General features: G+C 36.1%; 1 protein-coding gene and 2 pseudogenes across 1 annotated transcript; all 3 read right to left on the bottom strand.

The window, feature by feature from the left end:
* Positions 1 to 16,264: 16,264 nt before the first annotated feature.
* LOC141605423 (putative NAD(P)H dehydrogenase subunit CRR3, chloroplastic) lies at positions 16,265 to 17,029 on the bottom strand. Its single transcript, XM_074424178.1, has 2 exons — positions 16,687 to 17,029; positions 16,265 to 16,598 (listed from the first exon to the last, which is right to left on the bottom strand). Exons 1-2 carry the CDS (start codon positions 16,893 to 16,895, stop codon positions 16,334 to 16,336), a joined length of 474 nt encoding a protein of 157 aa, XP_074280279.1. The 5' UTR covers positions 16,896 to 17,029; the 3' UTR covers positions 16,265 to 16,333.
* A 21,124-nt stretch (positions 17,030 to 38,153) lies between these two features.
* On the bottom strand, positions 38,154 to 39,788 carry LOC141607343 (calcium-transporting ATPase 2, plasma membrane-type-like; annotated as a pseudogene).
* Positions 39,789 to 44,998: 5,210 nt separating this feature from the next.
* Positions 44,999 to 46,684, bottom strand: LOC141607342 (calcium-transporting ATPase 2, plasma membrane-type-like; annotated as a pseudogene).
* Between the last annotated feature and the right edge of the window lie 25,405 nt (positions 46,685 to 72,089).

The following is a 72,089-nucleotide window of genomic DNA, read 5'->3' as shown; positions in this document are numbered from 1 at the left end:
GTACACAGGGAATGTACACTCTTCCTACTCAAAGCATCTGCAACAACATTAGCTTTCCCTTCATGGTTGATAATATCCATGTCATAATCGCCAATCAGCTCCATCCACCTCCTCTGTCTCATGTTCATCTCCTTTTGAGTGAAGATGTACTTGAGACTCTTGTGATCAGAAAATACCTTAAAGGTCGCCCCATAAAGGTAATGTCTCCAAATCTTGAGAGCAAACACCACTGCACCCAACTCTAGATCATGTGTAGGGTAGTTCTCCTCATACGGCTTCAATTTCCTAGAAGCATAGGCAATCACCTTACCGTTCTGCATCAACACACATCCCAACCCATTCATTGAGGCATCTGTATAAACCTCAAAGTTCTCGATCCCTTCAGGCAATGCTAAGATAGGAGCTGTGGTCAAACGCTCCTTTAATGTTTGGAACGCCTTCTCACAACTCTCATCCCAACGAAACCCGTTCTCTTTCCTCATCAAAGTTGTCATAGATCTAGCTATCTTGGAGAAATCTTTCACGAACCGTCTGTAGTATCCAGCTAAACCCAAGAAACTCCTGATCTCAGCAACATTCTTTGGTGCTTCCCACTTTGTCACTGCCTCAATCTTTGCCGGATCCACAGCTACTCCCTCCTTAGAGATCACATGCCCCAGAAAAGCAACTTTCTCTAACCAGAACTCACACTTGGACAGCTTAGCATATAACTCATGTTCCCTCAAAGTCTGCAACACAATCCTCAGATGCTCCTCATGCTCCTCCTTAGTCTTAGAGTAGACTAAGATGTCATCGATAAACACCACCACAAACTTGTCCAAAAACTGTCTGAAGATTCTGTTCATCAAATCCATAAACACAACCGGTGCATTAGATAACCCAAGCGGCATCACCACATACTCATAATGGCCATACCTCGACGTGAAAGCTGTCTTTGGTATGTCCATCTCTCTAATCTTCACCTGATGGTATCCCGACCTCAAATCAATCTTGGAAAAGACTGATGCACCACTCAATTGATCAAACAGGTCATCTATGGCAAAGGATACTTGTTCTTCACCGTCACTCGGTTCAACTCTCTGTAGTCTATGCACAACCTCAAACTCCCATCTTTCTTCTTCACAAAAAGAATTGGTGCTCCCCACGGCGATATACTAGGTCTAATGTATCCCTTCTCTATCAGATCATCTAACTGTTTCCTGAGCTCCTCCATCTCTTTAGGACCCATCCGGTACGGTGCCTTAGAGATTGGCCCCGTCCCCGGTTTCAACTCAACAGTGAAATCTATCTCCCTCTTCGGTGGCAACCCCGGAATCTCCTCTGGAAAAACATCTGCAAACTCTCCCACCACTGGTATCTGATCAACTGTCGGACTCTCTATCCGGTCATCTCTCACATGGCATAAGATCAAAGGACACCCCTTCCTCAGATAAGACTTCAAGGTGACAGCTGCAATCAACTTAACTTTGGGTTTGACTAGAAACCCACGATAAGACACACTAACACCCTTAGGCCCTCTCAAAGACACTTTCTTTTGATGACAGTCTATCTTAGCTTTATACTTTCCCAACCAATCCATCCCGACTATCATCTCAAAACCGTCAAAAGGAAACTCTAGCAAGTCTACAGGTAGATCAACTTGCCCAACTATCATAGACACATCTCTAAACAACCTCCCACATGATACAGACTCACCCGAAGGTATAAAAACTTTCTCACTTATAGACTCATATACCCTCAAACCCAACCGTTTAACATGACTCGAAGATACAAACGACTGAGATGCCCCCGAATTAAACAAAACAAAGGTATGAATACCGTTAACAAGAAAAGTATCAGTGATAACATGTGCATCTTCCTCAGCTGCTTTCTTGTCCATCATGAACAGCTTTCCACTGGTCTTCTGTCCACCTCTCTGGACAGTACTGGCTGAGGTGGTCGGCTTAGCACCCGACCCCTGATTGTTGTTGTTGTTCGTAGCTGGTTTCTGATAAGAATTACCGCCATTTCGGTTACCTCCACCCTGATAGCTCTGACTTCCCGGTTAGACCATGACCCACCTGGTCATTTGCTCGCATAACTCGTGCGGGTCCCTGAGAATAGCGCCCCCGAGCCGATCCCTGAAAAGCTCCAGGCATACTCGTGCACTCATGTCTCTTGTGGCCTACACCGCCACAGCCATAGCAGGTCATCCCCCAACTACCACTACCACTCACACGGCCACGCCCAAAGGAAGCCCCAGCACTGAACCCTGACCCAGAAGAAAACCCTTTAGCTTGGTTGTGGTTGCCTTTCTTGTGACTAGATTGGCCTCCACCCTCACTCTCAGCCTTTCTTTTCTCAACACCCACTATCTCCTGAGCCATCTCCACTAACCTCTCAGCTCTCCCAGCCCTCTCATAAGCTTCCTTAACATCGGTAAGGACTCCTACAGGTAGCTTATCCATGATATTAGGGGTCAACCCCCTCTCAAACCTCAGCGCCAGATTCTCCTCACTCAAACCCATATCCTCAGCATACCTAGACTTCTCATTAAACTGCTTGTAGTACTCATCAACTGACATATCAGATGTCATCTTAAACCCATCAAACTCCTCTCTCAGCTTACTCCTCACATGTTCTGGTAAAAACTCCTTCCTCATAGCCCTCCGAAACTCTTCCTAAGGTATAACAGGTAAGCCCTGGTTCGCATACATCTCCCTAGCACTCACCTTCACCTTATCCCACCACTCACCAGCTGCCTCCCTCAGGTAGAACGCAGCTTGCTCTACTCTCATCTCATCAGGATAGTGAACCAGGTCTAGTATGTTCTCCATCTCACGATGCCAGTTGTCAAGAAGGTTTGGTTCCCCGGTCCCCTTGTACTCTTTTGGGTTGAACCTCGCTATCTAAAGGTTGATCTTAGAGTGATCAACCTCCTTATCCTTATTCACTTTCTTTAAGGCCTCAGTAAGAGCATCTTGATGCTCCAACATCTTAACGATATCATCCATATTCATGGTCTCAGCTCTCGCATAGTAAGCGTTTTTCTTGGGCGGCATCTTGAAACTATATAAGAAAGGGTAGACATAAACATACGCACTAAAACCTCAAAACACGAAAGCGGACTGCCCAGAACACACTCGATCGAGTGCCTAAACCAACTCGATCGAGTAAGAGGCTACTCGATCGAGTGCCCACCATACTCGATCGAGTGCCTCGACATCAGACCCCAAACAGACCTTTTGATCTCTAACATACTCGACCGAGTAGCCAGGCTACTCGATCGAGTGACCCCCTACTCGATCGAGTGCCCGAGGTACTCGATCGAGTGCCCAAAAACACGATTCTGGTTGCAAAACCGTCACATACCCACTCGATCGAGTCAGACCCACTCGATCGAGTCATGCTAACTCGAATATGCTACCCGCATGTTATATCATATCCCAACATATAAAACAACTTTATAAACACAAATTATATCATAGTTAAGCATACTATGCTACTCAACTCCTCATACGATTAACAAAACAACTATATCATGTTATCAAACGCCACATAGTAAACATCCAACATGCTTCTTATTCCAACAACAGTTCTATATGTCTCATCAATCTTTTATTCATATTCTCAACCTTCTACTACAAACATCCAACAATTACAACATACTTCATCACATCCACACACAAGCGAACAAACAACACATACGACTTGACATATATTCCCCCCATGTGACCGGTTCAAAATTGTAGGGCGAGTTCGCGACTTTAGGATGTCTCCCAAGCCTTTGCATTAGCTCCTACAACCTTTACCCCGGGTTCATTTTAATTGACTCCCTATATTCATTAGGTTCATTGGTTACAGGTTTCAGGATCGTCGCTCTGATACCATTTTGTAACACCCCCATACTCCAAGTGCCTTACCAGGACCACTCAGGTATAAGGATGTTACCATCTCGGTTACCCGAGGCAATGATAATCAAACAAACAATAATGAAACAACATTTAAATAGAAATACTTTAGCCAAAGGTTACAATCTCAAAACCAAAACCAAAATACGAATACATGTTCCAAACCAACTGTCTAATCAGCTAACTGAAATGTTTATTAAACTACTAGCTACAGCGGAAGACTTCTATCATCGGATCGTGGCACATCCAGCCTATCCCAAGAACTCGACTCATACTGCTCAATAATCGCTCACCATCCCCGAATGGATCACTACGATTTTAAAACATTAAACGGGTCAAGACTAATCACACAATTTATATAACCAACAAGACAAGATAAACAACACGACTCAAACAAGTCACACACAATCACCCACTCCAATCAATCTCCATCACCGATCGTCCTTTGGACCCCGCCAGCGATGGGGACCGCGGCCGTACCCACCAAATCTCCGCTCATCATACCGAGCGATAACCCTATCCCATTAATGTGCACATCCCCTTCCGTGGCGGGTTCCACGAAGGGCGAAACTAGGGCGTGAAGCCACTCCCGCAAGTGACTCCACTCAGCCGAGAACGTATCTCGAGAACCAGAGACAAGCAATCACAGTCAACAACCGTCACAACACAATTACGATATTATTCAACAATCACAACACATCAACAACCAATTATGGGACTAATACTGAGTAGGTAAACCCTACCTGGAAAGCACAACACAATCAGACGATCTCACAGCTGATATCAAAACGCTTCCTCTACGAATCCTCCTCCTAACATATAAACATACAATCACTACTAAGCATAAAACACAACAAAACCCCCAATTCCCAACATTAGGGTTTAACCAACTTTAATGAAATACTATAAAAACGGTATATAGGTCTTACCCTCGACGCAAGGATCACAACGGTATAAAGAAAGGTAAAATCCGACCTTCCAAGCTCCGGGATTTTCCAACAATGCGATTAAAGCGAATGACGTAGTTTGATTTCTCTTTTCACAGTAATTAAGTTTTAAAAGTGTTTAAAGAACAATGACGGAAGTTATTATATACTTAATCGCATTATTAACAAAACCCGAGAAATCGTCCCCCCGTAAACCGGCTACTCGATCGAGTAGCTAAGGTACTCGATCGAGTGCCCCCTTACTCGATCGAGTATCCACGTTACTCTATCGAGTACCCAACAGGTCAGAAACTATTTTACACTGCAACTCGCCCTTACTCGACAGAGTAAGGCCTACTCGATAGAGTACCCAGAGACTCATAAATACGTAGTATTACAACATGAGCAAAATTACCCCACACATGATTTGGAACTTGCAGCCTTGAAAATTTGGAGGCATTACCTTTATGGAGTCTCATGTCTCATGTATACTGATCATAAGAGTTTGAAATACATTTTTACCCAAAAAGAGATTAATATGAGGCAACGAAGATGGCTCGAATTTCTCAAAGACTATGACTTAGATATCCAATATCACCCTGGCAAGGCTAATGTGGTAGCTGATGCGCTTAGCCGAAAACCTCCCACAACTCTAGATATACTTAATGTTGACGAGCCCACTATTCAAAGCGACATAAAAAGGTTGGATATAGAAATGGTTAAGGGCAACCTAACCGGGCATATAGCAGCACTAGAAATAAGACCAACCTTGTGCGAAGAAGTAAAAGAACTTCAAGGAATGGATCCCCAACTTGATAAGATTCGTAAGGATATCCAAAAAGGAAAAGCACATGGTTTCATCATCCAAGAGGATGGATCACTATGGTTTCAAGAACGGTTATGTGTGCCTAACTCGGGGACTCTCAAGAGAAGAATATTATATGAGGCTCATCACTCCCGATATTCAATACATCCAGGAGGTAATTAAATGTACAAAGATCTTCGACATACATTATGGTGGAGTAATATGAAACGGGAGGTAGCAGAATTTGTGGCCAAATGTTTGACTTGTCAAAAAGTAAAAATAGAACATCAAAGGCCGGGAGGACTCTTACAACCCTTGGATATTCCCACTTGGAAATGGGAATCAATTGCTATGGATTTCGTGACTGGACTACCCGTGACATCGCAAGGGATGAATGAAATATGGGTAATAGTGGACAGATTAACTAAGTGTGCTCACTTTCTGACCACTAAGACTTCATGGAATTCCGAGCAATTAGCAAAGAAATATATAAAAGAAATAGTTAGACTACACGGGATTCCAAGGACAATCAAATCAGATAGGGATACAAATTTCTTATCTAGGTTTTGGAAAAGTTTACAAACAGCCCTAGGATCTCAACTTAAATATAGTACTGCTTTTCACCCGCAAACTGATGGTCAAACCGACAGAACTATTCAAACATTAGAGGATCTATTAAGGGCATGTATTCTGGATTTCTACGGATCATGGGAGCAACACTTACCTTTAATAGAATTCTCTTATAACAATAGTCATCATGCGAGTATTGGTATGGCTCCGTATGAGGCTTTGTATGGACGAAAGTGTAGAACACCTTTGTGTTGGAGTAATATTGATGAATCCAGAGTCATTGGACCTGATCTAATTCAAGAAACCACCGATAAAGTAAGATTCATACAAGAGAAAATGAGAACGGCACAAAGTCGACAGAAGAGTTACTCAGACTTAAAAAGACGACCTATAGAATTTCAAGAAGCTGATTCTGTATTTTTGAAAGTGTCACCCTACAAAAGGAGTGATCCGATTTGGAAAGAAGAGAAAACTAAGTCCGAGGTATGTAAGACCATTTAAAATAATTGAACGAGTAGGAGAGGTGGCATATCGACTACTCCTACCGATGGAACTGTCAAGGATTCATGATGTCTTTCATGTTTCACTTTTGAGAAAATATATCTCTGATCCTAGCCATGTTGTCAAAACGCCACTCTTGAAAGTTAGAGAAGATCTTACTTACGAGGAGCTACCCATTCAAATCTTGAATCACAAAGAAAAAGTTCTTCGTAACAAAACTATTACGTTGGTAAAAGTCCTTTGATCCCATCATGATGTGATAGAAGCGACTTGGGAAACAATGATGGAAATGAAAGACAAATACCCCCATCTATTCTAATAAGTAAGGTATGTCCAGTTTCGGGACGAAACTTATTATAAGGAGGGTAGAATGTAATATTCCGAATAAAATAAATTTATATACTAAGAGGTATAAATAAAATGTTACCATTTTTTATTTTCTTTTAAAAAAAGACCATATATGCTATGTAGCTTTATTTAGTCATTCCTATTTTTTTTTTTGGAAGAAATCAGCTTCTCATTAAAAAGAAAGAGATTCTTACAAGCACAGCCACTAACAAACTTACAATAGTTCTAGTAATTCAAAGATGCTACAACCTCCTCTAGTAAACTATCATTAACCTTAGAAAATAAGCGAACAGAGACATAATACTTAATGTTTGTGACTAACTGCTCAACAGTCCTAGAGGAACCATTAAACAGCCGTCTATTCCTCTCTTGCCAGAGCAAATACACCACTGCAGCGGCACAACATCGTGCCCATTTCTTTTTTTTTTTTTTTTGGCGAAAATGTAAGCCATTATATTAAACAAACCATCAACATTTTACAACATTCCTCAAGATTAGGCTAAACTCCTAATCAAACTAGAATGTTTATCTTGCACATGCTTACTAACAATACTACGAATACGAAGACAAATCTCTTTCCTAATGCATTTAACTAAACCCCCAGGATGAACAAGGCAACCATCATGTAAACAGCGATTTCTTGCCTCCCAAATATGATAAATCAATCCGCAGATGGCCGCACCAACAATCTTCTTGAATAACAACGACCTGAATCTGCGAGTACTCCACCACCTAGCAGTATTCTGACACGGGATATCCACCCCTAACCAAGCTGAGACCAAATGCACACACCTGACACTATACTCACAATCAAAAAACAAATGAGTGTGAGACTCATTTACCAGATCACACAGAAGACAAACAGAGGTACGGGGAGAGCTCTTCTTATTAGCTTTGTCACGAGTCGGCACTGCATTGCAGACTAAGCCAGGCTATAAACTGATGCTTACGCAAAGCAATCCTCGTCCAAACCAGATGATGCCAAGTAACCTCAGTCACCTCAGGTAGAAGCCAGTTATACCCTTCCTGCACGTGCCCATTTCTTCCTCCAACCATATTAGTCATTCCTATTTTAACTTGATCTACCTTACCATATTAATAATTTCTTAATTCATAATAAGTATACGAACTAAAACAAATAACTTTTTTTATATAAATAATAGTATGGGAAGCATATGCATGTATAAAAATGTTAACTAGTATTAAGTAGTAGCTAGCCTTGATTGACCTTCTAGAATAGTGGACTATACATTAGGGTAGATTACTACATGCATAAATCCACGTAGTACATGTTTTACACCAAATTTTTACACATCTAAGGTCTATATAGGGATCTAGTAATGCTTAGTAAGCAAAGCTATGATTTTAACCGACAATGAATAGCTATAAAAAGGGGAGTTTGGCTAATGATTTATGCACACAACAAAAAAAACTATCATTATATAAAGAATAAGGGAGGGGCACGTGAGGAAAAAGGAGGATATAATAAAGGAGATCTTGAGTGCGTTTAACAATTCCGATAATAAGGTATGGTTTCGGGACCCTTCGTCGTAGTAATTATTTGAATAATATAAGTTAACATGTCATAATAGTAGTAGCTATATTTTCGTTTTAATATTGTTATATGACTCACATGTTATATAAATTGTCCCATGTGTTTTTGCTTATGTTGGTACTGTTATAATGTACATTTGGCCATTTGTTCATTTGTATACGATTATTGAAGAGAGATGACATTATTATTTATCCTGTGTACACGGAGGAGGGCATAGCCCAAGAAAACAATGGTTCCAGATATACCTGGTAAAAGACCAGGGAATTTCAAAAGTGGTTACATTATCCCGTGTACATGGAGGAGGGCTTAGCCTAAGGGAGTCTTGGCTCCGTAATGTGTCTCTTTTCAGTAATAGTATACCATGGTTATTAAGGAAAAATGTTTATCCCAGGTAAGATATATGGGAATGTCATTAGGGACCGGTGGAGGTTACTGGAGCCATATTCATAGGTGGTTGGTCGACCCCATCTTTGTTCATATCTTTTTCAGGTGTCAGAAATGGGGAAGGGCGTGAGTAAGGAAAATTTAAAGGATGTCTGATATGAAGAACTGTATACGAATAATAATGTTTCGAGTAAAGAAAAATCATGGTTAGGTGAGTAACAAGTTTTCTTTTGTAATTTAGCCTAGTATTTCCTACAGGAGAGATACGGCAGTAACGCTCCATGTTGTCAAAACGCCACTCTTGAAAGTTAGAGAAGATCTTACTTACGAGGAGCTACCCATTCAAATCTTGGATCACAAAGAAAAAGTTCTTCGTAACAAAACTATTCCGTTGGTAAAAGTCCTTTGATCCCATCATGATGTGACAGAAGCGACTTGGGAAACAATGATGGAAATGAAAGACAAATACCCCCATCTATTCCAATAAGTAAGGTATGTCCAGTTTCGGGACGAAACTTATTATAAGGAGGGTAGAATGTAATATTCCGAATAAAATAAATTTATATACTAAGAGGTATAAATAAAATGTTACCATTTTTTATTTTTTTAAAAAAAAAGACCATATATGCTATGTGGCTTTATTTAGTCATTCCTATTTTAACTTGATCTACCTTACCATATTAATAATTTCTTAATTCATAATAAGTATACCAACTAAAATAAATAACTTTTTTATATAAATAATAGTATGGGAAGCATATGCATGTATAAAAATGTTAACTAGTATTAAGTAGTAGCTAGCCTTGATTGACCTTCTAGAATAGTGGACTATACATTAGGGTAGATTACTACATGCATAAATCCACGTAGTACATGTTTTACACCAAATTTTTACACATCTAAGGTCTATATAGGGATCTAGTAATGATTAGTAAGCAAAGCTATGATTTTAACCGACAATGAATAGCTATAAAAAAGGGAGTTTGGCTAATGATTTATGCACACAACAAAAAAAAACTATCATTATATAAAGAATAAGAAAAGGGAGGGGCACGTGAGGAAAAAGGAGGATATAATAAAGGAGATCTTGAGTGCGTTTGACAATCCCGATAATAAGGTATGGTTTCGGGACCCTTCGTCGTAGTAATTATTTGAATAATATAAGTTAACATGTCATAATAGTAGTAGCTATATTTTCGTTTTAATATTGTTATATGACTCACATGTTATATAAATTGTCCCATGTGTTTTTGCTTATGTTGGTACTGTTATAATGTACATTTGGCCATTTGTTCATTTGTATAAGATTATTGAAGAGAGATGACATTATTATTTATCCTGTGTACACGGAGGAGGACATAGCCCAAGGAAACAATGGTTCCATATATACCTGGTAAAAGACTAGGGAATTTCAAAAGTGGTTACATTATCCCGTGTACATGGAGGAGGGCTTAGCCTAAGGGAGTCTTGACTCCGTAATGTGTCTCTTTTCAGTAATAGTATACCATGGTTATTAAGGAAAACTGTTTATTCCAGGTAAGATATATGGGAATGTCATTAGGGACCGATGGAGGTTACTGGAGCCATATTCAGCCGGTGGTTGGCTGACCCCATACTGTTCATATCTTTTTCAGGTGTCAGAAATGGGGAAGGGCGTGAGTAAGGAAAATTTAAAGGATGTCCGATATGAAGAATTGTATACGAATAATAATGTTTCGAGTAAAGAAAAATCATGGTTAGGCGAGTAACAAGTTTTCTTTTGTAATTTAGCCTAGTATTTCCTACAGGAGAGATACGGCAGTAACGCTATTGTAATTTTCACCGTTATTTTATAAGTTTCCGCTGAAGTTTTAATAATAAAATAAAGTTATGCTATTTTGTTACTCCCTGTGTTTTCGGGGCGTTACAGTATCAGGAGTTAAGTAGAACGGTTAGTTACCAACTACATGGCGCAAGGGTTTCTTTTAACACAAATTCTCACCGGACACTATCCGTCACAAGTGACTGACAGGTCATTTCCCTATCACACAAATGCAAGTGGGAGGGCAAGTGGGGCGAAAATGGAGCGCCCCACTTGCATTTGTGTGAGAGCGAGGTGACCCGTCACTCGATCACTTGTGACGAATAGTGTCCGTCACAAGTGAGACTAGCTGGTAGGGTTGTAAACGAGCCAATCTAAGCTCGAGCTTGGATGGCTTCGGACTCGGCTCGGAATTTTAAACTCGAAATTTTGAGCTCGGTTTCACCTCAAAGCTCGTCGAGTCTAAAAAATTGAAGCTTGAACTCGGCTCGGATAAAGTTCGAGCTCGATTCGAGCTCGTATTGTCATTATATTATTTTCACTTTCTCACCTTTTGGACCAACTAAATATAAATATTTTAAAAAACAAATAAGATTATAAAATACTAAAAGAATACTACGGAGTATATAATAATATACTTATAGTGCCTAAATAACATATAATTTGAAATAAAATTAATTATAAAGTACTGAGTATAAACTTTGAGTGACCATATATCTTGGTCACGAATTCCAAACTCGACAATTTTTTTTTCAAGTCGTAGTTCTCGGAAAGATAATCCACTTGGAAAAAAAAAGCGTCACTTTTTGATCTTGTAAACACGAGTTATGGGCTTATGGCCTCTTTAAATTTTCCGAATCAAAAAATTTGGTATTTCGAGCAAAATGTCAAACTTCAAAAACATCGCGTGCATTTTCCGTAAATTTTATTCCTACTTGTTAGTAATACCCAACATATCTAGATCCAGGGGCGGACCGGGGTGTGCGCACAGCACCCCACGTGCGCACCCTCAGTTTTTAAATTTTTTTTTTTTAAAAAAAACGCCTTAAAACATATTTATAGCTTTTGCGCTTCATAAGAATCACACTGCGCTAAGCGTGGCACAGTGGGTAAGACTAGTAGTTGTGAATTGAAGGGCGCGGGTTCAAATCCCCACGGCCCCCTTTTCCCTTTCTCCTTTTTTTTAAGCCTTCATTAATCTTTTCCCTTTCTCCTTTTTTTTAAGCCTTCTTTTCCCTTTCTCCTTTTTTTTAGCCTTCATTAATCAGGACTCGAAAACTTTAACGCAAATTTAATTTAATGCATTATTATTGATGCATCATTTTGAGAATCTCAATTTTTAATTCTGTAAATTATAATTTGTATTTCAAGTGGAATTTTATCTATTATAATTTTTTTGTTTACGTTTTTTGATTAAAAAAAATTGTTCTCGTTGATTACAAAATTTACACTCTTCTACATCAATTAAAATTTGATTCATTTTGTTTCTATATCACTTTGAATTTTCGTTGTATACATTCAAATCAAATTTCCGTTGTAATATATTCCATTTTGACCGATCGGCTCGTTTAGTCGCTTCAATTCTATTGTCTCTATTGAAAAGTGCACCCCCGCCGAATAAATCCTAGGTCCGCCACTGTCTAGATCCAATACAAGTGTAATCCACTAAAAAGGAAAAATATTAAACAAACTTAATTCAGCGCAATGTCAAATTTTAACGTAGTAAAAGTTGCTTGGGTAGTTGGGGTGTAAACTTTAACAAACTAAAAACAGTGGCGGACCTAGGATTTATTCGGCCCGTCCCGTAACCGACCCAACTGACCCGACATAACCCAACTCGCTTCGACCCGTCCCGTAACCGACCCAACTGACCTAATTGCCACCTCTAAATTGCTCACGCCTCTAGTCCTCTACAACTGCAAATGTCGTCATATAGTGGTTTGCCAAACTAGTCGGTGGATGCAATTGTGGATCCAGTGCCTCCCAAAACCAGTTAAACAAATAGGAAAACCTGGAATGCAGGGTATAAAACATGTGCAAATGACTAGCATATGAGATTCGACATTGCATTAATGAAAGAAAAACTATGTAAAAATAAAAGCAATTTTCTTGATACATTTTAAAGTGTGAAAATAAAAACAACTAGAGCAGAAGTGGTTGAACAAAATCGGAGATTTTGCTGTAGGTGTGACAATCAGTGAAGGCATTTGCAGGACACTAACAAATGATATCGCCCACTCAAGAGGATATACATGAAATCACAACCAAGCAATAAAATTAAAACCTTGAAAAAAACGCTCTTTACTTGCACATACTATGACAATAAGCATAGGTGATAAATTAACGGTTCATCGGCTTTACTAGAGACTTGGTGAAAATAACTCTAGAAGATGGAATTAAATGTAAAACGACTACTCTAAGAAGTGCAACACAGTTAGTTTACACGCAATTTAGTTTTTCAGAATAACATACAATGTCTTCACTCTTCAGACAGGCCAATGAACAATGTAGTGCATCTATGCCATCAGCAGCTCTTCAGAGGGAAACGGTGAAACTAGGCTTGGAACATATGGAGTATCTTGCAATACCAATTATCTCATTGAACTCCAAAATCGGTGTGCATTGCATAGGTTCTACTTCTACGCGTGTCAACTACCCCCAACATCCTACCCCCGAAATCAGCCACCTCATGATTGGATGCCCCTGTCCAAAAAAACTTGTCCCTCGTAAACCCGATCATTTGACGATTTCCCCATTACCCCATGAGATTCAAATATGTGCATTAGCCCGTCACCTGTCTTTCCACTACTAGGGTAGCACTCGCTCAAACATCCTCCCATAACTCCTAAGCACTCCCAACGTTCCAACTTAACTACGTCAAACCTCTCAACACCGAAATCGAAGCTAAGGATAATAGGACCAGCAGAACGAACAAAAGCAGGCCAATATAACCTTTTCATTTGTAAGCACTGCGAGTCCGGTAACACAGAAATCATCAGCATAATCAAAATCAGATCTTGTCCACTTATTTTCCCTCAAAGAAAAGATATAAATAATACGATTAGTTTCACCAGTTCCCAAACTTGGCTTCAAAAATCGAACAGATTTATAGTCATCACTCATCAACAGAGGATGCATACGAAAACCCACAAATTATGGAACGCAGCCTAACTTCTTCAGCAATACACTTAATATAGACAGTTGTTTCATATTTGTGCATTTTACGAGTAGCCGGGTTCCATAAAATGAAGTATTCACCAGAATCTGACGTCTAGTTTAATCAAATTATCTTCAAAATTACCAGAAATTTGATATCATTGTAAGAGAAACGGTAACAATTGTCACCGGCTTTGATAAACAAGGTGTTAACATAAGCAGAAGGGTGAGAAAAGGGGGATTTCATAAAGTGGGAAATAGCAAATTTGGAAGAATACCATTATTTCGAAACTGCCTTAAATCGAAGAACAACGGATTTAATGGGTAATCAATCTTGTAAGAATCTCCTGGATAATGAGATGATCAAAGAGGTAGCTTTTGTGGTCAACAACTTGTTTCTTCTCAGAATTTCTCATATTCTATGATCTTCAATTGTAAAATGTGCAAAAGAGGTGTTGATTGAGCGAGCACTAGGGTTTCAAGTTATACTATTGATTCGATAGCCCCAAATTGGTTTGATTTGAAATAACCCGCAAGGAACAACCCGACTGAAACAACTATAGAACCATCAATGTCGCCACCTCAACCACCGACCAGACTCGCCGGTCCTCCACTTATGGCAACGGTTGAGTCGCACGTCCAAGTTTCCAAATTCCAATAGAATTGTTTAAATCAGATCGTAATCATGCAATAACAGCTATATGGAAAAATGTAGAGCACCCGGAGTATTATGTTGCTCAATGTTATCACAAGGCAGGGTACTTAAAAGCCTATCAGTTTAGCATGGAACCACTCAATGGTCCATATGAATGGTCTATCTCCGAAAATCAACCAACTAACCCCCTGTCTCTGAAGAAACTCAGAGCTTGTGGGCCGAAGACAAAGAGGAGGATGCAAATTGGTGAAAATTGGTCTGACAGGCTCACTAAATCTGGTAGTATCATGAGATGCAGCAAATGTAATCAATCTGGCCACAACAAAAGAAAGTGCAAGAGCATTAATGCTACGTATAAGAGAACCAGCATGCACTAGAACAAAGTGAAGTCGTGAAGAAGTACCACAAGTGATATTTATATTCGTCTTGCTTCAAACAATCTGAAATAAGACGAATTAAATATCACTATTATCAATGGATGATGATAGGGCACTACCGGTTGATAATGAATTTCAGCACCACCCTAATATAAATAAAATAAAATATTAAAAATAAGAATTCGTTTTTAATTTTCCGCCAAACTCTTAAGGGTAAGACCGTAATACTCACATGTTATTAAGTAAAATTCCAACTAAAACAAAAATGTATCTAAGAGTTATCTAATCTTTGCCCATTTTCTTAGACGTTACTCAGTTTAACTTTGTGTACAGTTCTTCGTGAATTTAAGAAGCAAAAATCAAAAATGGAAATTCAACACAATTGGACTGTAAATAAAATTTTCATTAACTTTACGTTTAGTATATTTGTAGTTCATCTATATGGGATTGGGTAAGTACATATTTATCAATCAATTATCATTTGTCATCAAATAAATAAATGTAGAGTAAAATTATAAAGAAAGAATATTTTGTTAGAGAAAATTAAGCAAATGCCAACAAGATTGTCAAAATTGACGGCTAGTTTGTTTTTTTGAAATGATATATTTATATTCCTAAACTAGCCCTTATTATTAGTAAATGTTGTAAAATTCAAATTTTATTGGAGGAAAGTGAATTTAACGGAGTAATTTATAATTATATCTTTGGTGGCGTCGAATGGCGCCATCTCATTTTTCTTTTTTAATAAAATGTAATTATTTAATGATAAAATGTTATATACGTAAACAAAAATGACAAAATGTTATAACTAAATTTGTCTCTTTTTACCTGAAAGTGGTGGTAATATTTTATCAGAAAATAGTAACATTTTATCATAAAATAGCTACATTTAGTCCGTCTTATTTCAAAATTTGCGTTATTCTTTGATCTGTTTTATTTGACGTATGAACTTCGCATAAGAAATAGAAAAAGGGTGAGTTAGAGGACTAAATTTCTCATCTCAGTAAATTTGCTTGAGAGATTTTATATTTTATTATTAATTTTTTTAGATTAGTTAGATACTCCATTGATATATCTACTATAATTAATTAACAAGTGTTCCAAAGGCTAGGATTAAACAAGCATGTTGGGGTGTCGTGTCCGAAAGGGTGTGGTGCAATAACTAGTTACTAAAAACGCGGAATAACAAGAAATTTTGCAACTTGTACTCTTTTCGTCTCATTCATTTGTTTATTTTTTTATTCTTTTTGAGAAATATTTTAATCAAAAATAAATAAATAATTGAATCGGTGGCACTAATTATGAACTCCGTAACAATCATATTATAAATGTATGTTCGCGGTATGAAAATTGGTATCATAGTAACTACATTATGAGATCATTAAGAGCGTTAAAACTAGAAGGTAACTTAATTGCACCAGTAGCAATCAACAGCATAAGAAACCAAGTAGGTGCAATCCAGAAGAACATTATTTCCAAAATTTTCTTCCCTGACGAACGAGTAATTCTCTCAGTTTGAGCATTAAGCAATTCTCCCGTTTCCCGGAGCTTCTTTTCGATTGGGCCCTCCGTCTTTCCGATTGAATTTGATAATACTACGTCGAATACCTTATTCTTGTCTGTCGTTTCACTGCTCTTGTATTAAAGACGTAATACACAAATTGTTATTTAAGAAACTAACAATGAATAATAAGCATTTGTCAAGTAGTTAAACTTACCTAGCGGGATCATGGTCACGGTAAATGCCAGCGCCAATAGCTCGTTCAACTTCTGCTAGAGACGGCTTATTTGGGTTAGGTGAGGTTCGCTTCAAAGCACCAATCTTCTTCCTCGATGTGGCGGGTACGGTAGAATTATTGTTAGGGAGACTGGCAGACGTTATGGCCGGCTTTGGTAATGTTAATGAAATGTAACCTGACAATATCATATTGTAAACCAATTTAATTTCAAGTACGGAAGAGGATTCTTAATTTCATAGGATACGTTGGTATGCGCGAATGTGTGGCTCCTTTGAGGATAGCATTTGGTGTAGTCTCTTGTTTTATTTGTGGGGGTTTCTTGTCTTGATTGCTTTGCATACTCTTTTCTCTAAAAATCTACCATTAATCTCACTATAAACGTCTGTCTAATGTGAAAGACGGGTCAAATATGCTTAAAGTGATGATATTTTTGGCCCCATCATACAACTTATTGCTTGTCTTATTCTCAAAGTGAGTGAATATTTGACCCGTTTATAACTATAGACGGATATCTCCCGTTTATAATGAGAATTTGTGAAAAATCTAAACTGCTCTTATTGTTAGACAATAAGTATTGTGTGAATATTTTTGTGATTTTTGTATCATCTGTTTACACATTTGTATCGGTTATAATGTGTATATTTAAACAAATATACTTAATTTAGTATTTGGTTATGCTTACGTTACTCGATATAATTCATTTGAAGGCCATAAGTAAGAAGAACACGGAGAACATTTCAAAGAAAAAGACGGCCTTTTACGGCTCCCAAGGTGGTTATAGATTGATTAATCAGAACCTTATAAGTACTTAAAATATTAAGGTTTTATTATAATGTTATATACTCCCTCCTAGTCTGATTGTTGGTTCCCTTTTCCATTTTCATGCTAGTCGGGTGTTGGTTCCCCTTTCCTTTTTTGGTAAGTTTTGTGTGGTCCAAATTCAATTCCATGTGGTGTAGGGTGTTTTGTATGGTCCAAATTCATTTCTTTAATTTTGGTACCCTAAAGAAAGGGAACCAACAATCAAACTAGGAGGGAGTATATGTTTATAGTAATCATACATTTTTTTAGAGGATATGTGACACCCTCATTTATCGCGGAAAAATTAAACATGTAATTTCTAAATAAAAACTGCATGGATATGTTTGTAATAGGTTCATTATAGTAAAAACCTGTAATTTTTAAAACCTGAACCTGTTATAAAGATATCCAAAAGGGAAGGTGTCAAACATGCAAGGTCCAAAATAAATCTCATAAATGAAACATCGCTAAAGTCGCGAAACAAAGTTATACAACCCAAATATGAGAAAGGGAGACATATGTCCCAAAAAAAATATATGACATAAAAAGTATTTAAGGTTCACAATATAATAAAGTCAATCTAGGTCCCAAGGTTACTTTGCTCGCTAGCTCATCCATGTACCCCATATATGCATCACCTACCTGTCAATCGCATTTTATACAAATACGAAAGCCACGGTCAGTGGGGAGTAACTCCGAGTTCTCCCAGCCACGAAATGTCATAATTAATATAACATGTAAACATAAGAATATGAATATGAATCACACATAGCCTTAGCAAATAGATGCTAGACAATCGTGCTTATCATGTGAACAACAATATAACAACACATAGTCCTAGCATGCGAATACCAGACCGACTCATACTACACTATCATGTGAATCACATAACATCCAGGAATCCAAACTCTATCAACCATAGCCGGCTTGCATCTCACCTTCTATGATTCATAGAATCATCAAACAAGAAAGGGCAATATATCTAGAGACAGGCATAAGTTCCTAGTACAGTCAATAGTCACTTTGTAACTCGAGTCTATACCACGAGGTAGGGAAGCTAGTATTTTGGCTAGAGGTTACATTTAAAACATGGCCAAGATACGACTCAACCCTAATCCTAGACTGCGCAGACCTAGAGAAATGCGGATAAAACCACCGCACCCAAGACTCATGCTAAAACCACATGAGTACCCTAAGGAGTCCACCAAAGGGTTGGCTAGTACTTAAGCTGACCATCGCCTCACAAAATAGGCAGAAAGGTCATGCCCCAGCTTGGATATAAACCCACCAAGCCAGGAACACAAAGGCTATTAAGCCGCAAACATATACTCGTCAAAGATTATAATGGCCTATCTATGATGAAGGCCGAAATACTCACCTAGGACCTAGTCCCAGCTTGAATACTTTAGCCCACACCACACAAGACAAGTAGGACACCCAATTAACCATAAAAGGGGCAAAGAGTCCAAACTTGTACACACACAAATGATCATACACACCCTAGCATATGAAAGGCTACGCAAGAGCATATTCAGCTGACAATCCAACAATATCTCCAATATCAATAATAACCCAAATTCCAGCTAACCAACAATACCATAATCCATGAGAACAAGCTAAAATGGCAAAGAGGCAACAAGACTCAAGCATAAGGCATCCAAAGCATCCAACAACCAACATGTGAAATGATAATTACAAATATCAAGGCATAACATAAAACCTCCAATAACAACCAATCTCACCTCAAAGACAAACCCTCGACCCGAGTCCCGCGACGGGTCATCGGTCAAATCGAGGCTGACCGGTTTAAACCTAGTTTGACCAAACTCGTTCGGTCAATCTGGCCCAGCTCAGAGTCTTTGCCTACTTTGGCCCAAATCACAAAATTTATCACAATATCATTCTCATGCTATTTCCAATTTCTATCATGTGAAAAACGAAAGTAACACATTATCAATCACCTAAACACTTAACAAACAACAAGCACAACATTTATGTGACATTAAATCGTCGAGTAACTCGGAATAGTTACCTTACGCTAGCAAAGAGACAAGTAATAACTTGAGAAAGCTTTTAAAACCCAAAATTACTCTTCATCTTCAACCACATATGAGTCACCTAAAATAATTATGTGAAAGGACGATATTAACGAATTATCTTTATATAAAATATGAGACAAAAATTAATTTAATTATATTTTAAATAAACCGAGTTAGCACCAAAACAATTTATAAACACAACTAGCCCAAAGTTACCAAATATAGCTAGCCCTTTTATCAAAATTAAATGAGTCCAATAAACTAAATATGTGAAGGAGCAATATTAATGATTTACGTTATATGAAATACGAGGCGGGATTTAAGTCATTCAAAAGAATCACATTTGTGCCAAAATAAACCCGACCCACGACTAAAAGTGGCCATTTGGATAGCCCCTACACGAACTCGGACAACCACCACCACCACGGTGCGGGATGACTAGTTTTGGGTTCTCAAAACCCGATCCAAGCATTCATTTTAGCCATCTAAAGCGAGCCTATTCGAGTACCATCTAGCGGACCCAAAACAGCCCTACATGTCAAAAGATACCCCGACTTAAATATACCACTTACTAGCTAGCATCCCAAATGATCCCTACAGTCAAGTATACACCGTCTCAATCATCTCCACATATCAAGTATACACCGTCTCAACTATACAATGACTAATTAACATCCATAAGGATCCCTATATATAATTATACACCGTCTCAATTATAAAACAGACTAACCAGCATTCGAAATAAACATATTTTACAAGTAATATCGAGTAACCCGTCATTGTTACCTTTTTCCGATCGAATTAGTCCTTCATGACTAACAAATCTTATACAAGACCGTCTATCTTAGCATCTACAACCGTCTTATAATAAATAAAGCTGAAAGTATAAATTGCGTTTGTAAAAATACATGACGAAAATGAATTTTACTTACAACGGATTGACAGGAACGATGAAAGCAGCACTATGGAACGAAAATCATTGATAACGGATGATAAACGGAGCGACAGAATCAATTTAAAATTAAAAAAAAAATGAAACAGAACGAAAAAGAAGAAAAAGGAAGGGAGAAGAAGGAATGATACGTGAGAAATGAGGGAGCAGCTAGCTAGTCTGCTTATTTATTATACGTACGTTTCTTCGTCGTTAAGAAACTTCGATAGTTATTAAAACCGTTTCGAGTTAAATTTAACCGGTTTAAGAAAGAGTCTCATAAATGAAACGGAATCAATAATAAATAAGTTTAAAGAATGAAAAATAAAATAAACTCAGATAGTTAATGGAAATAATAAGAAATCGGCTTGAAACGGAATTATTAGCGATTTTACTAAATTAGCGGATTTTAACGAAATTTGTTCATTTAGCAAAATAAATTCAAAATGGTTAACTCGATGACTTTTTTCCCGGGTCCGACTTGAGTCCACTAAGGATTGAATTTCAAAAAAAAAGACTCGTAAAAGATACTGAAATAGTTAAATGACATAATTAAATCCAAAATATCAATTAAAATAATTTTATCCTACTTAATAAAATACGGGGTGTTACAGGATATCATTGTGATGAATGGATAGAAGGAACAACGTGGAAAACTCGATCGTCAAGACGCTTGGTTGTCCGGTCACACTCCTAGGACTGGTCGTAAATTATCTGAATATGACCGGGGTGTCAAAGAGAGAATTGTAAGTTTAAATTAATTTATATTAGTAAATATGTCACTCCTAGCAGTGGTGGTCGGTCGTAATCTCAATATTAGTTGCATTTATTTTTGTTGTATATGATGTAGAGGCTTTGTGAGAAAGAGGTAAAGGACGGAAAATGGAAGCCTAAAGGACGTGATGACATTCTTGCTAGGGCAATCGGCAAAACAGAACATCCAGGTCGTGTGAGAGGGGTAGACACATATTGGAATCACTAAATATTTTAGGAAGACTCGAACGAGTAAGGATAGTGATAATTTCGAGAAAGTAATAATATATACTGTATTTTATTCAACATAATTTCACTATGTTAAATTAAATTACTTAAATCATAGTAATTTCTACTACGCAGCTAGAGAAAATGGCGAGGTTGATAATAATGAGAATGGTGGAAACGGGGGCGGGGGGGGGGGGGAAGCCATCGAAGAAGAGCTGGTTATGCTTCAGGAGGTCATAAAGAAAGCAGAGGAAGAGGTAAACGAGGACATGTGAACTGATAATGAGGTAATAATATATAACTCTTATGTACAGTGTATTATATATTCTGAAAATCAGTACGTGTTATATATGTAAGTGTTATATGTTGAGAAGGAAACCAAGAAGGACATGGAAAAGAAGAAGGAGGCGAGAGCCAAGAAGGAAATGGATAAGAAGTGGGAAGGAGCCGAGGAAACATGGCAAAGGATCAAGGTCAGGTAGTTGAGGAGGAAGGCTGCAACAAAGGAGATGGAGTTAGTAGAGGAGGAATCCGGGAATGCCACGAAAAAGGAGAAGGAGGTGGTTGAGGAGGAAGCAGGGAAGGACATGGAAAAGGAGAAGGAGATAGTTGATGACCTCACATTCTTCACATCACTGGTAAAGACAATTCCGACTTTTGGCGAATTGGTTGACCTCACATTCTTCACTTTCCTCAAACCTCGTGAATTGACCTTCAAACATAATTAAATTTAACCATCTAAACCACTCACACACATGGAATACAAGATGATAAATACATAAGTTTAAGTGAAAATTGTCGATTACCACCTAGTATATACCGTACTAGTTTAGTACCCGTGCAAAATTGACAAAATTCCTTGTTAATCGACAAAATTGGAGAAAAATGGAGTGGGAAAGATCCATTTTACCAAGTCAGTAAGTCACCAACTATCCCAAATCAAACATAATACATTTAGCGTAACCAATTATTAGTTATTAGTAGCTATAATTGCTATGAGACTAAAGCTAAATAAATGATAAATGAGATCTACTTCGTAGTACACAATGCATTGGCTGGGTTTCGTTGGTATCCAAAAATGAGAATACACGCCATGAGCAATTGAAGTATCCAATCAAAGACGACAATTTAATATCTCAAGACACAAACTACCCCTAGAGGCTTCAACCATGAGACAAACAACAATACATTGTCGATTACTCAGTACATTCTCAATTACTCACTACATAGTTTCTGTGTAAGCCTTCGAATTCTCAATAAACCAAGTATTTAGTATATTACTCAGATTTAGCTTCAACCATTATTTTCCCAATAGTTACCTTTCCGTCACAAAATTCAATACCTGTGTTTTGTATATAACTCATAAATCTAATTTAAAACTCAAAATTCAAAATTTCAATATATCAACATGTCACAAATTGTATAAAGAAGTATATTACGTAATCTCTTAAGGAACTTTGCAGGTCATCGTGTAGAACATAAAAGGGGGCTATTATTGTCGACAATATAAAAGACTTTTGTGACTAAATCATAATAATCCTTCTCAAAAGTGTAAGATTTTGAGCTAAAGATTTACTTCTAGTCATTTGAAATTGTTGTAAAAACAATTGCTTTGTAAATTTCGTGACCATTTACTGACCAATATGCTCAAAAAATTCATACTCCCTCTACCGCATATTTTTCTTTGTGATCAATATTTTGATCAGAGGTAATCAGAAGATTGAGACGAAAGGAGTATTATGTTTTGTAACATCTATTGCAACCTTAGTATAAAACTTGTGCAGGATGCAAATTAATATACATAATCTTTAATGTGTATACAAATATGGAGTACGACAACTATTTGCCTAGCTCTAACTTGTATTGTATACACATTGATAACAAAGACTAATTACCTCTCGTAAACAACTCTCCTAGTAATATCTATGTTACAAAAAACACATTAGTATAATTCTACATAAAATATACTTACAACACTATTTTTCAATTGATAACTTTTTGTAAGTGGATTCCGTACCACACGAATATCTGAAGTTCATTCGACGTTGAAGAAATGTACGCCATATGCATATATTACCATTGTCACCATTATACTATGTAATTACGTAATTAGATGATGAATGCATATAGTTAGGTTCCGATTTATGCGAGAAAAAATCGGGGGAACCTACCTAAAACAAACCAAATGTAAAGAAAAGGGCAGTAAAATCATATGAAGCAAATGCAGAAAAGAGCAGTAGTAACATCTTGTGGAAGATCTATTATAAAAACAATTGTCGATTACCACCTAGTATATACCGTATTTTACAAGATGATAAATACATAAGTTTAAGTGAAAATTGTCGATTACCACCTAGTATATACCGTATTTTAAAAATTACCACCATGTACTTTATTTATTACAAATTACCACCTACCTTACACCGTATATATCCCATCTACCACCGTATTCCATTTCCGATCATCGTTTTACTTGAGTGTCGACTCGTTAAGTTAATAAACTATAGACTGACCAAATTACCCTTCCTTTAATTCACTCTAAATATGTACCACCTAAATTAAAAGAAAAACATCACCCTAATAAATTCATCATCATCTTCGTTCATCAACAAATTGCCAAAAGCTAAACTAAAATCACCAACACCCCAATAATTCATCAAATCACACACCCAAATTATTATCATCATAATCAACAACACCCCTAAACTAAAAGATAACAACAACATTCATCGCCACCTTACCACATGTCCCACCTCATCTACTCACCACCGCCACCTAACCACCACCTCACTACCACCCTCTACAGTCTCAACCAAAGTGTCCCGCCTCGCCGCCACCGACACATACGCAGTGGCGGAACCCGGCTTGCAGAAAATGAGCCAGGATATTTGAGATCGCAAACAAACTGGTCCGTAGTGGAACCATCGAACCCACCTGCTGAATTACTCCCATCGTGAGCGCCATCGTGACCAACACCGCCCTGAACGCGCTTAAATTAAAGCCTATATTTCTGTAAATGATTGGCCATATTCCCCCTAGTTAATCCATCAAGATTCATTGGTGTGGGAGAAGAATTCATTCATGTGTTGTGGATGGTGTTTGAGAGGATTTTGTTTTTTTTGGAGGGGATTTGTGGACTATAGTGGTTTTGAAGATGAGGTGGGGGTTTTGTTGTGGTGGAGGAACAGTCGACTAATGTGTATTGTATAGTGGCGATGGCGAGGAGATGTTGGGAGGGATGGTGTGCAGTGCACTGGACTACTGGGGTGGTGGAGTTGTAATATAGGATGAATAATAACAATTCTGAGTAAATTAAATACTAGTTCATCTTTCAGATTTGTTTAATATGGATGAATAATTGTTTGACATTGATTCTTCAAATACAAATTGATTTTGATTGTATTTTTGGGTAAAGAGAGTGATTTTGTTTGTAGTGAGTGTTTAGAGTGAATGATAAAAGTAAGGGTGTTTTGGTCATTTCATGATTTATTCACTTAATGAGTCGGGAGTTAAATTAAATGATGGTTGAGAATGATATATGGTGGGAATTCGGATGTATACAATGTAATGTAGGTGATTATTTGTTATAAACAAAATACTAAGTGGTAATTTGCAAAATACGGTACATATTAGGTGGTAAGTTGCAATTTTCACTAAGTTTAATCCTAAAAAAACCAATCATTAATTGGCAATCGCTACAAAAAAAAAAAAAAACTCACCCCTATGCTATAAACTTATCCAATGAAAACAAAAATCATTGGATAGTGGCCCTCTTACAAAATGTAAGTGGGAGAGCAAGTAGGAGTATTCATTTCCCCTACTTGTACTATCCATTTGCATTTTGTGAGAAAGGTACTATCCGTTTTCAGCTTGTGACGGATAGTAGCCGTCTTCAATGAGAATTTGTGTTAAAAATTATCTAAGAACAAAATATTACAACCGATATGTAAAACAACACCCCCTCACTGCTCGTCCAACACTGCACTGCCATACTATTGCTACTCTCTCATATTCCATCGTCAAGTTCATCATAATCATTACAATCACCAACATATTTGCATCTTCATCACGGGGATAACCATCGTCCCACGTTCCCTTAATCATTCATTAACCTCTACTCAACTCTGTTAGATACTTGAGTATGCACGAATAAGGATTGACAATAATTAACCACACCGAATCGACTTTGCTTTCCTAATAGAATAATTCGACCCTTATTTGTGCCCGGGTAAACCGAATTTTCTATTGAGATAAGATGGTGTCCCTCTGATTTTGGGCACAAACCAAAAATCAAAGATGTAATTCAGAAGTATTGTGTCTAGATTGTTAGATTGTTTTAAGATGCAGAAGATAAAATTCTTTTTGTCCGTATCTTTTCTTCAAATGATGACATGTCTATTTATATAGATATGGAGGGGAAACAAGGGAATGTATATCTGAAGAGTTGTAACTCTTCAGAAATTCCACTTAAAAACCCGCGTTAATTAGACCCCATCATAGTTATTCGGACGAAAACTATACCGTAATTCCGTAAATAATTATGCAAGTGTACACTTCGTACTTCCCGAACTCGCATTATATTATTTAGAAATTATCCATCTACGAACCAACCTTAATTACACCAAATGAATTGGTAATTACTCTTATATCACCAACATTCCTCCCCCATTTAAGCGTAATTCAAGATTTTATTAAGCTAACAAACATACCAATTTATGCATAAATGAAAATGTCACGAAGATTGAATTTCCACATAGTGAAATTACACATTCCAAATATTCGAGTATCGGGGTGTGACTAAGCACTGAACCCTTTCTACCCATTTTGAATACATGAAGATAACTCACACATAAATTAGTTTACTTCTAAAGTTACGAAACCGACACTTATTTACAAGCCTAGTGTCCCATATCTATTCATGAACATATCAGGAGTCAAACTCATACTCCCTTGAAGCGGCTGTACTTCATGTTCATATAGGTTGATTCTTTTCATCGTGTCCTTGCAAACACACTTTTTCAAAAGATCAACCTTACAACATGAAAATCTAAGCACACACCTCGGGATATAAATTATTGTGTGCTTCAATCTCTTAACAATAGGCCTTCCACATTGAATTCAGCCTCTAACATTGTATTAGAGGGGAATTGGGTATCCTATCGCCAAGGATCTTATACGAGTTTTAGACCCATCCCGTCAACCGACTTTATAACCAAGTCTCTAATTGACCCTTTATGAAATCAACTAAAAATGAGATCTCACAAAAGACAACCAAGATTATTCCCATTTATGATAGTCCATAAACCGTGTTATAGCAAACACCTCGGTGCGCACCGTTATTCACTATCAAAAATTATATGAATAAAATTGGTCAAATACTTTAAGGAACATCGTAGATTATTATTTTCTTCAGCTATGCTAACACTACGCATACCAACTCAAATGTCAAATTCATAATGCAAATTCGATCTTGAAAATCCATATACTCATGTTACTTTCCCAAGTAAAATACACTACCACTAGTAGAAAATCAACTTCTATATTTGGTACTTCAATTTGCAAAATACTATCCCTCTAAAACCGAAGGAAAAATGACATAGGACAAACCATAATTCATGGTTTACTTTATAAATTGTCACACTTGCTTAATCCCTTGCCAAAGATGAGTACTAGCTATACTAGTATACTTACTCAACTTGTCAAATCGCAATAATTAAGCGCTTGTGAAAACCCAAGTCATGACTTCAGTTCACTTTTACTGTTAGATAAAACCGTCATACTCAATCCTTGGGAATATTAACTGGAGAATAATAATCATACTCTCACCCTTGATCCTAATACTAAGGATCATATTACCTCTATCATGTCCTTCATAGAAGAACACGATGACAAAACCACCTTTTACAAGGTAATTAAATCATCTTTTGTTTATCAAAGATTAACTTGTCATTCATCCAATAACAAAAGATTGCTCCATTACCGAACATGTCAAAAGTTGTACATACAATACTAGTGATTGTATTATTACATGGTTAAACCTCCATGATTCCATAATTTCACCATGTTTACCATCAACCAAATCTGATCAATAATTGTTGATAACAAAAATTCAATCATGATAACTGAGGACATGACAAATAAAAGGCAATAATCATCATTATTACCAATCGTTGGTTGGCGCAGTGGTAGCATGGGGCTGCGCTTGGTAGGGAGGTCTGCGGATTGATCCCCTACAACTGCGATTGGCAGGGGTTTAAATACCGTAATCCTTGGACACGCCCCGAAATCCGGATTAGTCGGCCCAATGTGGTTCGGATTACCGGATGGTTTAGACCAAAAAAAACTATTCTAAATGTTCTCTGTCTTCATGTAACAAACATCATTGATTAAACTTGTAAAAACATAATTAAATCAAACAAGCATTTGTTAGTCATTAACCAACTAACAAGATGTAAAGCAATTCAAGTAAACATCCATTGCACATACTGTTTCACGGAATGCATTAATAATTCAATTAATGCTTCAACATCATATAAATGATCATCAATACATACATAAAAATTATTATCGCGCATCAAATAATCAGTTCTAATTGATCAATAATGCATACTGCACAGTTATAGTTAACAAGCCCCACATTATTTAAGATCAATTAAACACTTTTTATAAAAATTTCATGCAATAGTGTATATGATTATTTAATTCACTCTGATGCTCTTGAATCTTGGTAACTGAAGATGGGCGCATTAAAACGAAAAAACAAACACAAACTTTGATTACGGGCGCATCAAAATTCATCGCAAAGTTATAACCACTTATCAAATATTACATGTATAAAATAAGTAGAATATACTTATCTGAGTAACGATATCTCTATTATTGAACTTGTGAATACACACATAAACCCGTTCAGTCGCACCAAAAGTCCAGATTTTGAACAAAATATACATCAAAATAACAATAGTGTATGTATCAGTATATAAGCGTAGTGTAAACACATTACAAACATTCATGTCATAAACTAGCTACTATCTTATCATGAATATACCACTACAATACCGATCATTAAAAACATAATAATGACATAAACATTATCCTTTCATGGGCGAGTTTCCAACTCCTCCTTAAGCAAACCTAGGATGTCTCATGTCTCAAGTTACCACAAAACCGGAACTTGACACTACCTAAAACAATACACTACGCTAATGAGCTATAAGAGTACCCTATGGTACTGCTCAATCCCGCTCTTTAATTTGTGTATCATATCAAGAAGAGTCTATTAACAATATATACACTCATTCCGTAAAGCCAATAAATAAGTTGTTATGTTATAGTACCGTAATACACATGCACTCACTGCATAAAGCCAACATAAATCATGACCCAAAACCTATTCACCTGATCTTGACAATCATGTTTAAACATAACAAGTACACTAACTAATTCCCCACTAAACTTGGATTAGTTACTATTTATTATTTTTAAAAAAATTAGATCACAACCATTGATCAGAATGTCATATATACTCTTCAAAGTGCATGCTTGATCAAAATTAGAGCCAACGTAGCGTATGTACCTAATTAATTAAACATGTCTCCACTAAGAAAACAAACCATCTAGATAACTTAGATAATGCATGCTTTCGTACAACATATTATCATTCATATTAGACATAATATCAATACTTAAACTCATAAGTGACCATCACTGCATACATGTGAATTACTCATGAAGGAACCTTGAATTTGTCGTAAAAAATGAATTACTAAAATCATTAATTGCACACTCACAACGATCGTGATTAGAGTATCAAGGCAAACACAATATATCAAATTTGTATTCACAAAACAGAGTAGCATGTTGGCATATTAAATGCTAAGCAAATTCATGATAAGTATCATAGATTCCACTGATCAGCAAAATCAAGTCAGAGTGCATTCAAACAATTGATTCTCATATGTAATTCAATCGTCCATCAATTTTAGTAACATAACACAAAGGCGGCCAAAGTGGATGTAAATTAAATAACGAATATGCTTACTAAATGGTCGAAACATGTTTACCGCATGCGACACAAAACGACAATTAATTATTGAAAACAAATTTACTTATCTACACTGACTTGCCAAATTTTGATTTGTAAATTTAGTCAGTGATCATTCCCATATTATCAATCCCATGAGAACATAACATGACAACAGTGTAGTCAAATACCACTATCCATTCTACTCTTTACCAAATCTCAACCAAATCCCCCTATTTTCCATATGTCGGTATCATCTTGATAGCCACCGCAATCACATGGTGATTATGATAAAAACAAATAAAAGCATAAGCATCAATAATACATTACTTATCTGTTACTCCACACATTATTTGTTTGGCCAACATCAGTAGAACCACCATTGCAGTCCTTATAATCAAAGTCCACGAATCCTACTTCCAACAAAGCATCTTATGAATTCGCTCAACCAACAACACAAAGTAATAAGTTTTACTTATCTGGATAAAGTTGCATAAACTGTATCGTTTGCCATCAACAACATTTAACATATCATTTGTTATCACAAATCTGGTGCGCTTCCGACATCAATTGCTTGCCAGTATTTGCCCATGGCAGAAACCAGATATGCACATATATAAAAGAAAATGCATATGATCCCATAATTCCACAAAACAATAAGAATTTCAGTGTAATTTTACAAACTCGTGTACCGATTCGTAATCGTCGTCCAAACATTATAAAATTTACATCTTCTTCTGCCAAAATAAACACCCACAAACCTGTCCAATCTGTTCACTTTCATTATCATTTCCTTTCCATTCGTCACCTTGACAGATTTCGAAATTATTCTACTAGATTGTTAGATACTTGAGTATGCACGAATAAGGATTGACAATAATTAACCACACCGAATCGACTTCGCTTTCCTAATAGAATAATTCAACCCTTATTTGTGCCCGGGTTAAACCGAATTTTCTATTGAGATAAGACGGTGTCCCTCTGATTTTGGGTACAAACCAAAAATCAAAGAAGTAATTCAGAAGTATTGTGTGTAGATTGTTAGATTGTTCTAAGATGCAGAAGATAAAATTCTTTTTGTCTGTATCTTTTCTTCAAATGATGCCATGTCTATTTATATAGATATGGAGGGGAAACAAGGGAATGTATCTCTGAAGAGTTACACTCTTCAGAAATTCCACTTAAAAACCCGCGTTAATTAGACCCCATTATAGTTATTCGGACGAAAACTATACCGTAATTCCGTAAATAATTATGCAAGTGTACACTTCGTAGTTCCCGAACTCGCATTATATTATTTAGAAATTACCCATCTACGAACCAACCTTAATTACGCCAAATGAACTGATAATTACTCTTAAATCACCAACAAACTCATCACGATAATCGTGCTACCAATATATCAAAATCTTCACCATACTGTTGAGCACACGTTATTTTTTTTGCCTTCTTTCGTTTACCCTTTTAATTTCATTTCTTTTATTTTATTTCCCCTTTCCATTATTTCTAAATTAATATATTTTCATACAAATATGCCCAATCACCATGAAATCAAACCGTTAATTAATATACACATAATAACTGATCAAATAAAAAAGGGGGAACTAATCAAAGTGAGTGTAAATGCACCTAACTATGTAATTTCAATATATTTAGTATTATGTTGTAGATAGTATTATAATAATTTAGGTAAGTAGTTTAATTCTAAGATATACCTATGCACCATTAATTTTGATTGTATTGTTCAAGTCCAATGTTGTGTAGGTGCACGGAGAATTTTTCCTAACCTGTAAAATTTATCAAATACTTTTATTCTGAGGGTCGTAAACTCTACAGCGATAATAATGTGACTCGTGTTAGTCAATGATCATTTTACTTAAATATGTCAATTTTATAGGAAAAATACTTAATTGGCAAAATGAAGTTGAATTGAATAGGAATATTATTAATGAAATTCCTAGTTAGGCTAATTATTAATAAAATAATCTTATAAACAAAGCTGTCATATGCACTAATTCACGGTCATTATATGCACACCTAAAGCTGTGTAACAATCGTAATTAATTCTCTAATGCTATTGTATACAAATAATCAAATTAGCTAAAGGATATACCATATTGTAACCTATTACAGTGTATTATATGTTACCTTGACAGTGTACTTTATAATCATATCTTGCTTCTAGCGCGAAATTTCTCAACATTATGTGAAACATTCCAATGACATAAGACGGGTCTAGTTAAAAGATAGCGAAGAATCCAACGTATTACTAGAAACAAATAAGGTTGTCGAAATATGTGTGTGACTTTATTAAAAGGGTTGCTTGTTCAACTAATTTAAAATCGCATAATTAGGGTAAGGGGTTATATACTTGTATGATAATGGTATGGATCAAGCGAAGTACGCATGGTATATAGATATCATTTACTTTATAACTAGTATAGATCCCGCGTAAATGCGTGGTTTTTTAGATAGAGATATTCGAGAATTTAACGATTTTACCACTGTAATAACTCCATTTGAAATTTAATTATGAAATTTACTTTTAGATAGAGATATTAGAGAATTTAAAATTTTTACCACTATAATAACTACATTTGAAATTTAATTAATAAATATATTATTAAGAGTTAGAAAAGAGGAGATTCAACACTTATACTCCGAATAAGATTAACTTTATTTTAAAAAATATTGTTATTGTATCATTATGTTCACTAAAGACGTAATATAAACGTGAAGGTTATATTGAAAATACAATCAGATAAAGAATAAAAAAATATTTTACTTCATAGATCGTGTGTTGGTTTTTGTTTTCAAATGAAGGGCTTCTTCAAAAAACCAGAGTTAGTCGAGTAGCTCGAGCAAGACTGTTTATGAACAGCTGAAAAATGGAAGGATATGTGTTGTAATAAATATATTTATGTACATGTTAAATTAAAAAAATTTAAAAAATTATCCAAAGTTTAAATGTTCATATAGTGTGGAGCAGAGATAGATATAAAGTTAAACGGTAAGAAAACGTATATTATTCGCAAGTTTTTCCTTTTAGAAGTAAAAAACAAAAATCTATGAATACTCTCAACTTGTAATACGTTTGTTTCAAAAGACAGAATAATATAAATAAGTAGAATGTATTTGCTAAAAAAATGTCCGTGGCCATCATGTTTAGTTTCAAACAATAATTATAATGAAATATTTCTATCATATCGTATATAATTAGTGCAATTTCATATTTGTAACAAAATTAAAAAATCGTTTCAATATGTTCATACAAATTGAAAAAATATTACCCTTTTCAAACGGAATAAAATTGTTTATTGCATAGAATAGTCGCCTCAATTGTAGATATGATATAATATATCAGCATAGAAATTTCCAAAACGTTTGGTGCTTTCCCAAAAAGCATCTGATATGGTGACAAATTCTGTAATACTTTAGATGACAATCTATTACGTAATAATATGTGTAGCCGTAAGAATGCAATCACCCCGGTATTTTGTAGATAAATTAGACTGAAATTTAAATCCCCCGAAGTCTCCAATTAGAGATGTTTATGTTTTCTTTCTATAGTCCCTATTTGTTAAGGTGTGTGAAAGCAAAATGTTTGATGAATAATGTCATTGTCAACCAAAAATTGGGATGTTAAATTGCTAGAACCTTACTCAAAAGCATTATTAGATCTGACAACAATTATTAGTGGGTTGGGCCGTCAGCCACCACAACAATGAAGGGCGACTTGAGGTCTAAAAGCCAAAGGGTGGTGGTCTAGGTGTTCACCAACCGCAAGGAGGCGGCAGTGACCCTCGAAAACAGCCGCAACACGAAATTCCCGCAACCGCAGCACCACCGCACAAACAGCCAACAACAATCACCCCTGACTGGCGACGTGAGGTCTAAAAGTCGATGTGGATGGTGGTTGGCCGTCAACGGTGGCTGTAAGACCGTAGAAACCGCTGCCCTAACAGAAACACACGCAGTCCCCTGAGATTTGCAGAAACCCTACCCAACACTGAACCCACGGCCGACAATAAATAGGCCGGAGATGAGCAGTAACGGGAGCAGCGGCTGAAGGGACGACAGTGATGGCATTATTTTCCGATCACTTTTTTGTATACAAGGGTAGAAGAGCGGGCTTCATTTGATATTACTTTCCCGATAATTTTTACACCATTTAAGTGGGGTTATATATATCCTTTATGTTGTCTATAGATCTCAAACGGGTTGGGCGAGTCGGAACATACAGGTCGGGTACAGTGGGTTCAAAAACGGGTCGAGTAATACGGGTTATGGGTCGGGTTATTTGGGGCAAAGTGCGGGTCAAAAATTAGTATCTAATGCATTTTATAGATCGGAAAAATATTTTTTAAAACTAAAATATATTTAATTAATATTTTAATCATATTCAATTTTTATTTTTTTAATTATTTTTTCAAATATATTATATAATAAATATTGATATTTTTATAAAAATTATTTTAGTTTATCTTTGACTTAACGGGTTGATGTGTTCGTGTCGGTTTCACTTAAATTAACGGGTCATTTGGGGTTCTATATCGAACGGGTTACTGCTCGAGAATTTCGGGTTTTAACCTTGGAAAAAATGGTTGAGGTCAGATCGGGTCCAAATTTGACATGCTTATATCTTAGTCATGTCTTAAACTCATAACTTATCATTTAGTAAAAATAACAATATGGATACGAATTTTACAAATAACCAACTCTAATTTGTTGTAATCTACATTTATATAATATCGACTTTCGTATTACTTTAAGTTTATTAACAATATATGTAGTATTAGCTTAAAGGTAATCATCTAACTACGGAGTATAAAACAGTTCGTGAATTTCACGGGTTTAAAACTAGTAATGTCTTTATTTCCGTATAATAGATGACACATACATTATAACACTACACCTGAAGCAATTGAATAGCGTGGCCTTGTGAATGTATGCCAACATTATAAGCCATGACATACCAGTATAATCATTAAAGCCGAGAATAAATTTTTGTTTCGTTTGTAATGGATTTGTAGCAAATATTAGAGTATGTTTGTGGCAATGGTTGATTAAGTCATAAATTAGAATCTGATTGAATTATTTTCATCAATAAACCAAATACGAGTACTAATTATCTTGTAAAGCAAGTTGTCCTTAAAAATTTGTAAACCAGAGCCACCTACTCGCAAGAGAAATAAATTAGATGGCAAAAACATACCTAATCAGCTCCTGATTATGAATAAATTAAGATAATTAATTCTTTTACGCCCAATCGGTTAAGACTCGTGCCGATAACGTGTTGTGAAATAAAGAGATCAGAGAATTGTAGAGGCAAAACTATGTATTATTACATTATGAGGGTTTATATATACACATACAATAGGTAGAGTTTCCATAATATAATATCTCTAAAATATCCTAACATATGAACATCCATATAATATTACATAATAATAATTCATAACAATTAACTAAATCTTCCTTAAACACCAATCATTATCCTATAATCAAACCATAATGACATAATGGTATGCTCAAGCGAATGGACCACGTTTCTTATGCCCATAATGCATGGTGCTCATTTTTCTTTCGAGAAACTTTTGGGCTTATCAACCTTCGTCTTGTAGGCTTGTCAAGCTTGGTCCAATGACTTGTCATTTACGTCTCATACTTTGTATTAGAAATATAGCACAACCCGTTTTCAAGAGGACCGATTTTATTTCTTAACAAAATGGACTAAGTACAGACATATTTGTTCGGGTTAAAATCCATCGACCCATTTCTCAGACGATATACTTTCACAGGAGTCACCATTTTGACTTTCACTTATTTTTAATACACGAGACATATTTTTATGTCTACACGCTAGGATTTCAGGGTCAAATAATCTGTACTGATCCAACATCCTACTTTTACTCATATAACCACCACGGTCATAATTTGAAACAGAGCATGTTATATCATAGGAAAGTAGCTCAAGTCCATGGGGTAAGGGGATAACGTTTAAACCACCAGGTTATGATTCGGACAATTTGGTTTTAATTGCACTAGAGAGAGTAGGCAACTGATAAAATTATGAAAAGGGGGTTGGAATGTGTTCATTAGGTTGTCATGCACGTAATTCAACCTCCAACTTCTCCCAGCTTTGTACCTCCTTGTACTGCAGATTTGATCATCTTTTGATTTCCAACACATTGTAACAAAATCATCATAATTGATATTAAGGGTACCCTAATATAAAGCATCCCTTTCTATGTCCACAAAAGAGATAAAAGGGCTTAACTGTCACCTGAAGATAAGCATATAACAAGTATGAATTACCATCATAGAACTCACCGTAGTCGCTAGTGGTCCAAAGGTGGACGGACAACTATAGAACATCAGATTTTGAAGCATGGCTAAACGCTCTCGTCTAACATTTATGATGACCAAATGATGTTAATAAGAGGCATCCAACGCATCCACTTTTGCAAATAGTTGCTGCTTGTGAGTGAAGTACTCATCCTAGTCTTCATGGACAGGCAAAGTAGGCTCATAATCAGCCCTTTCTTTTATAAAATCTGGAAATAGCAATTCATCAAATACATTACTTGGGGCATTTTCAATGTCGATAACCGCATCTTGACACATGGTTTGGCTAGCTTTAGCTTGTTTGTTTCGTTCAGTCATTGTATCGAACAGTCGGTGTGCGTGTCCCAGTTCTTCATTTTCTGGTGTAGTTTTTGCTGCTTTAGCCATTCCTAAAATGAAGGCTGGAACAGGTAATTCATCGAACATTTTATGACCGACACACACATCTCATCAACATCAGCATATATTCCACCATTTTATGACCTTCGGGTCTTTTCAACAGTAGACGATACTGTCCGATTGCTTGATAAGCCTGAATTGGGCTCAGACAATTCATCGAACATTTGGCGGGTGATACTAAAATTCCTCAGTTTTTACCGACGATTTTTCTGAATCAACCTCATAATCTTCATTTACTTCAATAGTCATTGCAGTCATTTACCTCACTTTCTACACTGAAAATGCAATTCACAGTAGATGCTAGATCAAATATAACAAAAGAGGTAGTATCCATAAAGTGTTTAAGTTTATTGGTTTTTCTATAAGCTAAGCTTTTCATACAAGATCAAAAATGATAATACAAATATTCCAAGCAAACACCATATTCTGTTACAATTCAACTACACTCTTCTCCGTCATTTACACATGAATTCCAAACACCTTAATTATCCCTCTAATGTTATGCAATTATCAGTCGTTTTGTATGAATGTCCCGTATGAAATTTCTACATTAGGGATGTAAATGTAAAACCGAATCTAACCAAGTACAGTCGTATTGTCCCTCGCAAACTAAGAGGGCTTGTAAAAAAAAAACGTCATATATTGTAGATATATTGCCACAATATATTTGTATTTATCACAATTTACTAAAATTTTGCCACGATAATATTTGCATAAAATGTGTTTTTTTGACGGTAATGAAAATGTGACCAGGTTTGCTTCCCTCTTATATTATAGGATATATTATTAGTTTTTGTTTTGGTTCTCCTACCCAAACCAAGCAAAATTGAGATTGTCAGGCTTGGAGTTCCCATTGGTTTTGGAAGAGATGGGTAAGAACCACTACTATATACAAATTTGTCTAGTCTTTGTATTCGGTTATAAGTTATATAAGAAATAGTATAGATTTGACTTATTATGGATTTATTTGTACATTGTTTGTAATTCTTTTTTTAATCAATGAAAAGGTCATTATTCCTATCTAAATAGGGTTCTGAGTTATGCATTTCAATTTGATGTAATTTTTTTTCATTTGTGTTATTAGTTGTTTTCTACAAATGTCTTATACGCAATTTCAAGGAGAGGGTTTAAATGAGCTAGGCCAGCTAAACAACATTCTCAGACTAAGGCACTGATGAAATGGCACGATCATGTAAAAAAACAAAATACGTACGTTGGCACAATCGCACAATTAATGTAATATCCTACATTGTACCAATAACTTCACTAAAATAAGGTTGATGCCTGCATACCTAAGCAATAACCATTGTACCAATCATGATAAATTACTAAAAAATTAACCAAAGCTTGGAATGGAACTTCCTTAATTACATGATCATAATATAGAAGTTTTACATAATCTATTGCATACCTACCTTTCTAAACAACAATAGTGGTGCTTTTCACAAATCTGCCCCAGATTTTGTGTGAACTCCAATCATCATTGGGTTTAGCCTTAGTTGTTTCGGGGACTAGCGTGACGATAAAACAAATAATTATACAATCAAAGACTAAGAAACCACCTAATTTGCAAAATGCTAGTATTGAAAGGAAACTCATTATAGCATTTTGCAACAAACCTAATGCTATAGAAATGGTGTCTCCTTGCTTTTTTAGATCCTTCGAAAATGCCGTCTCTAACCACCCGGACGGTGCCGTCAAACACACGTCCGCGGCAACATAGATACAACCCGGAATGAGTATGCTTTTCGGGTTCTTGAAAAACATGAAATGGCTTGAGGTTTCTTGGAAAATACCCGTGATAAGACCCTACAAATCATAAAATCCACATAAATTAGAAAATAAGAAATCTGTTCACTACTTACTTTAAAAAGACTCGTAATTTTCTTATCACGAAAGTGGTAAATAATCGCCTCTACTTTTATTAACTGTGACAATAAATTCCTTCAATTTTTTTTGCTATCGAGTATATCAATTCCGCCTGGCTCTTTTCGCAAAACTGTGGCTCTTCTATGGCTATACCGCCATCAGTACGAATACCACATTCCCTAGCAATTGCCTTCGCTGTGTCTATGTTGTCTCAAGTAACCATTCTAACTGTTATCCCTGCAGAACGACTGATAGAACTTAGAAGCAACTGACTCCCTGACAACTGGTTGAACGGGATCTTTGATGCCTATTATTCCTATGCAAGTGAAGCCTTCAGTGGGAATCGTCATTTGGAGAAAATTTGCTATGTAGATCCATGTAAGCAAGATACAAGGTTTGAAGAGCTTCACCAGCAAACTGATCAATTGTAACCTTAAGATGCTCCAATACTTCCCCATTAAGGGGAACAACCTCTCCAATTGCATTAATCACCTTACTACAAGCAGCTAAAACTATCTCAGAAGTCCTCTTGGTATGGGCCAGTACGCGCCCTTCAGGTAGTTCTAACCCTACACCCATCCTCTTCTTTGTAGAGTTGAAGTGGAAGTACTCTAAGTGGGTCCACACTCTCCATTTTTGTGCTATCATCCCGTTAACAAGTACTGCAAAAGTCACCACAGCAAAGAAAAGACCAATTTTCCCAAAAATGATGGCAACCCCGTTACGCTTTACCTGTAAAGGAGTCTCATCATCTCCTCTTTCACGAAGGGTTGCCATCAACTTTCCCCATTGAGTCCTCATTCCAACAGTGGTGATTAACATCTTGCATGATCCATCTTGGACCTTGGTACCAGACAGAAGAAAGGGATTTTCAGCATTAACCATGACAGGCTCACTCCCTCCAGTTAAACTCGAATTCATCTATTAACACAGAGAACCCAGAGGTAAAAAGTCCATCAGCTGGGACTTGGTCGCCAATAGACAAATGAACAATATCACCAGGAAGCAGCTCATATATAGATATTTTCTGCCTAAAACCATTCCTAGTAACCTGTATAGCAATCTTCTTTTTCTCTTTATCGAGATCTCTGAATTGTAAAGACTGACGGTAATCACTAGTTGCCGAAACAAACACAACAAGCAAGATGGATGCTACAATCTCTAGCTCATCACGGGCGCCCTAAGGCCAACCTTCTATGGCTATGCCAACAATAAGAGACACAAACGCACAAACACTCAGAATCATCAATGTCATATACTGACGGGCTTCCCAAACATAAACCCAAAATCTCCAAAGTTCAGGCTCGGCAAACTTGTTAATGCCCAATATCTCTTGCCTTCGGCCAAGGGCAGTTGGGTCAGTTGTAAACCCATTCTTAGCTGTCGTGCAGAGCTTATTTGCAATACCATTGGCTCCACCATGTGCAGTTACCTTCTTTAGATCATGACCCTCGACAATGGAACTCAATTCGCCAGGACATATATCATATCCTGCTACTTTCACTTCCACGGGTACCACATACTCGCTTGACGTAAAACCTTGAATAAACTAAAATGCGGCTTTCGACAGTAGAACAGCAATTCTCAATTTCTCCTGATTAGTCATAGCAGCCGCCTCGTAACGTTTAGAAAGGTTGGCAGTGAACCAAAAACGGCATTTGAGGTTTTTGACGACGCCACAAAGCTTGCGCCATTATTCCAATACTTAGTTAGACGATCCTTTTGGTTTTACTTTCTCCATTATATTTTTTAGAACTATAGCAATAAGAATAAAGCATGTTGAAAAATTATAAATGAGAAAAACTTTAAAATGAATATTTTACCTCTGAGACAATCTTGGCCAAGGCAGCGACAAACAGGAGCTCCCTTCTACCCCGAAATCTCACAAATACAATTGATCCTAATCGGGAAATTATTTGAATGAGGGATATAGTTAGAGGAGGGGTAAATAATGCTTTGGAGGAAAGTTCAGCAGAACTGAAGAGTAGAGGTCCATAGAATTGAAGTACCCCAACCACTGAAAAAATCGGTATCATACCTGAAATGGTTTTGATAGTTAGAAATGGGATGTTTGCCCGTTTTATCAAATAGGAAAATGAAGCTGCTTTTTTTTTTATTTTTTGATGTTGGGACTTCAATTAGAAAAAGTGAAACTGTGAAAATCAAAATCAACAAGGCTCCCAATCCCCCATATGCAACCCTCCAAGCCCATGTTTGATGTTTAATAGTTGCAACGACAACTATACTAGGCATAAAACCCCCTAACCATGAACCTAGGTGATAGAATATGGAAAATTGGTCTAGTGAGTTTCGGGAGAGAAGAAGTGAAAACACATGTCAAACATATTATAAAGCATAAGTAAACAAAATAGAGTTACCTACAATATTAATGAGAAACAAAATCGCAAAAGTGACAATTACAACCTTTGTCTAATTATGTATGGATTTTAGGTTCTTTTAACTAGTATTCAAATAGTTAAAATACGAGATAATGATGATGATAAATCCTACTGTCACCATTAGGAAGAACATTGAGGAGGAATTAAGCTAGTCTTGAAAATATTCTGGAACTCAATCCCAAGCCTTGGCCAATAACTTTGCTAATAAGGCTGTTAGGACAGTAAACAATTCTCCTAGCAGATTGGCCACGAGAGCTTGATTAAAGCAAACAATATTTCTAGGTCCCTATTAGAGCTTATAAGATGCAGAATCCTTATCATTCCAAGACCTCTTATCCTTAACAATCCAGCATTCTTCGTAGCAAATTAGTGTCAAGAATAATTGGCCCATGATCAGAAAATTGAATAGTCATGCAGATGAATTAAATCATTATCAGGAACATTAATAAGCACAGGCTCAGAGATAGCCATCCTTTTTCTCCCCGTTCAGCGAGGAGGAATTAATCCCCATAATGTCAATAACAGCAGAAGGAAGAGGAAGAAGATAGCCCAAGCATGATTCAGAATGTGCTTTCGTTAAATCAACAGTTCAAGACCCTTATCAGTGGGGGGGGGGGGGGGGGCTCATAGGAATGCTTTTTGGGATTCATCTTAGGATCACCAGCAGGGCCCAAAGTCCCGGACACACAATCATCATCCATTATAGAAAAATTTGCTGCCCCATGACCATTACCAGCAAAAATATCACAATTAACCCTTAGAATAGGGGAGCTAGGGTTCACAGCATAAAGGATTTATTCATCAATGTCCACACAATTAGAAGAGTTATCATTCTAGATATCAACAAATTCCGAGGAATCAGAAGACTCCCTGGTACTGAGAATACCAGAAGGGGACAGATTAGTATTAGGGGTGGAGTAATCAGGCGTGAACTGGCCATTGTAGATATTAGTCTCATTGAACATAGGATCATCATGATGAAAAAGAGGACAATTAGGAGGGATTTAAAAGGATATGATTGCTTTGAAGCATAGAATCCTGAATAGTAGCATCAATGTCCACAGGAGGGGGGTCAGTGCGATTAGTATACACCACATAAGGATCATTAGACTGTCTCTCTCCATGCCATGGCAAGAGTTATGGGAAGCAAAATTATGCTCCGTCTCAGTTGCAGAGGGGTGAGTAGGTAGCTGCCCATCCGCCAAGTTATCCACATCCGCAGAAGCTCCATGCATGGGGATGCTTCCAGCATAAGGAACATGAGAACCACATGCATGGAGATTATTCTCATTTGGTCCACATGCATGCAATTCTCACGCACAGGGATATTACCAGAATTAGGAGCAGCAGCATGCTCCTATCTCCCCTATCTTCTTGACTTTGAGGGCCATTCTGAAATAACACTGGACCAGAAAATGGTTGATTCTCCCTGTAAAACCTAGTCCCCGGAAAAAACCTACCCTAGGAGTGGTACCAAGATCAAAGTCCACCATTTCCTCAACAAAGAAATCCGCCGGCACACTTCTGTTTATATTCCTTCCCAGTTAAACGCTTGAAGTTATATATTTTGTGGTCGAAGGCAAAGCACGTAGATCCAAATTAAACATTGAGAAATTTCTATTGGTTTGATAAACCACAAATCCCCTCTCAATAACTTTATCCAAAGTTCCATTAATACTGGACTGAATATTACGAGCAGATTCTCTACACTGAGAAGCCCTATGACCAATTCACCCACATCTCATACAGTATTTAAAGACCTCTTCATCACGGAATTGGACCCAAAGAAGGTAAACATCCTTGTATGCAAAGAAGACGCAAGAGATGAGAGGATCATTTAAATGCACCCAAGCCCTAATGCGAAGATAATCATTCCTAGGGACCATTGAGAAATGTTCAACAGTGAAATGACTCGAGATAACTTGCCCAACCACATTAGCAACACCCATATTAAGGTATTCAGAGGGCAAAACACACCCTTGAACCCACAGCTAATTCTGGATATAATTATTAATCTCCCTAGCATCAAACAGCCTATAATTCACAAGTACCCCAAAAGGCACTTATTCCAGAAAAGGGTTGAATCACTAACCATTTTAGGACTTAAAAGACAATGGGGCCGGAACGAGGAAAACGCCACTTAGGGTCAAAAGGTTCTAAAGTAGAATAAATTCAGAAGGATCTTGTCTTAAAAAGTTATTTATACTACCAGATTTGAGGGAATGTTTGATTATTAATGTTGATGATGCATTTTTAGGGTTAAAACACCATGAAATATAAGATGTATCCCATAAATTAAATTATCTATCTTATAATATTATGATATTAACATGTTGATTATAAGAACCTAGAAAAAAATCACGATTTGAGTCATACCCGGCTTGCAGCTCCAATCCCCAAATTCAAAATCACGAACGCACATATGGCTACGACAGAGCTCGGTAGCCATACTAGTAGCCCTGTCCCGAAAAACATTATCACGAGACTACCAAGTAGTGTCAGCCGCGTCCCCACTCGTGAGCACAAGCAGTGTGTCAGAAACACTGCTACGAGCTGGACGGTATGTTGAGATGGCAGCACCAGTTGGAGGCGAACGTCGAATAGCACGCAGTAGTTGTCGAGATCTGCGTGTATACGACGCCGCCAAAGAGCTGGTGCGACCCTTCTCAAGAAACCGTCCGTGCCAAGCAGTTGCCCTGAACAACAAATATAAGGATTAGATTAGGGATAAAATATATATATATATATATATATATATATATATATATATATATATACTTATTGATGTAGTATATACGGTATTATTCTTACCTGGAATGGCGTTGAGGTAGCCAACGCTAAACCCCACAAGAAAGAAAATTAGCAGGCAAAGACATGACTTGTCCTTTCTCCTGTTAAAAATCCATAAAGTGTTTAAGTTTATTGTTTTTTGTATAAGCTAAGCTTTTCATACAAGATCAAAAATGATAATACAAATATTCCAAGCAAACACCATATTCTGTTACAATTCAACTACACTCTTCTCCGTCATTTACACATGAATTCCAAACACCTTAATTATCCCTCTAATGTTATGCAATTATCAGTCGTTTTGTATGAATGTCCCGTATGAAATTTCTACATTAGGGATGTAAATGTAAAACCGAATCTAACCAAGTACAGTCGTATTATCCCTCGCAAACTAAGAGGGCTTGTAAGAAAAAAAAACGTCATATATTGTAGATATATTGCCACAATATATTTGTATTTACCACAATTTACTAAAATTTTGCCACGATAATATTTGCATAAAATGTGTTTTTTCGACGGTAATGAAAATGTGACCAGGTTTGCTTCCCTCTTATATTATAGGATATATTATTAGTTTTTGTTTTGGTTCTCCTACCCAAACCAAGCAAAATTGAGATTGTCAGGCTTGGAGTTTCCATTGGTTTTGGAAGAGATGGGTAAGAACCACTACTATATACAAATTTGTCTAGTCTTTGTATTCGGTTATAAGTTATATAAGAAATAGTATAGATTTGACTTATTATGGATTTATTTGTACAATGTTTGTAATTCTTTTTTTAATCAATGAAAATGTCATTATTCCTATCTAAATAGGGTTCTGAGTTATGCATTTCAATTTGATGTAATTTTTTTTTTCATTTGTGTTATTAGTTGTTTTCTACAAATGTCTTATACGCAATTTCAAGGCGAGGGTTTAAATGAGCTAGGCCAGCTAAACAACATTCTCAGACTAAGGCACTGATGAAATGGCACGATCATGTAAAAAAACAAAATACGTACGTTGGCACAATCGCACAATTAATGTAATATCCTACATTGTACTAATAACTTCACTAAAATAAAGTTGATGCCTGCATACCTAAGCAATAACCATTGTACCAATCATGATAAATTACTAAAAAATTAACCAAAGCTTGGAATAGAACTTCCTTAATTACATGATCATAATATAGAAGTTTTACATAATCTATTGCATACCTACCTTTCTAAACAACAATAGTGGTGCTTTTCACAAATCTGCCCCAGATTTTGTGTGAACTCCAATCATCATTGGGTTTAGCCTTAGTTGTTTCGGGGACTAGCGTGACGATAAAACAAATAATTATACAATCAAAGACTAAGAAATCACCTAATTTGCAAAATGCTAGTATTGAAAGGAAACTCATTATAGCATTTTGCAACAAACCTAATGCTATAGAAACGGTGTCTCCTTGCTCTTTTAGATCCTTCGGAAATGCCATCTCTAACCACCCGGACGGTGCCGTCAAACACGCGTCCGCGGCAACATAGATACAACCCGGAATGAGTATGCTCTTCGGGTTCTTGAAAAACATGAAATGGCTTGAGGTTTCTTGGAAAATACCCGTGATAAGACCCTACAAATCATAAAATCCACATAAATTAGAAAATAAGAAATCTGTTCACTACTTACTTTAAAAAGACTCGTAATTTTTTTTATCACGAAAGTGGTAAATAATCGCCTCTACTTTTATTAACTGTGACAATAAATTCCTTCAATTTTTTTTGGTATCGAGTATATCAATTCCGCCCGGCTCTTTTCGCAAAACTTTGGCTCTTCTATGGCTATACCGCCATCAGTACGAATACCACATTCCCTAGCAATTGCCTTCGCTGTGTCTATGTTGTCTCAAGTAACCATTCTAATTGTTATCCCTGCAGAACGACAGATAGAACTTAGAAGCAACTGACTCCCTGACAACTGGTTGAACGGGATCTTTGATGCCTATTATTCCTATGCAAGTGAAGCCTTCAGTGGGAATCGTCATTTGGAGAAAATTTGCTATGTAGATCCATGTAGGCAAGATACAAGGTTTGAAGAGCTTCACCAGCAAACTGATCAATTGTAACCTTAAGATGCTCCAATACTTCCCCATTAAGGGGAACAACCTCTCCATTTGCATTAATCACCTTACTACAAGCAGCTAAAACTATCACAGAAGTCCTCTTGGTATGGGCCAGTACGCGCCCTTCAGGTAGTTCTAACCCTACACCCATCCTCTTCTTTGTAGAGTTGAAGTGGAAGTACTCTAAGTGGGTCCCCACTCTCCATTTTTGTGCTATAATCCCGTTAACAAGTACTGCAAAAGTCACCACAGCAAAGAAAAGACCAATTTTCCCAAAAATGATGGCAACCCCGTTACGCTTTACCTGTAAAGGAGTCTCATCATCTCCTCTTTCACGAAGGGTTGCCATCAACTTTCCCCATTGAGTCCTCATTCCAACAGTGGTGATTAACATCTTGCATGATCCATCTTGGACCTTGGTACCAGACAGAAGAAAGGGATTTTCAGCATTAACCATGACAGGCTCACTCCCTCCAATTAAACTCGAATTCATCTATTAACACAGAGAACCCAGAGGTAAAAAGTCCATCAGCTGGGACTTGGTCGCCAATAGACAAATGAACAATATCACCAGGAAGCAGCTCATATATAGACATTTTCTGCCTAAAACCATTCCTAGTAACCTGTATAGCAATCTTCTTTTTCTCTTTATCGAGATCGCTGAATTGTAAAGACTGACGGTAATCACTAGTTGCCGAAACAAACACAACAAGCAAGATGGATGCTACAATCTCTAGCTCATCACGGGCGCCCTAAGGCCAACCTTCTATGGTTATGCCAACAATAAAAGACACAAACGCACAAACACTCAGAATCATCAATGTCATATACTGACGGGCTTCCCAAACATAAACCCAAAAACTCCGAAGTTCAGGCTCGGCAAACTTGTTAATGCCCAATATCTCTTGCCTTCGGCCAAGGGCAGTTGGGTCAGTTGTAAACCCATTCTTAGCTGTCGTGCAGAGCTTATTTGCAATACCATTGGCTCCACCATGTGCAGTTACCTTCTTTAGATCATGACCCTCGACAATGGAACTCAATTCGCCAGGACATATATCATATCCTACTGCTTTCACTTCCACGGGTACCACATACTCGCTTGACGTAAAACCTTGAATAAACTGAAATGCGGCTTTCGACAGTAGAACAACAATTCTCAATTTCTCCTGATTAGTCATAGCAGCCGCCTCGTAACGTTTAGAAAGGTTGGCAGTGAACCAAAAACAGCATTTGAGGTTTTTGACGACGCCACAAAGCTTGCGCCATTCTTCCAATACTTAGTCAGACGATCCTTTTGGTTTTACTTTCTCCATTATATTTTTTAGAACTATAGCAATAAGAATAAAGCATGTTGAAAAATTATAAATGAGAAAAACTTTAAAATGAATATTTTACCTCTGAGACAATCTTGGCCAAGGCAGCGACAAACAGGAGCTCCCTTCTACCCCGAAATCTCACAAATACAATTGATCCTAATCGGGAAATTATTTGAATGAGGGATATAGTTAGAGGAGGTGTAAATAATGCTTTGGAGGAAAGTTCAGCAGAACTGAAGAGTAGAGGGCCATAGAATTGAAGTACCCCAACCACTGAAAAAATCGGTATCATACCTGAAATGGTTTTGATAATTAGAAATGGGATGTTTTCCCGTTTTATCAAATAGGAAAATGAAGCTGCTTTTTTTTTGATTTTTTGATGTTGGGACTTCAATTAGAAAAAGTGAAACTGTGAAAATCAAAATCAACAAGGCTCCCAATCCCCCATATGCAACCCTCCAAGCCCATGTTTGATGTTTAATAGTTGCAACGACAACTATACTAGGCATAAAACCCCCTAACCATGAACCTAGGTGATAGAATATGGAAAATTGGTCTAGTGAGTTTCGGGAGAGAAGAAGTGAAAACACATGTCAAACATATTATAAAGCATAAGTAAACAAAATAGAGTTACCTACAATATTAATGAGAAACAAAATCGCAAAAGTGACAATTACAACCTTTGTCTAATTATGTATGGATTTTAGGTTCTTTTAGCTAGTATTCAAATAGTTAAAATACGAGATAATGATGATGATAAATCCTACTATCACCATTAGGAAGAACATTGAGGAGGAATTAAGCTAGTCTTGAAAATATTCTGGAACTCAATCCCAAGCCTTGGCCAATAACTTTGCTAATAAGGCTGTTGGGACAGTAAACAATTCTCCTAGCAGATTGGCCACGAGAGCTTGATTAAAGCAAACAATATTTCTAGGTCCCTATTAGAGCTTATAAGATGCAGAATCCTTATCATTCCAAGACCTCTTATCCTTAACAATCCAGCATTCTTCGTAGCAAATTAGTGTCAAGAATAATTGGCCCATGATCAGAAAATTGAATAGTCATGCAGATGAATTAAATCATTATCAGGAACATTAATAAGCACAGGCTCAGAGATAGCCATCCTTTTTCTCCCCCTTCAGCGAGGAGGAATTAATCCCCATAATGTCAATAACAGCAGAAGGAAGAGGAAGAAGATAGCCCAAGCATGATTCAGAATGTGCTTTCGTTAAATCAACAGTTCAACACCCTTATCAGTGGAGGGGCTCATAGGAATGCTTTTTGGGATTCATCTTAGGATCACCAGCAGGGCCCAAAGTCCCGGACACACAATCATCATCCATTATAGAAAAATTTGCTGCCCCATGACCATTACCAGCAAAAATATCACAATTAACCCTTAGAATAGGGGAGCTAGGGTTCACAGCATAAAGGATTTATTCATCAATGTCCACACAATTAGAATAGTTATCATTCTAGATATCAACAAATTCCGAGGAATCAGAAGACTCCCTGGTACTGAGAATATCAGAAGGGGACAGATTAGTATTAGGGGTGGAGTAATCAGGCGTGAACTGGCCATTATAGATATTAGTCTCATTGAACATAGGATCATCATGATGAAAAAGAGGACAGTTAGGAGGGATTTAAAAGGATATGATTGCTTTGAAGCATAGAATCCTGAATAGTAGCATCAATGTCCACAGAAGGGGGGGTCAGTGCGATTAGTATACACCACATAAGGATCATTAGACTGTCCCTCTCCATGCCATGGCAAGAGTTATGGGAAGCAAAATTATGCTCCGTCTCAGTTGCAGAGGGGTGAGTAGGTAGCTGCCCATCCGCCAAGTTATCCACATCCGCAGAAGCTCCATGCATGGGGATGCTTCCAGCATAAGGAACATGAGAACCACATGCAAGGAGATTATTCTCATTTGGTCCACATGCATGCAATTCTCATGCACAGGGATATTACCAGAATTAGGAGCAGTAGCATGCTCCTATCTCCCCTATCTTCTTGACTTTGAGGGTCATTCTGAAATAACACTGGACCAGAAAACGGTTGATTCTCCCTGTAAAACCTAGTCCCCGGAAAAAACCTACCCTAGGAGTGGTACCAAGATCAAAGTCCACCATTCCCTCAACAAAGAAATCCGCCGGTACACTTCTGTTTATATTCCTTCCCAGTTAAACGCTTGAAGTTATATATTTTGTGGTCGAAGGCAAAGCACGTAGATCCAAATTAAACATTGAGAAATTTCTATTGGTTTGATAAACCACAAATACCCTCTCAATAACTTTATCCAAAGTTCCATTAATACTGGACTGAATATTACGAGCAGATTCTCTACACTGAGAAGCCCTATGACCAATTCACCCACATCTCATACAGTATTTAAAGACCTCTTCATCACGGAATCGGACCCAAAGAAGGTAACCATCCTTGTATGCAAAGAAGACGCAAGGGATGAGAGGATCATTTAAATGCACCCAAGCCCTAATGCGAAGATAATCATTCCTAGGGACCATTGAGAAATGTTCAACAGTGAAATGACTCGAGATAACTTGCCCAACCACATTAGCAACACCCATATTAAGGTATTCAGAGGGCAAAACACACCCTTGAACCCACAGCTAATTCTGGATATAATTATTAATCTCCCTAGCATCAAACAGCCTATAATTCACAAGTACCCCAAAAGGCACTTATTCCAGAAAAGGGTTGAATCACTAACCATTTTAGGACTTAAAAGACAATGGGACCGGAACGAGAAAAACGCCACTTAGGGTCAAAAGGTTCTAAAGTAGAATAAATTCAGAAGGATCTTGTCTTAAAAAGTTATTTATACTACCAGATTTGAGGGAATGTTTGATTATTAATGTTGATGATGCATTTTTAGGGTTAAAACACCATGAAATATAAGATGTATCCCATAAATTAAATTATCTATCTTATAATATTAAGATATTAACATGTTGATTATAAGAAACTAGAAAAAAAATCCGATTTGAGTCATACCCGGCTTGCAGCTCCAATCCCCAAATTCAAAATCACGAACGCACATATGGCTACGACAGAGCTCGGTAGCCATACTAGTAGCCCTGTCCCGAACAACATTATCACGAGACTACCAAGTAGTGTCAGCTGCGTCCCCACTCGTGAGCACAAGCAGTGTGTCAGAAACACTGCTATGAGCTGGACGGTATGTTGAGATGCCAGCACCAGTTGGAGGCGAACGTCGAATAGCACGCAGTAGTTGTCGAGATCTGCGTGTATACGACGACGCCAAAGAGCTGGTGCGACCCTTCTCAAGAAACCGTCCGTGCCAAGCAGTTGCCCTGAACAAGAAATATAAGGATTAGATTAGGGATAAAAAAAAATATATATATATATATATATATATATATATATATATATATATATATATATATATACTTATTGATGTAGTATATGCGGTATCATGCTTACCAGGAAGGGCGTTGAGGTAGCCAACGCTAAACCCCACAAGAAAGAAAATTAGCAGGCAAAGACATGGCTTGTTCTTTCTCCTGTTAAAAATCCATAAAGTGTTTAAGTTTATTGGTTTTTGTATAAGCTAAGCTTTTCATACAAGATCAAAAATGATAATACAAATATTCCAAGCAAACACCATATTCTATTACAATTCAACTACACTCTTCTCCGTCATTTACACATGAATTCCAAACACCTTAATTATCCCTCTAATGTTATGCAATTATCAGTCGTTTTGTATGAATGTCCCGTATGAAATTTCTACATTAGGGATGTAAATGTAAAACCGAATCTAACCAAGTACAGTCGTATTATCCCTCGCAAACTAAGAGGGCTTGTAAGAAAAAAAAACGTCATATATTGTAGATATATTGCCACAATATATTTGTATTTATCACAATTTACTAAAATTTTGCGACGATAATATTTGCATAAAATGTGTTTTTTCGACGGTAATGAAAATGTGACCAGGTTTGCTTCCCTCTTATATTATAGGATATATTATTAGTTTTTGTTTTGGTTCTCCTACCCAAACCAAGCAAAATTGAGATTGTCAGGCTTGGAGTTCCCATTGGTTTTGGAAGAGATGGGTAAGAACCACTACTATATACAAATTTGTCTAGTCTTTATATTCGGTTATAAGTTGTATAAGAAATAGTATATATTTGACTTATTATGGATTTATTTGTACAATGTTTGTAATTCTTTTTTTTAATCAATGAAAAGGTCATTATTCCTATCTAAATAGGGTTCTGAGTTATGCATTTCAATTTGATGCAATTTTTTTCATTTGTGTTATTAGTTGTTTTCTACAAATGTCTTATACGTAATTTCTAGGCGAGGGTTTAAATGAGCTAGGCCAGCTAAACAAGGACTCGGAATCGGCTATGCCAGACCTTTCATCTTCACCCCTTTGTTCACTCACTCTTTTGTTCGTGCTTTTCTTTTGTAGAAATTATAAGTATGAATTACTGTGTATCTTTGTAGTTTTAATTTTAATCTCTTACACTATGTTTGACATGATAACTGTGAGTATGGTGGTTGCTTATTCTTTAAAACTGTGTAAAGGTGGGTTTCGCTTGTTATCGGCTAGAAAAGTTCGCATTCATGATAAGTCTGATGTTTGTGCCTATTAAGAATGTAAATTTTCATCGTCACTTTTAGGACAACAACTGACCTTATGCTGGTGGCCCTTTCTCTCAATTTTTACATTATGCCTCCCGACTCATTTCCTAGTTTATTTAGTCAGTTGGCCTTCTGGCAGGCATTACTCGGGGTCGTCACGAAAATTATCAACTCCTAAACCATCATTTATATATAACCCTTGTCTGAGACTTATCCATTGGCTATGCAACCACTCCTTTTCGCAAACACCGATGTTGGGACTTGATTATAGCATTCCAAGGCGGCCGTCTTTGGGGATGCCGAAATTGCAGATCAGGTCCTCATGGCCCATTAATGGTTGCTAGAGAATAGTCTCTTAAACTAAGTTGGGGATGAGTTCACCACTCACAATAACCTTAGTCGGCACAATCACAGTCATCAAATGTCTTTACCATGGAAAGATGTTAATCCATTGATATAGTCAAACTGTGTTGGGTTAATTAGATCGTTTTAGTTCAATAAACTTACTAAAATATCCGGTTTTGATCATGAATTATTGTATACGCCAGTTATTCCGTTTTTGTTGTAAAATTGGTTAATTGCAATTATCTTTGGCTTTTATGTCTTGAGGTTTGTGTAAGTGTATTATGTTGGTGACTTGAGTAGAAGAATTCATTTTGTCAAAGCCAAGTTAAAGAGATCGAGATGATGATATGTCAAAGTCAAGGGGTTAATCCCGAGCCATGGTAAACCAAGGCGAACAAGGTAAGCCAAAGGAATAAGTGCAAAGTCAAAGAAGTAAGAGGAAGAATTGAAACCGTGGCATGCACAAACAAAAGCCAAAATGAAGAATTGAAAACTCCATTTCACAAGGGTCAACTTCAAACAAGTATATCTCACGTTACAGAGCTTGTATCGACTCAAGGATAAATGGAGGTGAAAGCTTGTGATCTTAGCGTTCCAACGGCAGGTCCTATGCCTTATTTGGCCAAGAAACGAAGAAGATATGGCTTTCTTAAGATTATGCCGCAGACTGAAACCGCGGCCAGCGCTCTATACCGTAACCTCCTTACCATAAAAAATTAGCGTGCTTTTGAATAATCTTGTAGTGAGAAAAACGTAATCTTTCCTTATTTATGCTAATCTTTCCTTAATTATGTGAGTTATAATCAAATTATGAAAGGCTAAGCTTACATTCTTGGTGTAATTTGAACATGTATTTCAATTCTTAAAGCTTTGTAAGATTATCTACTCTTCCTAATTCTTAATTGTTGCTTTTCTCTTTAATATTTTTTTATCATGTTTGATTAATGTATGGTAGGAATAGCTAACCTTTCATGCTCTTCATTGAACTATTGCAATTAGTAGAATTTGCACGTTAGGTTTTGAATAGTTGTATTAAAACTTTTAAAAGACTAACTAATTTTGTGACCCGTGAAATTTACATGTTTTATTTTTGTTTTGCCACTTTTTAAACTCTAGCGGTGCAACTTTATAATAATAATAATAAGAAGAAGAAGAAGAGAAATCCTGTATCAAGTCATCACTAAAAGAAATACCAGACAACTACGGAGTATTTTTTAGCAAACAATATATAGTAAATCACTGTGTATGTATTTTGTTCAAAGTAATCAATAATTTTCAAAAAAGCAGTAGGTCGGTAAATAAAAACTCTAAAGGTGACTTAACTAAAAAGGTTAAAACAACAAATGAAAGAATTGAGCAAGAAAATGTAATACTACGGTTTTATGAGTCTATGGGTACTCTATCGAGTAGGCCTTACTCTGTCGAGTAAGGGTGTGTTGCGGTTTTAAAATAGTTTCTGACCTGTTGGGTACTCGATCGAGTAACCTTGATACTCGATCGAGTAAGGGGGCACTCGATCGAGTACCTCAGCTACTCGATCGAGTAGCTCGGTTGACGGGTTATGTTTTGACGGGTTTTGTTAATAACGCGGATTAATATATATAATATGTCGTCATCTTTAGTAAACACTTTTATAAACCTAATTCAGTCAAAAAGGAGATTGAAACTACGTAGTTCGCTTCATCCGCATTATTGGCAAATCCCGGAGCTTGAGAGGTCGGATTTTATTGTTCTTTATACCTTTGTGATCCTTGCGTCGAGGGTAAGATCTACATACCAATTTTATAGTATTTCTTTAAGTTTCGTTAAACCCTAATTTTGGGAATTGGGGGTTTTTATGATTTGTTAAGGTTAGATTGTGATTATGTGATTATGTGATAGGAGAAGGATTTGTAGAGGAGAGGTTTTGAGACAGCTGCTAGATCGTCTGATGATTGTGTTGCTTTCCAGGTAGGATTTCCTACTCAGTATTAGTCCCATAATGGGATGATTGTTGATGTGTTGAGATTGATTGTTTGATATAGTAATTGTATTGTGACGGCTGTGATTGTGATTGTGATTGATTGTTCTCTGGTTCTCGAGATGCGTTCTCGGCTGAGTGGAGTCACTTGCGGGAGTGGCTTCACGCCCTAGTTTCGCCCTTCGTGGAACCCGCCACGGAAGGGGATGTGCACATTAATGGACAGGGTTATCGCTCGTATGATGAGCGGGGCTTAGGTGGGAACGGCTGCGGTCCCCCATCGGGGTCGGTCCGGTGGACGTCGGTGATTGAGATTGTTGGGATTGGTGTGATGGTGTGTGTGTGTGACGGTTGTTGTCGTCTGTTTATCTTATTGTTGGTATATTGAATTGTGTGATTAGTATCGACCCCGTTTAAATGTTTTAAAAGCGTGGTGATCCATTCGGGGGGTGGTGAGCAGTTATTGAGCAGGTATGAGACGATGCGTATGGAATAGCTGGGATGAGTCACCACGTTGCAGTTTAGAAGTCTTCCGCTGTGTCTGTCGCTTGATAGTATTTTGATAGTAGATAGTTTTGAGAACTTGTATTTCCTTCTATCAGTTTTGGTTTTGAACATGTAATCACTTAAACTATAATTACTTTTAAAGTACGTTTCTTTATTGTCTTATGATATTCATTGCCTCGGGCAACCGAGATGGTAGTATCCTTATACCTGAGTGGTCCTGGTAAGGCACTTGGAATATGGGGGTGTTACAAATGGTATCAGAGCGACGATCCTGAAACCTGTAACCAATGAATCTAATGAATCTAGGGGGTCAATTAAAATGAACCCGGGGTAAAGGTTGTAGGAGCTAATGCAAAGACTTGGGAGACGTCCTAAAGTCGCGAACTCGCCCTACAATTTTGAACCGGTCACCATGGGATATGTGTCGGGATCGTTATGTGCTTATTGTGTGCTGTGTGTATCTATGTAGTAGTATGTTGTATGAATTGATGGATGAAAGATGATAATGACGTGAATTGTATGTTGGTTGATTGTAAATCATGAAAGTATAATTATTGATACATGTAATTTGACATGTTATAATTATGTAAGGAAAAGTGTTTTGTCTATATATATATAAAGCGATGTGTAAGTATACATGTTGTTGTTGTCGTGTTGAGTAAAAGTACAGAAGGTTGGGAGTGTGAATTGAACATGTGCTGAGTGAATATGTTGAACGAATATGGTGGATAAATATGTGGTATGATGGATGAATTAGTGGAAAAGATGAATCATCGTGGTAGTAACATGTGAATAGGGGACTTGATGTCATGTATTTGTGATTTTGTTTACGAAAAGTGATAGAATAAAAACATGTGGGTAAGTCATAATTGGCAAGTTAGATAAGCTATGTGCATGATGAATGTTGTTGCTCGGCTTTTGAAAATAGTAACATATGATTATGAATACTGGTTTTATGAGTTTTGGACTGGTTTTGTTTGCTTGGTTGTTGTTTAAGCTGTTTGGAAGTAAAAATCAAATAGTTATGTCGTCTGATTACAGCAAAGTTGTCTTTAAACTGTTATAACTTGAGATTCATAAATGATTTTGATGTGATTTCAATTGGAGGTGATAGCTTGTCCTTTTACGATTCTAACGATAGGTCACACGCCCAAAACGACCAAGTAATGAGTGAGTTATGACTGTTTTACGAAAACTGGACAGTGCTGAGAAATGCGTAGGTACTCGATCGAGTAGCCTTGGTACTCGATCGAGTAGGGGTAACTCGATCGAGTACGTCAGTTACTCGATCGAGTGTCCCTGGTAACTTGTTTTACGTGCTTCTGATCTTCACCTACTCGATCGAGTAAGTCCCTTACTCGATCGAGTGGCCTTGACTGACTCGATCTAGTGACCCCTGTTTTGGGTCATATGCTTATCTTTTGACATTTGTTGCATATTATGTTTAATTCAAAGGTAATATTTTGCTTCTTTATGCACCGTTTTATATGTATATTGATCCTGATGCGTAAGTTACCCAATCTTATGGTGTAGTGAGTGGCACCTGTGGTGAGTAGGAGTTCGGTGGGAGGACATGAGTTCTATGTGTTGTGATAGATAGTGGAAAAAGAAAAGAAAGATCGTTATGGCTTAATTGAGACATAGAGCATGTTTTGTGAGATGAGATGAGCGATATGTTTGTATGTTGAGTAATGTAAAAGTAAATGAATGTGGGCAAGGGATGATGTGAGTTTATGGAACGTGAGAATGAAAAGATCGAAATGAGGGACGCAAATGATGGCAGCTTGAGATGTGTAAAGAATCATGGAGGGGGATGGTTAGGAGTCGTGTGGGTTAAGAATATACATAGTGAAAGTTCGTTTTAAAGGGGTTGAGAAGAGGGGTATATAGTGAACTTTGTGGAGACATGTCGCGAGGTGGATTTGTAGACAGTGAGGGAGTTTGGGGAGATTTGGTTTATTAAGAGGTGAAACCACTGTGGGATTTCCTTGGGCAATTAACGGTATTAAATGAATTCTGATTTCTAGAGATGTAAAAAGGGAGATGTAATTGTTTGAACATTAAACGTTGATTTTTTTTTATGGACGAATTAGTTACAAGTGTGAGTGAGTGGAGTGATGAGAGGGGACCCATGGTAAGAAAGAGTGAGATGATATCGATATGAAATAATGAGATGTGAGTTTTGGGAGCAATGAGAAAGTAACCGGAACACTAAAGAGTTGGGTATAAGTGATAAGGAGTTGAATAGTTAGTTGTTTTTGTCGAGTGTAAAAGAAAAGAAAGAGGGGAGTAAAACTAGGAAAATGTTGACCGGAGTTATGTGATATAGAGGTAAGGAGTCGTCGAGATGTGTGATACCAATCATGAGGATGTTAGTTAATGGTTATATAGGAGTTTCGGGACAACATGATTAGTCTTGAGTTTTGAGGAATTAAGGAAAGTAAGAAGTTGGTAGAATATCTGCATGATATGAGATTTTGGTGGAGAATTAGATAATGACACAATTAAGGATAGTATTGGGAGGAATGTTGAGGTAGTGTTGTTGATGGATTTGATGTTCGTTATTTGGGATGCTAACCACAGATAGGAAGGAAATCGTGATGTTTAGAGATGAGTGTAAGAGGTTTGATGCCCGAACAGTGGTAGTGTTATGGTTCGTGACTAGTGGTTAAGGCTGACGGTACATTAGAAAAACAACAATTCTAAAGAGGTTGATTTTGTAGAGACCAGATTGATATGTATGGTTGTGAGAGAGCATAAGATGTAGTTATATAAGGCGGTTGTTAGTAGTTGAGTATTAATGGTATGGTTACATTTGGCAGGGGGTGATGGATATGCGAATGGGAGAATATGTTATGAGGAGTATACGAGTTAAGCTCGAGTGAGAGGTAACTTTTATCAGGTGGTAACTTACGTGATCAGGATTGACTAGTTGGATGTGATTATGGGTCTATGATGTCTATAAATGTTTGTGTTAGGTTGTGACCTCACGAGAAGCGGTATGGTGTGATAGTTATAATGTTGTTATCTGAATTTTCTGTAATACATGTTGGATACGAGAACGTAATGGAATGATGTTTAAAAAGGGGAATAATTTGACTGATTTGGCATGACTAGTTATGCTTGTCTGTATTCATGATATATGTTGATTCCGTGATGCGGTAAGGGGATGATATTCATGAGGTTATTATCTGTTTAATTCATAAAATATGTTGTGTTATGATTTAGTAAAGTGGATTTGAGTAAGTTTTTCTTGTCTGAAAAGTTATTCGAGTCGGTGTTTATGGGAGCGTATGCGGTTGTGATGTCTATCGGTGTGGTTGTGGTGCCTCGGGTGGTGATCCGGGCACGGTACATAGTCTTTGTGATACGGGTATTTTCGCACTACGGTGTGGTGTTGGTGGCGGTGTTGTGATGCCGTCACCGGTTGTGGTGGAGTAGGCGGGATGATTATGATTCGAGTTTCGAAAGTACATACCGGTTATACATAAATTGTTGTTTTGTTTGATGTTGCTCCTGCGAGTCTCGGTTTGTGCGGATAGACAAAGTGGTCTTGTTTATTGATGTTTTCTTTACCAGGTTAAGTTTGGGAATGAGGGTAGAGTGTGATATGAAATAGAGTTGTATATGTTTTCGTTGTTGTCATGGTATAGTGATATTCTATTGATGGGACACGGTTATGAGAGGTTGTTCTGATAATTTTGATCTTGTTCTAGATAAGGCTTTAGTGGACATGGTAATGGCAAGTGAATCGTCAAACATATGTGGTAATGACCTGAAAGATGCAGGTGGGTCATAATCTTTGGTTGAGATAGTCAGTGCAGGGTATTGGGATTTGGTGTCATGTTAAGTTATGTATGAGTTTTGTGGTAATGAAAGAAAAGAACTTGAGGAGCTAGTGTGAGTGTACGTAACAAGTGTGGATCGTGAGTTATGCGATGGGATTTTTTTTTATATAGTTTATATAGAGAGGTATGTCATGTTGCGGTAATGTGGAAAAGTTGAAGTTTTGGGTTAAGCTAAAGATTTTGAGGTATAGGTTAGGTGGTGTGACGAGTGAATTGTAGTGGGAGAACTGTTTAAGTAAGAGAGCCTTAGAAATAGGAATGGTTATAGAAATGAGGGTATAGGTGGTTATCTATGACATGTGATGGTGATGAGAATAATGAGAGGATATAACTAAGGATATAGTATTAGTGAGTTACGAGGACGTAACATTTGTCTTAAGAGGAGTAGGATGCGATAAAAGAGATTTTTATAGTTGTGCATATGGAAATATAACTACAAGTTTGAGTCTGGATGTAGAATAAAAGATTGATTTGTTTTGTGGATGATACTTATAAAAGGCCATGGCCGTACTTGTAGTAGTTCGATGTTTAGTAGTGTGAGAATATTTCACCAGTGTTGACAGTCGGATGATGATTTTATGAGTGTAAGTAAACTTCGAGGACGAAGTTCCTTTTAAGGGTGGTAGAATGTAACATTCCGTTTGATGTCTATGAGTGTCTCGATTTTGGATTTGATAGTGGATGATATTGTGGAGCTAGCAGCGTTAGAGGATGGTAGCTGGTTATGTATGGAGTTGGTGTCATGAGAGATATATATGTGGTGGATACGATATCGTGAGTCATGTTAAAAAAGTAAACATAGTTGGTAGAGTGGGTGTTAAGAGTTCATGTTTTATGTTTGGTCGAGTTCTTGAGTTCTTAGCTATGTAGTTGTTCTTAGTCAAGTTGGTAGGTTTGTTTTATGTATGGGTTGAACTTCGGGGACGAAGTTCTTTTAAGGAGGGAAGGCGTAATACTACGGTTTTATGAGTCTATGGGTACTCTATCGAGTAGGCCTTACTGTCGAGTAAGGGTGTGTTGCGGTTTTAAAATAGTTTCGACTGTTGGGTACTCGATCGAGTAACCTTGATACTCGATCGAGTAAGGGGGCACTCGATCGAGTACCTCAGCTACTCGATCGAGTAGCTCGGTTGACGGGTTATGTTTTGACGGGTTTTGTTAATAACGCGGATTAGTATATATAATATGTCGTCATCTTTAGTAAACACTTTTATAAACCTAATTCAGTCAAAAAGGAGATTGAAACTACGTAGTTCGCTTCATCCGCATTATTGGCAAATCCCGGAGCTTGAGAGGTCGGATTTTATTGTTCTTTATACCTTTGTGATCCTTGCGTCGAGGGTAAGATCTACATACCAATTTTATAGTATTTCTTTAAGTTTCGTTAAACCCTAATTTTGGGAATTGGGGGTTTTTATGATTTGTTAAGGTTAGATTGTGATTATGTGATTATGTGATAGGAGAAGGATTTGTAGAGGAGAGGTTTTGAGACATTTTGCTAGATCGTCGATGATTGTGTTGCTTTCCGGGTAGGATTTCCTACTCGGTATTAGTCCCATAATGGGATGATTGTTGATGTGTTGAGATTGATTGTTTGATATAGTAATTGTATTGTGACGGCTGTGATTGTGATTGTGATTGATTGTTCTCTGGTTCTCGAGATGCGTTCTCGGCTGAGTGGAGTCACTTGCGGGAGTGGCTTCACGCCCTAGTTTCGCCCTTCGTGGAACCCGCCACGGAAGGGGATGTGCACATTAATGGACAGGGTTATCGCTCGTATGATGAGCGGGGCTTAGGTGGGAACGGCTGCGGTCCCCCCCAGCGGGCGGGTCCGGTGGGATCGGTGATTGAGATTGTTGGGATTGGTGTGATGGTGTGTGTGTGTGACGGTTAAGCTGTCTGTTTATCTTATTGTTGGTATATTGAATTGTGTGATTAGTACTGACCCCGTTTAAATGTTTTAAAAACTGTAGTGATCCATTCGGGGGTGGTGAGCAGTTATTGAGCAGGTATGAGACGATGCGTATGGAATAGCTGGGATGAGTCACCACGTTGCAGTTTAGAAGTCTTCCGCTGTTGTCTGTCGCTTGATAGTATTTTGATAGTAGATAGTTTTGAGAACTTGTATTTCCTTCTATCAGTTTTGGTTTTGAACATGTAATCACTTAAACTATAATTACTTTTAAAGTACGTTTCTTTATTGTCTTATGATATTCATTGCCTCGGGCAACCGAGATGGTAGTATCCTTATACCTGAGTGGTCCTGGTAAGGCACTTGGAATATGGGGGTGTTACAGAAAATTTCTCATGCAGTAAAGTACAACTACCTTACTAAAACCACATATATAAAGGATAATGTAAAACAAATAACCCATAATCTTAACAACAAAAATATTCAAATTCATGGATTATACAACCAATTCTATATGTTGTACAGTGTAGAATATGAGCTTTGTGATAAAATATCCGAGCTTTATGTTAAATAATATGAGATTTATTAGAAAGTATTAAACTCATCCATTTACACATTAAAAACATAAACTTTGAATTAGCTCAGAAAAAATACATATAAGCTCGAATTTTTATATCTTGGTTGTACAATGCTTATGGTACAACAGGATGCATAATCCTATTTGTGAAAATATTCCAGTAGTTCCAAGACTATACAACTGGATGTACAATGTTATTGTACATCCGAGGTTATTTTAGTCTTTTTTCAAATACTTTTGCAAAAAAAAAAAAAAAAGCAACATAATCCAATTTTCAATCCAATCCCCCTTCTCTCTCTAACTCCTTCTATATTTTTCTAACTCTCTTCTTCATCTTTCTCCATTATCCAGTTAATGAATCATCTTCTCCCTTTAACTATTATAATTAATTGACTATGCGGAACAAATCATATGACGTGACTCGTGAGCACCATATTGAAGAAATTTTTTTATCCAAAATTTTTAATGCATGAAAATAGTTGAATCTCGTATTATTTTTACATTAACTCGTATTCTTATCTTAATATCTCGTATTCTTATGTGCTCATGATCCTTTTAAACTCGTATTCTTTTTACATTAGCTCGTATTCTTATCTTAATAGCTCGTATTCTTATGTGCTCGTATTTTAAAGCTCGTGATCCTTTTAAGCTCGTATTCTTTTTAAATTAGCTCGTATTCTTATGTGCTCATGATCCTTTTAAACTCGTATTCTTTTTACATTAGCTCGTATTCTTATATTAATAGCTCGTATTCTTATGTGCTCGTATTTTTAAGCTCTTGATCCTTTTAAGCTCGTATTCTTTTTAAATTAGCTCGTATTCTTATCTTAATAGCTCGTATTCTTATGTGCTCGTAATTTTAAGTTCGTGATCCTTTTAAGTTCGTATTCTTTTTTCATTAACTCGTATTCTTATTTTAATAGCTCGTATTCTTATGTGCTCGCATTTTTTTAGCTCGTATTATTTTAATAATTGTTCGTGTGATTGGTGCAAAAATTTACCTCAAAGTATTGTTAGATGCATTTTTCCTTCTTGATGATGACGTAAATTGCTTCTCGTTCACCGAAATATTTTTAGATGCGTTTTTCCTGCTTGATGATGATGTCAATTGCTTTCCTTTCACCGTTTTAGAATGAGAATTATAGAGAATGGAGATTTGTCGACTGCCATTTAAGAGAAATTTAAAGAACGGAAAGATGAGGGTTTGTCGACTGAAGAGAAATCAAAATTAGGGAAAAAAGGAGATGCGTAGAATTATTTTAATTTTATTAGGCTTAGGTAGTTTAATATAAAATATATGGGCCTCTTGTGCAATGCTACTGTACAACAGGTTGTAGGATCCTATTTGTGATACTCCACCAGTCCACCATTTATATTGATAAGGCAATACAAACACTAAAATTTTCATAACATGATTATAAGATTGTAAGGAAACAACGGCAAGATCACTTTGTGGTTCATTTTAAATTATTATATTCCAAAAACTCCCATATTCCGAAGTTTTGTTTCAAACTTGATCTGTATGTATATGGACATCTTGCTTTTGGAACTCTTCGTCCTTCGTCGAAGAAGCTACAAATGTCTGTTCTTCTACCAAGTGAATGTTATAACAAAGTAATCATTTTTATTCAAAAATAAATAGATATATCAACAAAGTACATGTAAAATATTCAAATACACACACACACACACACACACACACACACACTATGTAGTTGCTTTTCTACAACTGGCTAATAATCACTAAGTACTCTGCACAACAAAACCAACATAGATCAGGAATCGCTTACAAGGTGATATAAGGAGTATATAATAAACCTTCAAACTCTAGCCCACCTACTCCAATCATTATTATAAAGTTAATTCACAATCTATCTATCTATCTATATAAACGTATAATAGAGAATCACTGCTACGTGTCAATCCCACGTTCACTGTTTAGTTTAGTTTTTCCGCCCAACTTCACAAATTGTAAACCCAAATCTTTTTTCATTCTTTTCAAAAATTATACATGAACATTCTTAAAATGTACAGATCCACCAAATTTGCTAATACCATCTAATTTATATAATTAATGAAACTTGCCTAAGTTATGTCTATTATTTTTATTAATCAAAGTAAAAAAAAATAACTTTTAGATTTCAAAAATAATAAGTATCATTTTGAAGTGAAATTCTAAATTGGCAAATCTTACTTAACTAATGTCCAATAGGTATACATAGTAATTGTATTAATAGTGATATTTTTACCTTTTATATTGCAAAGAGCCAAACATATTCTTAAAAGTTGGTCCCTTGAAAACTTTATTAGAAAAATAATTATAATTTGAAATAAAAATGTTACTAAAAGTAGTAAATTGGGTATGTATTATGAAAATATTATAAAATAAATACGATTATTATGAAAATATGTATCAAAGAAGAAGAGTTATGTTCAGTTCGTGTTAATAATAAAAGGTTCAAAAGAAAGAGTTATGTTCAGTTCGTGTTAATAATAAAAGGTTATAAAATTACGTATAGAGGTACTGTGACACCCCGCGATAACGCTGAAAATATAACTAATAAATTTAAGCGGAAATTATGAGATTTTTAAAAATCTTTTTTTACTAGTTAAAGCATAACATGCGGGAGTCACTAATAAAATGAAACAAGTGCAACGATAAGCATGTGACTCAATCCGAGGTCTTGACAAATTCCTTTTGAAATTTCTAGTATTATCAAGGATTTGAAATTAGACCTTCATTTTTTCGATGAACTGATAATTAAACATTGCTTTCGTGAAGTCAGCAAGGTTGTTGACTTCATGGCTTTTATTTGACATTCATGTCCAAGACTTTCGAGGTGGTTTGATAGCCGGTGACTTCAACTTACCCCCCTCATTCGAAAAGATGAGATAGGTTGGTCCTACCCTAGAGGATCAACCTAGTTTTCTTACCTAACCAAAAAAAAAAAAAGTGCAACGATAAGCAAACTTAGGTTATTTTACACCAAGCCTAGCAAAACTAGGGGGAAAAGATATCCCACGAATAACAAGTCTAAAAGGTGAGTCTAAGCATAACGATAGACAAAAATACAACGGTCAAGGTACTCGCTAGCCCACACATGTCTTCATCCTATAAATGCACCAGCTAATACCAGTCATTCATGTAAACATGAATGCCACAGTCATGTGGAGTAACTCAAGGTTCTCCTAGTCACATTATATTAAAATGAACATAACAAAGAACTCAAATAAGCAAGGCATAATAAATACGGGATACGATTCACTTGAACAAATAAGCATGGGATCATTCATGTTAGAATAATAAGAGAAAGCCAGATAGAATAGAAAATGAGCATGTCATAGACTCATAGGCATATTTTTTAATAAGTGAAGTAAAGAAAGAACATAGATACGGTTAGTTAATCACAAGCACAAATTTCAATGAAATATGACATATGCAACTATCCAAATTATTAAAGACTAGTACTTAATTAAGTCATGTGAGCTAGATAAACGAGTGGTCAATTATAACAACCTAACCCACCACCGTCATAACACAACCCCAATAAGATGAGGAGTGCACTTTTGGGCCATTTATTTGTCTTCACTTAAACCCAAAAGTACAAGGCCTTGTTACTAAGTGGTTTATGAAATCCTTTATAAACATATCACAAGCTCCATATTTTCCCGATGTAGGACACCTTACTCTCAATCATCTCTTTGGGGTGTTACAAACTCCCCCACTTAAATAACACAACGTCCTCGTTGTACTCGAAGGCTGACCGCAGCCAAGCCCAGAATCCTCCCCCGCTAGGTGGGTGACCCGGGTACTCGTGACCACAGCTCACCACATGGTCACAACCTGACTCTGATACCATTTATAATAACCTAACCCACCACCATCGTAACACAACCCCAATAAGATGAGGAGCACTTTTGGGCCAATTATTTGTCCTCACTTAAGCCCAAAAGTACAAGACCTTGTTACTAACTGGTGTATGGAATCCTTTATAAATATATCACATGCTCCATATTTTCCCGATATGGGGACAACTTACTCTCAATCATCTCTTTAGAGTGTTACATCAATCATCGCAATACATATAGATGAAAACCATAGCCATTACTTTGAAAATCTTCTAGCAAATATTGCATGGGACGTGGCTATTAACGTCATATGCGTAATCATCACTTGCATCTCACCATAAGAACGGATAGGAGGATCAGTCCCGGCGATCATATCGCAATTAGAAGGCTTGTATTTTATTTTGTCAAATAGGAATTCGTTTGGGTGATATAATCATTTTTATGCTTTAATCGTTGTTTTGGGTATTAGAATTTTTAATTCGATTTTTATTTTTATTTTTTTGGAGAAAATTTTATTTATGGAGTTTATATTTGATTTTATGCTACCATGAATTTTTGTGGTATTTTTTTCGGATTTTAAGTATTTATTTTGCATTTTATGATGTTTATACGGTTTATGCGATATTAGTAATGCTGAACTATTTTAATTCGATTTAAAGTACCAAATCTTAATGTTAATTCTCAAAAATTTAATATGTGGCTGAGACACTGTAAATTTAGGTGTGTGTACAGTTTTAGGTTGTGAAACATTGTTTTGGATTTTATAGGCATTTTACAAGTTTTTGTGAAAACCGTTATGAAGTCTGCCAATTCTGTCAGGCAGTTTGTAAAATGCATTTCGTCTGTTTAAGTTGCTCAAACCAGAAAATTTAAAAAAGAGACTCTATATATTTTAAGTATAGATTACCTCTGTAAAATTTCACTAGTTTCCGATGTATAGTTTTCTCAGAATAAATTGTTTGTGAACATATCGCCTGTAAACTAAAAATCTGTCATTAGTAAAAAGAATGATTTTTAATATAACTTTAACTTATTCTACAGTAGCTAATCGTTTTTGTACATAAACTTTGAGGTGTCTAGTTAGTCTTAAAATTTTACTTTGGCTTAGTATGGCTTCTAAAAATTGATTTATGAACTGAAATATTTCCGGTGTCGTTTTCTGACAGCTTTTATAAATAAATTTTTAGACCCCTGATACTTTCGTTTTCTGAAGTTGACAAAAAATGAAAGTTGTAGCTAAGAGTCACTGGAAACCAGAAACATTAGCCTTGAGTCATTTTGATTTTTATGTATTTAATTATGAACTAGTTTTGTGACTCGTGGAAAATCACGGGTGTCATTTAAAGTTATGTTTTCAAGACTTTTTTTATCTATTGTACATCATTTTACATCAATTCATGCTGGCGATTTAGTGAGCACCGAGTGATAATATTTGGTGTCGTATTAATGTTAATAGGTTCATCTAGTAAGATCTAAATAAACACACACTAATGAAAGTATGAATACAATTATACATAAGCCAACTAATTAGTGAGGTAACATACCAATCAATTGAGTGTTAAATGATACATGATACGGATTTAGTAAATAATCAAAATATTTCCATGGCCGTTGTCTCTTCGATTTCTAGAGCCATAATAGCCCCAAATTATTGTCATGTATTGGTTAAATTAGGAAATCTTCGAAAAAAAATCTAGAAAAAATTTGAGAAACATGCTAACCCATAAAAATCCACATATTTGTAAGTTGTCATTTTTCATGTATTGATATCCCCGTGAAATCCAATAAAACATTATCAAATGAGAGTAAATGATTATAATCGAAATTAAAAAAGAACATGAGAAAAACAAATGAGCTTTAGGATGATAAAAAAATGCATGTCTATTGTTATACTTATGGAATAAACATTATCATCTCGAGATAAAAAAAAGTATCATAAAAGTTTTCAAGGTAAACTAAAAATATGAACCATTATAAGGAAACTTGAGAAATGAGTTATGGAGAAAGAAGATGAAAAGTGTAGTTAAAAGTTAATGGTGAATTGAATAAGGTATTCAAGCGGAGGGAGATAAAAAGTTTATTACCGTTATTAGTTTCTTATAAGATTATAATTGTAAGAATAAATATTAGAGGAATCATTTGAAAAAAAATATGCTAAGACTTCTTTGAAATCACATGGTTATGTCACTTAGCTCATCACTTAAAAATGTGCGTAATGTTAGTTTTTTTATATTATTGTATATGTTTCATGTTATGTTTCCAATAATTAAATAATCAATAAAAATTAATGGATTCAGAAAATATCTTATGGAATAAATTTTAATGGTTTATCTAGCCTTTTATATATATTGCATAGATTTATTATTTTTTTATAGATTTAATTATAATTCCATGTTATGATGTCAATATTTAAACAATCAATAAAAGTTAATAAATTATTGTATTTTAAAATTTTCATGTGGACCCTTCAATCTTAACTTTTCATTTAATTATATTTATTTATTTATTGATGAGTGAAATAAATTAATGTCATATAATTGTAAATTTATAATCCATGTCACATTAAAAATTTGTCATGTCACATTAAAAATTTGCCATGTCATATTTAAATTTGTCATTTTAGTTACCCTTTTAATTATATTACTAGTTTTTACACCCGTGCAATGCACAGATAGTTTAATTCTCATTTGGCTGATAATTCGTGATTTAATGCAACCAATAAGTTGAATTGTGTTCTAGAAAATATATTGGATAACTTGTTTTACAATAAAACATTAGTCTGCATCAGTAGTTCATGAAGGGTAAGGTATGACAAAATTCTCAAATAAATATGATAAAAAACCTACGCATATAATCTTTTTATGTAATATTTCGATATAGAACTATTTAGTGACATACTCGTTAACTTCAATTAAGGGTTCATCCATTTCGTCCTCAATGAATTATAGAAAAGGCGACAACTATAACTGGTCCGTATCATCGTTCATATTTTAACAATACCAAGTATAAGACTTAATTTATAGCTCAATTTGATTAGGGGGACTTTGATTGGGTATCCTGTGGGCGGTACAGATTGTCGTAGAGTCATGTACATGTACTTAGACTAGGACTTCGCACTGCGTGATAAGATGTGTCCTATTATAGCTTGTTGTCTAGTGAGCGAACCTGGTGTTGGTCACCTTTGCGTGACACTGGGTTCCCGAAACTAGTCTAAGATGCTGCGGTGTCAAGGAGTATAACTAAAGTGAAAATCTAGCCTGAACTAAATTCTTTCCATTCTGTCATTTGAGAAATTTTGCTTTTAAGCATGCAGCACGTTTATTTTAAGTTAAGCGTGAGTTTGATAATTTATTTTTGTTACTTATGTTTTTGATATTTCAATCTATTTTTGATATATTATTACTTCTGTAACATTTATATCATGTGATATGGCTGGGAGAACGTCGAATTACTCCCCACTGATTGTGGCTGTTATGTTTATAACATGACAGATATTATCTTTGCTGGGGATTTCCGTGTGAGCTAGCGAGTAGTTTGTAGATCCTACTCTGTTTTCTGCTTTCTTTTATGGGTTTTAGTTTTAACGCTTTTGAGGAATTTTATTTTCTCCATTTTTATAAAAGTGACAATTGTTTAGACTTATTTGATTTTTTTTTATCCTTGAAAATTTTATACATTCTCAATTTACAACAATTAGAATTTTTATCATTGTGTATTTAATCCCATTCGACATTGTTTCCGTCATTGTTTTGCACTAGATTTTATAGGGGATTACAATTAGTGTTATACAATAACTTATTCAGAGACCATCTTAGATCTCTCAAAATTTTTTGTTAGTTAATGGCAATTTATATGGATGAAATTAGATTATTAGTAAGTTGGCATTGTTTAAACCTGAATAAGAGGTCTACATTAGAGAGTTTTGATTATTGGGATGTGTATTTAGCATTAGCGAACATGAATAAGTGGTTTACACAGTGTCAAGAGTCAATTCTCAATCACAAATTATATTATGAGACCGTTGTATGATGCTAAGATATACCAATGACCATTTTATGGTAAAAATTTAACGTTTTATATTAAAAAAGTTGCCGCTAAATTGTGAGTAAAATGACCGCTTTTTTTTAAAAACAATCAATTTTTACATAAAATGTTCACTATTTCTCAATTGGAATTGCACGTTATTATCAGCCAAATGAGAATTAAAATCTTATAAATTGGTCACTTTTATTAGTCTCATCATACGAAATTTACACACAATAACTACCCAATCTCAATTCGAACCGCTAGTAACACTTTATATACTTTTTATGATTTAATTTAATAAACAGTAAACCATTCTTTTAATAAATAGTAACTCATGGTTCACACATAGACGTGTGAAAAAATGGCTTTGAATCAAATTGCACGTTATTCACTTCTATTAGTAGTATGGTTAATTAGAAATTTTTCAATATATGTGGATGTTTGGTTGCTCTTTGAAAAATGTATCAATTGTGAATTATGTAAAGATTAAGCTGGTTCGTTATCTCATGTCTTCAATTCATAAAATTTGGAACTTTCCCTAACATATGGTTAATAGGGCATTCAGGGTGACTATGAATATACATATTAGGCTAAATCGGGGACGAGATATTTTGTTTTTTTTAAGCTATGTTGAATTCTTATCATCTAACGTGTAATAGTTCGGTTTTTAGTATTAATGATTAGGTTATTATCATATATATTTATTCATGTTTACAAGTTATGATCAATAATTTTAAGTTAAATTCTTCACAAATGCGTATGAATATTTTACTCATATTTAGATATTTTACGTATATACACAAATTATTACCCAATAAATTTGAATGATGTTTAAAAAATGTCAACAAATATACCCATAAAACTTTGCACGGGTTTTAAGCTAGTAAAAGTATAATAGAAGAACCACTATACATTAGGTTGGACCACATGTCGCTTTCACGGTAAAAAATTTCCCGCTCAAAAATAAAAATCCTAAAATTATACTGCGTATTTTACTTGAGCAATACATATATGGAGAATATCTTTTTAAAAGATTTCCCTACCATGTTTATATTACATTTAAAAACCTACCCAACTTAACTTCTTATGGTATCTTTTATATGGCAATATATTTCCGTGTAAAAATTTATTGCTCATCTCTACTCACATGGAGATTTAGGCTGTGTTGTACCCCAAACGCTTATTATTAAGCTTTTAATTTGTCAATTTATAATCTTTTATTCTAACTGCTTACCCAACTTTCATCTAATTGTAGGGTAAATGTAACACCCGCGAATTTTCCGTTTTGGCATTTATAATTTAATTAGCCATTTCATTATTTTATTTGTATTTTAATTCTGTGTTTATAAAAATGTGGTTTTACATGTATAATAATTTTAATGTTGATAAAAATATCCGTCTTAAGTTTATATTAGGTTTGAGACGTATTTTAGTGGTATATCGACTCAATTTAAGCTTTTGGAGCCTAATATGACTAATGGGCTTTCCTCTTATCCTTATCCCTTCACCAATCATTGGAGATAAACCTTACCCTTTCATTTTTACTCAAAATTTCAGCAAACTCATCCATGGCACAAACACCATTGAAACAATTTCCTTCACTTCACTAAAAACTCCATAACTCACTCATTTCTTATCCGAATCAAGTGATTTTCACGCCTATTTATTCCTCTTCTAGCCCTCCATCTTTCTAGGTAAGAAATATCCCAACTTTCACCCTCTTTCCCCTATGTCCGTGGCTTTTATGGCACGAGACTTCATGTTAAATCGTTCTTTTGTGTGTAGATGTTAACTCGGACAACCCGAAGTAGTTTTGAGTCCGAAATGTGAAGAGCAAAAGGTAACATTGATAGTTTACTCGACATTATGTCAATTTTGTGTGTTTATATGTTGTAGTATACTCATATGTGTGTCAAAGTTTGAATCTTTACATGTTTTACATGTTTATTGTTGAATAAGTTTGTATGTGAAACCATATTATGGTTGTTTGAGAAATTTCTAGTCTTTTGGTTAGATGAGTGTTTACATGGATGAATTAGTAAGTAAACCATCTTGTTCATGCTTAATATTTTCGTGTAATTATGCCATGAAATTGTTAGTTTGTAAACTATTGAGTTGAGAACAATTGGGTAAAGTTGGTTGCTTGGATATGTAAACTATTGATTTTCGTCTCAAGTATCATATGAAATTTCTTTTTAATTACATGTTCTTATTCAATTGGATTTTAATGATAAGATAAGATTGATTTGGCGATAAAGATGTAGTTTGTATGTGTCGCGGGAAGCAGCCCATTGCGGTTTTAGCATGACCAGTTTTCGTAAAATGTCCATAACACCTTTGTTACTTGTTTGTATGCGGAAATATGACCTACCGTTAGAACCATAAGAGGATATGCTATCACCTTCAATTGGTTTCACCTCATTCTAATGTCTAGAACTCAAGTTATGTTCGTTTGAAGTTGAACCTTATTGTAGTTGAGTACTAAACTTGTTGTTATAAATTGGGTTTTATGCTTCTTGTTGGGTATGAATCTTAACCTTGGTTGTAATGCTTGTGTATGGTGTGTTGACACCTTTTTATTATTGGAGTCCTTGTTTATGTCTCATTCACATGTTAAACATCGGTTTTGGTTGTTAAGCTTAAATGCGGTTCGGTTTGTGTTTGTTTACAATTTACCTAGTGTTTCGCATTACTTAATTCATTTTTATCGGTTGTTTATAAAATGTTTAATTAACATGTAAATATGAAGTATAATGTTTATTCATGTTATAAAAGTATGAAATGATGCTTTATACTTCATATTTGAGTTCTCATTTGTTTGTTTACGGTTTGCCTCGTATTTCGTATCACTTTTTGTTATCACTTGTTCTATTTTAAGCTCAAGTAACTTGTAAATATGAAATAAAATGTTTAGCCATGTTATACTAGTATCAAATGGTATAGTCTATTTCACTTATGGGTTGTTACTTGTTCCTTTTCATGTTTTCATCATATTTCAAGTATGAGTGATTTATTCTAAGCAACTACTTGTAATATGTCGTATTCTCGTGAAAATGCAATAATGCTTTGCCTTCTTGCTTTACTTATATTTACACCCTACTTGTACTGTTCTGGCAAGTACGGTCTAACCTACTTGTGCTGTTCTGGCAAGTACGGTTTATCTCTTTTCTTTTACGCCCTACTTGTGTTGTTCTGGCAAGTACGGGTTTGGCCCACTTGTGCTGTTCTAGCAAGTGAGTTTTATCTTAGTATTTTCCGCACTTTCGCGTTGTTCTGGCTAGTTGGGTACTCGATTTCCGTTCTGTCATCGAGTCTTGGATCCAGGCTGCTTTGTCGTATGTTGAATCGGAAAACATTTCTTCCGAGAGTCTAGCTAGGTTTAGACTAGGACTGTATTATTATCGTAATCTAACTCGGGGAAAATTTAGTCCAGAGTAGTAAATGTCTTGCTTGGTTGTGGTCATTGACATATGTCTTTTTACACGAGAGTTTAAGTCTTATGTGGTTGAATGTAAGAGTCTTGATCCTATCGAACACTAGAGGTGAGATGAAAGCCTTCTAGTTGCGATATGATCGCCGGGATTGATGCTCCCATCCGCTTTTATGGTGAGATACAAGCCATGAGTGTGCATGTGACGTTAATAGCCACATCCCGTGCAATGTTTGTTAGAAGATTTCCAAACTAATAGATATGATTTTCATCTATATGTATTGCGATGATTGACTACTCATTATC

Source organism: Silene latifolia, chromosome 10, assembly GCF_048544455.1.
Source record: "Silene latifolia isolate original U9 population chromosome 10, ASM4854445v1, whole genome shotgun sequence".
NCBI classification, from domain to species: Eukaryota; Viridiplantae; Streptophyta; class Magnoliopsida; order Caryophyllales; family Caryophyllaceae; genus Silene; species Silene latifolia.
Note: the sequence above shows the minus strand (reverse complement) of the source record. Positions and strands in the feature narration are given on the sequence as shown.

Excerpts from the sequence above, each read along its gene's own strand:
- LOC141605423 (XM_074424178.1), bottom strand. The coding sequence starts at position 16,895 with ATGATATTGTCAGGTTACATTTCATTAACATTACCAAAGCCGGCCATA. Across the intron at positions 16,599-16,686 it reads CGTGACCATGATCCCGCTAG|TGAAACGACAGACAAGAATA; the intron begins GTAAGTTTAACT and ends ATACAAGAGCAG.